Source organism: Lepisma saccharinum, chromosome 5 (assembly GCF_977018435.1).
Source record: "Lepisma saccharinum chromosome 5, izLepSacc3.1, whole genome shotgun sequence".
Lineage (NCBI taxonomy): Eukaryota > Metazoa > Arthropoda > Insecta > Zygentoma > Lepismatidae > Lepisma > Lepisma saccharinum.
The window spans coordinates 8,830,163-8,891,110 of record NC_139233.1 but is presented as its reverse complement, the minus strand read 5'-3'; the positions used below and the strand labels follow the sequence as shown (position 1 = coordinate 8,891,110).

The 60,948-nt window shown below is 39.6% G+C and overlaps 3 protein-coding genes across 3 annotated transcripts in view; 1 reads left to right on the top strand and 2 right to left on the bottom strand.

Moving 5' to 3' along the window:
* Positions 1 to 732: 732 nt before the first annotated feature.
* LOC145988188 (23 kDa integral membrane protein-like) lies at positions 733 to 13,882 on the top strand. Its single transcript, XM_083123021.1, has 5 exons — positions 733 to 845; positions 1,991 to 2,176; positions 4,731 to 4,901; positions 12,285 to 12,581; positions 13,497 to 13,882. Exons 1-5 carry the CDS (start codon positions 789 to 791, stop codon positions 13,635 to 13,637), a joined length of 852 nt encoding a protein of 283 aa, XP_082979147.1. The 5' UTR covers positions 733 to 788; the 3' UTR covers positions 13,638 to 13,882.
* A 2,003-nt stretch (positions 13,883 to 15,885) lies between these two features.
* LOC145988187 (uncharacterized) lies at positions 15,886 to 44,012 on the bottom strand. The gene is made up of 9 exons (XM_083123019.1): positions 43,910 to 44,012; positions 41,349 to 41,381; positions 33,049 to 33,088; positions 30,016 to 30,148; positions 27,442 to 27,626; positions 26,207 to 26,455; positions 24,539 to 24,757; positions 19,376 to 19,535; positions 15,886 to 16,078 (listed from the first exon to the last, which is right to left on the bottom strand). The coding sequence occupies exons 1-9, from the start codon at positions 43,943 to 43,945 to the stop codon at positions 15,910 to 15,912; spliced, it is 1,224 nt and encodes a 407-aa protein (XP_082979145.1). The 5' UTR covers positions 43,946 to 44,012; the 3' UTR covers positions 15,886 to 15,909.
* A 4,470-nt stretch (positions 44,013 to 48,482) lies between these two features.
* LOC145988186 (uncharacterized) overlaps positions 48,483 to 60,948 on the bottom strand; it is a 13,078-nt gene continuing 612 nt past the window's right edge. Inside the window, exons 2-9 of the mRNA XM_083123018.1 lie at positions 60,059 to 60,091; positions 59,243 to 59,282; positions 58,037 to 58,202; positions 56,918 to 57,063; positions 54,403 to 54,672; positions 53,351 to 53,566; positions 51,235 to 51,439; positions 48,483 to 48,711 (exon numbers count right to left, since the gene is read on the bottom strand). Coding sequence (XP_082979144.1) covers positions 48,576 to 48,711; positions 51,235 to 51,439; positions 53,351 to 53,566; positions 54,403 to 54,672; positions 56,918 to 57,063; positions 58,037 to 58,202; positions 59,243 to 59,282; positions 60,059 to 60,091 — 1,212 coding nt within the window. The 3' untranslated portion in view covers positions 48,483 to 48,575. The remainder of the gene's footprint in view (positions 48,712 to 51,234; positions 51,440 to 53,350; positions 53,567 to 54,402; positions 54,673 to 56,917; positions 57,064 to 58,036; positions 58,203 to 59,242; positions 59,283 to 60,058; positions 60,092 to 60,948) is intronic.

Here is a 60,948-nt window from a genome sequence, read left to right as displayed (position 1 = left end):
TGTTTATTAAAGGAAGAAAGGCGAATCCAGTTTGTATCTAAATAATAGACTCGAGTCTGAACTTGTATACAACGCCAAAGTATTTTCAATTCAATTTGAATTTTATGATTTCTAAAGTAGTAGTACTGGTAGTTGTAACTAATAATAATTACTATTATTATCATAACAATAGCAATGATAATAAACGTTTCTATGACTCTCCCCCCCCCCCCCGTCAGAAAGATTAATTCCTTTTCTTTTCCACAAAGTGGTTCTCAATAATTGAAACAGAAGTACGAATAGTACAAGCAGAGATCAACCTCTCTGGTCCAGGATAAGTTACAATTCCATTCCCTTAAAGCACTAAGAATATAGGGAAAGAGAATGAAAATTTGAGATGGACAAATTGCCTACTGATTGTACAGTGGGATCCATGAGTATTACCGTGCAAATTGTCCATCACCGTGTTCATGCACTTTATTTGATCAAATAAGAGCTTCAAGAATTAAAAGAAGACTCAAAACAAGCTGTTGACAACTTCTCCACCAACATACATAAAAATCCATCGCTTAAAAACACATAGGATTGTAAGAGAAAAATTAATGAAAATAGTGATGGACAATTTGCACGGTAATACTCATGGATCCCACTGTACATACTGTTATATTTGTCCCTTTCATTCGAACCATTCCGTCCAGATGGCACTGCTGTATCTTTACACACTAAAGCACAGAAGTAGCCACATCTGTACGTTATTGATCTGTGTCTGTGATTTCTTTAATGCTCTTCTCTCATATAGATTATAAAAAATGGGAAAAAAACCATTAGACACAATATCTTTTCAAGCATGCAACGCAATGTTGATGGTAAGTTAATAAAACTAATCTCGAAAATAGTGCTAGTATGTAAGTAAAATTGAAACCCCAAGCATGCTGCGTAACTTTCATCTCTTAAAAAGTTACGTACCCTTCATTACAAACTTGTCAATGTTATTTATTTTGTGTTCATTCAAAATCAGATAATATCAGTTCATTTCGTATATGTTGCGTATACTTTATTAGCTGCACAACTTTGTACATAAAGAAAAAGTGATGCTTCAGTATCAAGTTAACTAATTCAATTTTCCATAAGCCTTACATTTGATACGCTATAAATATAATATACTATAAGCATAAAGTATTACGTTACTCTATGCTATAAGTCTGAAAAAATTAGAAATCTTGCAAAAGTGAACGAATTTACCTTTTCTAAAAAAAAGTCATGAAATTGTCAGGGAAACTTACTGTCTTTGGAAAAATCAACACTTTTGTAAAAGTAAGTTTTTGAACACAGAGAAAGGAAGAAACAAAAAAAAATTGTTGTGGACAAACTATAATTACTTCAATTGGATACACCTTAGAGAGACGAAATGTGATGAAGATGAGAGAAAAACATTGCAGAAATGCTGCGATTTTGCTGAAAAATTAATAAAAAATGCTCGAGATGGGATAAAAATGAGTGCAATATTCAATTTCATCATATCATCACTCATCCTCATCTTCGCGATTAGCTATAAGTGGAAGAAAAGCGAAGTAAAATAAACCAAATCAATCAATATAAGACAGTTGATTCCAAGGTCACTAAAATTATATCTCGCAACAAATAATAAATAAATTTATATGTTGATTCACCATTTGAACATTGTCCAAATACTTTTTGTTCTCGAGTATACACGGGACAAGACATAGAATTCACACAAAAAATGCGTTGTAGAAGTTGTAGTTGTAATTGATGACGCATTTTCTTTATGTGATTGAGGTTCTCTTAACCCAATGCTGTAGTGGTAAAATCGTCTTGTAATCAAAGGGTCCCGGTTTCAATACCCGATCAAGGCACAGACTGGTTCAGGTCCCACTTTGGACTGTAGGTCCAGGGCCCTATTAGCCTATCTGTACATAAAGTGGACTTGAAACAAGAGCCAAATAAACTGAAACTTGTGAATAGCCTATGTAACATGCGTATTTATTTTCAGATTGCTGGCGTAGGTTATCTTGCCATCGGTGCATATACTATTGGTGTATATGGAATGAACCTGCTGAACGTGTCTTTCGACACCAATCCATACATAGTATTCATGGTGTTTGGGATTATTCTAATGTTTAACTCAGTGCTCGCATTCCTTGCAGTGTTCAAGCTGAATCATATTCTTTTACAGGTCGTAAGTAAATACTAATGAATAGATTGTTCAAGTGTTACACTGATAATTAAAGGCATAGTAGAATTTTGTGTATTTATTTACAGGGTGTGCGGGCTAGAGATATTAAAAATAACTACTTATAATGCGAAAACTACTCCTTATATTGTCTCGTAGTGAAGCTCAGTCGATAGACCATCGATCCCAGATTTCATCAGGATGGTGCCTCACCAGACTTTCATAGAGATGTTACCGCTTTTCTGAATGAAACTTTTCCTGAACGTTGGATCGGAAGAGTTGGCCCAACTTCCTGGCCACCGATATCCCCAGATTTGACACCATTATACTTTCTTATGTGTGCTTCATTAAAGATGTGCACAAGAGGAAAGTTCGCGATTTGAGTGATTTGAGACATCGTATCGTTGTGCCAATAACGCCTCAAATGCTGGTCAACATTTAGCACGATCTTGAGTGTCGTTTGGATATCTGTCGAGCTTCAAATGGTGTCCACATTGAGATGTACCAGCGTACATAAATACTTTCTGCGTTACTTCGTTTGTACAAAACCGGAACAAGAAAGTTAATAACTTTACAGATGATAAAATAAATGTTTGTATTTTTGTATACCTCTAGCCCGAACATCCTGTATTGTGTAAATTAGTCATTCTTATGAAAATATTAGATTATTAGATTGCAATAATCGAATACGGCGTTGAAATTAATACAGTGTGATACACACACATGCACACACTATGGTCGATTGAATATCTGTAGAGCAGTGGCGGCGATTAGGAGGGCGAGGGGGCAGTTGCCCCTATACTTTTTGTCCCCGCACTATGGATCTTAATGCTGAGCCTCGTCTATCAAGATGAAGTAAAATGTTCTTGCAGCCCCAGTTTTGGCACCCAATCGCCGCTACTGCTGTCGAGTGTACTAAAATATGCTCTGGACTCTCTATATCATCCGCATTTGTAAACTCGTAACTTCACCTTTCAGTTTTATTTGAAGTATAGAAAAATTACCTATTGAATGCTGTTAACTGAGTTCCACAATAACTGTCTATAGCTTACAGTATCCATTTTCTCATTTTAAATGTCGAAAAAAATATATTGGAAATTCTGCAAATATTTGAAATTTCAAAATCGATACGGCATTTGGAATCAATTAACTATATTTTACTCAAGAGTGTGTCATATATTTTGCGGGTCACGCTCAAATCACACATTTCTGTGCTTCAGCTTCATCAAAGTCAGTTGCCATTGACCAACACACTTTTCTGAAAGCCTTCTTTCGGTAGTGATCCTCAGGTGTTAATGCTCGAAGCAGCATAGGCAATATGGCTTCATTCTTAGTCGCTTTGGTTTGTTGTCCCCTTTGATTTTGTAGGACTCTTTTGGAAAGCCCATCTAACGTGGTCCACTTGTGCTTCTGGTTTTTCCAGAAACTGTGCATATCACAGGCGAATGGAATTTGTCGTTGAGCAACTGCAACTGACTGTGCTCAAGCACAAAAAAAGAAACGTCTTATCAGAGGCGTGTTCTTGCAAAACCTGCCTCCTAGCGGTCAAATGCGTAACTACAGGACACTAGCCTTAGCAACGTGAGAGATATACCGGGTGATCCGTTTGGGATGTCATAAAAGTAAAGTGTTATATACCAGAAACCATTCAAATTTATTGCCTGTTAATGGTACATACATGTGTAGGAGAGTCACAGTTTTTGTATCCCAGCACATTAGCATTCAACAGGTCCGCCATTGCGGACACGGCACAGTTTATACCGCGCAGACATGTTGCGCCACGTGGCGTGCAGCATTTCTGGAGTGATCTGTTGAAAGCTGCTCTAATCTGCAATCGCAGGTCGGCTTCAGTCTGTGGTTTCTGTGCATACACCAATGACTTGACGTACCCCACACAAAAAATCTGGAGGCGTTAAGTCCGGGCTATTCGCAGGCCATGGAATGGGTCCACCACGGCCACACCAGCGATCGTTGAATATCCCATTAAGATGATCTCGCACTATGAGAGCCCAATGTGGCGGACCACCGTCCTGTTCAAAGATAATGGTGTCCAGTATCCCAATTTTGCATACAATAGGACGCACTGAGCACGCTGTTGTGGTGTGACCACCATCTTGTCTCTCATGCACGCACGGTAGCGCCGCCACGCGGTTGAAGTCTGCAAACCTCCGCTCACTCGAAACTTACGACCTTACTGCTTAGAGTATGGCAAACTGTTCAGAGATATACACAAAGGTTAATGTAAATAACACTTTACTTTTATGACATCCCAAATGGATCACCCGGTATTGCTAACAGCTCCAAATCTAACAAGCCTAACCTATCCACGTAGGCATGTAATAAGCATGTAAATAGGTTAGGCAGGTTAAATTTGTCATGTCCCTAGCCGCTCGTCAAGGGGACATGTAATTCGGACCTTTTAGACGGCACACGAAAGCAACGGGAGAGAATGGGACGGAGTGCTTGCCAATTCGGACACAGCTATAGCCTTGTCTTCGTCTCGGAACCATCCCAACTTCCGGTTCCGTTCGGTTTCAACTTGGTGATTGAACTCTTGCAGGTGATTGGCTTGCTCGTCCTGTTGCTGGTTCTTCAAATAGCAGTTGCCGGAGCGGCTGTGTTCTACTATGTGAACATGGACACGCGGGTGGATCAGATCGCTTCAAAGATGAAGAACGAACTGGACAAGGACCCGGATGCCATAGTAGCCATCGACAAGATCCAAAAAGAGGTACGCAACTTCATAAGTCATAGTCCAAACCAGGGGTAGTTACGGATATTGTTGCAGTGTTGCACAACGACCGGATATTTTACCATGAAATGTCATGCTTTTTGTTAGTATTTTGTTCATTGCTTTCCTATTAAATATATTGAACGTAACAAATAATTTTACCCTTGATTGCTTCAAGAAAGCTAATTCCATTATGATCTGTTGAAAAGAAGGAAGCAACCTGCGAGATTTCACAGTATATGAGTAGATGTGCAGGTCGACGTTGCAGTGCCGAAGCAACACCCTGATCTCTACAGCGAGGAGAATTAGAGCGAGGTTCAACGGCTTTGTTCCTATGCTCGTGCCTAAGCCGACTCCTCGTTGCAGAGACTCTGCAACTACCAAGGTCACCCACCAGGTGCAGGCAGGATAGACGACTTCCCGACGGACCGGCAGGAAACGCTGGGATGTTAATTCTTTTTTACGCCGTTAGAGAGCAGCAGCGTGCGAACAGTAGGCAAGGTCTTACTGTCCCGTGTCGTACAGCAACAGACAAAATGTCCACGTAAGGCAAAGAAAAATATTTTCTTTTGGGGAAAATTTTAACCTAATTTACTAACCTAATCACCAATCCAAATTCAGTTTAAAATATAACTTATCGTATACAAGTGGAGTCCTAGTTATCTTCCATGATGTGGCGGATCCTGCGAAAGGGCTGGTACCGGTGAAGAAATTACAACCAATTCTTTCCGATATCGATACATCGACATCGGCTCAGCCCGAATATAAATACATATAAAATTATGAATATGTTTAGTTACATTATAAATATATAAAAACTGAAATTATATATAAATAAATTCTATATATATATTCGCCGCAACCACCAACATTCCGAACCACGAGCCGCCACTGGTCCAAAGGCGGATAGTGATTTAAGCTAATCGCGGAAGTGAGAATTCGTCACTGTGATTCACAAATCACCACTCTGAATCAATCTAACTTAAGTGTTATGCATTTTCTGTCAGATAAGGAATTTAATATATCAACTTATTATACTGTATGATTGATAGTTCGTATCTTATATAAAGTAGTTTAATTTTTGAGTTATGGTACTAGATACTGGTCCTGTCCTGTCCTGTTTATTTTAAAAAGCATTCCAAGATACCATACCTAGTTGGGCTACTTTTGATGAAACTGTATATGCATTGGATGATTCCAAAAAAGTCAAATGTAAGACTGCTTTAATTAATCTTCGTGGTCTAGTGTCACGAGCCGGCAATAAATGCTAAATCAGCAAACGCCAGCCAAGTCTCCGGCGACGAGAGGTCGCCGGGGGAGTCAGAAGTTAGTGGCCGAGAGAGTCGGAAGCGAGTAGTCTAAAGCCCGCATCACACGGAACTGGATTCCAGTAGGTATGCCCTAGTTGGCGCTGGACTGGCTTCCAATTTGTTAGTTTTCGCCTCACTACTTATCAGCGTACTTGTCGATATACTTTTGTTCCCATACGAGGGAAGTTGTAATGGCGGCCGCGTGAGAAGTAAACAATGTATCACTTCACATGTTTAAAAGCCGACAACTATTCAACTGAGAGGAATAACGTTTAGTATAAAACTTTATTAGGTACCAAAGAATGACGCTGCTTAAATACATACTTTTAAATACATACGTTTACTGTACACATATGGAAGAATATTTTAGTTGTTTCAAATGTAAACACCGTGCACTCAGCATAGATGGTGTAACTCAACGCGCCTTTCATGCTGTATACGTTATACATTGCTGGAGTGACACTCGGAAACCACAGACAAAAACGCTCCTCTGCACACTCACAGATTATCTTCAGATGGCGAAACTTTGCTCTGATTGGCTGTTCCACAGAATCCGGTCGAGGAAAGCAAGTAGCAATTAGAACATGTCCTATTCCTCCAAACCAGTCAAGCAGTCAGCCAGGCGGCCGTGATTGCTACCTAGAAAGTTAGTTCAGCGCCAACTAGGACATTCCTACTAGAAATCCAGTTCCGTGTGATAGGTGCTTAAGTGGTGCGACTCGTGGAGTGTGTCCTTGCAAAGGTTGGGCAGTGCACAAAGTACACACCGTCAACGGACCCAGCCGACGCGCCGACGCGACCCAGCCGACGGACCAGATCAGGTACAGTGATGACACTAAAGCTCTTTTCAGTTGTTACGGCGTGCGCTCTAGAAGCTGGCAGGGGAAGTGGAGAGCGGGGGAACGACCTATCCAGCGCTACGAGACAGGCCGGTTAGAGAGAGAGACTGCAGCGTTGCCAGAGTAGCGGGAAAAGGGAGTTGAAATCGAAAGAACCCTGAAATACAGACGTCCCATTGTTCGCGTATGGCCTGAGAATGCATATTATCCCCATCTTGTGGTCAGTAGAATACCCATAAGTGTATGATATCAAGTGGATACGTTGTAGGAATTCTTTCGAACTGTACCGAATGGTATGGTATGTCCATTACAATCACTGCGTCTTTGATGTTCTTTTCGTCAAGCGTATCTAAAAACTGCAAAACTAATTAAAACTAATTTACATTCCTGTAGAAAACCAGTGTGACTGGAACCTACGCGACAAACAATAATGCGCCCACCTTTACCCACGGGCACTTTTAACCCCCATGTACCCTCTTTATTTTGCCAATTTTTCGTTGGACCGTAATTCTGATGTATGTACGTTTCATCTAAATGAAATACCTATATAGGGCAAAGGTTCCTTATTTTTTTTAGAAGATCCATTTTTCGCAAAAACGTTACTCTGGCTATAACAATATCGGCTCTCTCCATCAGAAATCGCCTACCGTCATTGCTCTTTTTGTACTTGAACCACATAGCCTATACTTCAGTATCCTCCACAACGACGAAACTCCCCACTGAAAGCTTATTTGTGTATGCAAATCGACGAAAACTTGTTCAGTGTTGGATATTCACCCTTTACATAATACCCGAGGATAATTCTTCTTATTATATCTTTATCGCAACCGTCGATTTCCTTTGTGATACTGTTCCTTTTGATTCGTTTGCGCGGTGATTCAAATGACGTGGAACCCGACGCCTCACGACTGTCTTTACCTTCCCTAACAATACGCTGTACAGTTCGCGTACTCACTCCACAAGTTTCCAACACTCTCTGTTGCACTTTGTGCACACTTACTAAGGGACCACTGTTTTCTGCTTCCTTTTGAAAATATCCAAGAACCCTACTAATTATTTTCCTGCCTTGGCTACAAACTACCTCTTTCCTGTTCGCCATCGTACGATACTTACTGCGTTAATAAGCACAAAGCTCCCTATGGAACAACGAGACTACAAATAAACGTCACATCACATGCCACGTACACCTTTATCGAAGAAACAATGCAGTTAGGCAAAACACGACGCGACAACAATTACTCCCACGTATGTTATTCCTACATTCCGCTCATAACAAAGAGGAATCAACACTGGGGCAAAACACCATCAGCAACGCGGTAAATTGGCAACACAGCAACGTGCAGATCGAAGTTAGCGCTGCAGCTTCCTGCCGCAACTGCGTAACTCTCGGCTCCACCGCTAGGTGGTCTGTTCTCTGGTTGGTCAGCGGCATGTTCCCCGCTCCCCACTTCCCCTGCCAGCTTCTAGAGCGCACGACGTAAGAACTGAAAAGAGCTATAGTCATTTAAGTATCAGTGTTTAGTTGTTCAAACCCGGCTCAGGCGTGTTCAACACCTTACCTGTTCGGCCTGTGCAAAAAAAAAAAAAATAGGTGAAGGACAAAGGAGCATTAATTATTCCCCCTTCTCACGTTTAAACCCCTCTCGTAACCAAGTAGTGCGTAACATGGAGATGCGGGGCAGCCATTTAAATTGACCTGGTCATTGGAAGGGCATTTTGTAAAATGGGCCAAAGTTAAGATTATCTGAATGGAATCTACACCAGCTTTTGGCACATTTCATCCCCCCCCCCCCACTGAAGCTTTATAGAAACATTATACCGACAAAGGCTATGACCCAAAAAAGATATAGAAAAATTAGCAACAGACATGGGACCTGTGTTGCTACAGGCAACGTCTATGTAACTGTTTGCAAGAGATATCTTCGCATCTCTATAATTCCTCAATATGACAATAATTGTCAACATATAGCTATTTCACTGATTACTGTGATCATATTTTCTCCATGAAAAATGTTGTGAACAGGGCAAAATCATATTTATGCATTATGCTTTTCGTTGTTAGAGTAATCTTAAACCAATATAAGTAATATATTCAGCCTGTTTACATGGAAAGAACTTACAGAACCAATCAATGCCGGAAGTATCCGATAAAAAAGTTGGTTGTATCACACACACAAACAAGGGTGGCAAAAAATATGAAAACTGTAAATGTACAAAAGTACAAAATACCTGCCGCGGTTAGTTTGAAGAAATTTTCTTCTGGGCAGGGAAGGAGCAAATACTTTACCCAGTATGTGTTTCATGTAAAAGCACTATACTTGCATACAAACAACCACTTCCATCAATTCTTACATGTGCAATATCCACACAAGGATTTTAATTTTCTACCTCAAATGGAACTTATATTAATTCAGTAAAAGTTTTAGAAAGATACTCTTCTTATTGTCTTTAGATTTCATACCCAGGGACCTGTTTTTCACACATCAAGCATCAATGTATTTCAACTGCTTAAAATAAGAATTAAGCAGTTTCAAAAGCATTTTTAAAAGGTATTTAAAATGTTGCAAATTCATCACAAAATAAATTTAATAACATCATCTTTTGACAGAAGCGATTCAAATATGACTCATGCAATCATATATCTTACAACTGGTTTGCTTATCTGTTTCTCGCTATCACATGTTTTGCATTCAAAATTAATAGTCTTCAGTTTTTTTCTGACAAAGTTTAAAATACAGTTTATATGCCTGAGTATTTACTTTTTCAACATTTGAATAGTTTACACGTTGTCTTGTAACCCACTCAATCACATACAGTCATTCTCTACACACAGTACAATCAACATTACACTATGTCATATGTTGAAAATTTTAATCTCCTTTTATTCTAATAATATATTCATAAAATCACAAAAATACAAATTTAACCTATAAATATACAAAATCAACTACTCAAGCACTACTACTCTCTTACACAATGTACCAAATTGTACAATTTATTCTATTTTTTGCATTAAAAATTAAAAAATATATATTGAGCAGACTATCAACTACGGTGCATCCTAAATGTTGAGATTATGCTACTTTGTATTAATCACATAAAATATAAGCGTTATTATGAGCATTGTTTGAGATACCTTAGCAAGCCAAATATCATCTTTGGCAATTGATATATGGATCATACAGTGAAACCTAGATTTTACGTTTTTCAGGGGACCAAGTTGAAAAACTTACAATGCATAAAAATCTCAACTTGGAGAAAATTTAGTCAGATTGTGCTATGTTGGGACCATAAAATTAAATCTGTGTTGTGGGACAATGTAGCATCTGGTAACTTAAAATCAGGGTCACACTGTACATAATAGGGGTAAGCCGATACCGATACCATCCGATACTTCTCTGGCATTTTAGTATTTCACGGGTTCCTCAAAAATGCCATGCGGTACTCTTGCGGGGTCTTATCATTCTGAAAATTATGCAATATTCGAAGTTTCTTCTTATTTCGCATCAGTTTTGTGTGAAAGAAAACTTAAATGTTGTTATAACATGTAATTTAATATGCTGATGTAATTCTTGAATGTTTTCAAAGCAAAACGTAACACTAGACTTAGGTGGGAAGGCCATGTGGCACGAATTGGAGAGGGAGGAAGAACTTACAGGATTCGTGTTGGAAAATCTGATGGTAACAGACCTGTAGGAAGGCGAAAACGAAGATGGAGAGATAACGTTGAAATGGTCCTAAAGGAAATCGATAAGGATGGAAAAGATAAGGATTGATCTTGCCCATGATAGGAACAGATGGAAGACTTATGTTGCTGCAGCCATATACCTTCGGGTTTGAGGAGGCTAGAGAGTTAGTTAGTTGGAGACTAATTTAGATGTAAATATGATTTCTTCCAGCAGACTTAAAAGTGCTCATAATTTATTCGTTTCCATTGTATGAGCAATTTATTATCCAGACACAATTGGAATATGGCATATTGCTGGTATGGAAATATGAAATAATTTCTACCCAACAATGCCATAGTTTATAGTAACAGTAGAGTAGGTGTATTGTTGCATTAATTCTGTGCAGATAAGCATGCCCGTGACAAAATTGTATTTCGTAGGGCTCATCCCTTATCAGTAGCCCCGCTGCAGCAACTTAACAATTATAAAAAGCGACAGGTATAAAAACCTAGGGAACACATTTGTAGGATTTTGGGGGGTACCACCGAGCCCCCTTTGGCTACGTGCCTGCCGATGAGTCATTGTCAGACAAAAGATACATTCTGGCGTCCCGTTTTATGTTTTAAAAAATCGGGTCGGAGACAAAAAAAAATTGACTTACCCGGCTAATACAAAACGTTTGCTCAATTTACAGTATTATGTTTTTGTAAATTGAACCAGTTTCCAAATTCAAATACTTAAGAGTAATATTAACAAATGAAAATTATATTAAAGAGGAAATAAAAAGTAGGCTTAATTCAGGAAATGCATGTTACTTCTCTCTTCATAAATTCTTGTCTTCTCGTTTAATATCTAAGAAACTAAAAGTTAAAATATACAAAACAGTAATTTTGCCTGTAGTATTATATGGGTGTGAAACTTCGTCCCTTACATTGAAAGAGGAACATAAATTGAGAGTATTTGAAAATAAGATCCTTATGAAAATATTTGGACCTAAAAGGGATGAGGAGTCAGGTGAGTGGAGAAGGTTACATAATTTAGAACTACATAATTTGTATTCATGTCCAGATATTATTAGAATGATTAAATCAAGAAGACTTAGGTGGGCAGGCCATGTGGCACGAATGGGAGAGGAAAGAGGTGTTTACAGGATTCTTGTTGGGAAACCTGATGGTAAGAGACCTGTAGGAAGGCCAAGACGAAGATGGAGGGACAACGTTGAGATGGACCTAAGGGAAATCGGTAGGGATGGAAAAGAGTATATACTTGTAGATCTTGCTCAAGATAGGGACAGATGGAAGGCCTGTGTTGTTGCAGCCATGAACCTTCGGGTTTAAGAAGGCTAGAGAGAGAGAGAGAGAGAGAGAGAGAGAGAGAAGTAAATTGTCATCGCTTTAAAATTTAACTAGTAGCACCACCCCCTCCCACCTAAAATTACCCTAGGATGCAATTTATCGCGCATTTGAAAATCTAGCTCCTTAAAGGTCAATTTTAGCTCCATTTAAGGTGCAACTTAGGTCTCCTTATGCTGATCGGGTTTGGCAACACTGATTTCTCTATTCCCAGCACAAATGTTGCGGCGCCTACGGTCCAAGCGACTACAAGCTGCTCTGGGGCTCTTTCAGCGTGGACACGCCGATTGATTGGTTCTACAACCTGTTCCCCTTCCTCCCCGGGAGGGAAATCATGGACCAGGTGCTGGACATCATCAGGTCGACGTTCGGAGGGGTCGTCCCCAAGTCCTGCAAGAACGGAGAGAATGGGCCGACGTACCAGAAAGGCTGCTCGAAGGTCACGAAGCAGCTGATCGAGAGGTCACTGTACTTGATCATGCCCGTCTCGCTTCTCAACGTCATAACTTTGGTAAGTATGCATTCTGCTAGTCACGTGATCTGGTAACACTATTCTACAGGGTCTCTCAATGATAATGCCCTGATTTCAAAGTATTCAAATTCGTACAGGTCTTCTGAACTGGGAGTCGGATGTAACATTGGAGATTTTTAAACTAAAATCAGGGTTTTGTTTTGGGGTCATCCTGTATTTTAAGGGTGCAGTTTTTTCCCTTTCTGTTGTTATTTTTTTACGTGATTCCGTGCTAAACATTGAACTGTGCTTTTCTGTATGAATCAAATTGCATGAAATTAACACAGACACGGTGTTTGTAGTGCAAAAGAACATAACAAGGGGAAATTTTCAGAGCTTCCTGTTTTAACATTTTCATTCAACATTGCTTTGTTCTACTTTGCCAGTTTCTGCCAGTTTCGGTCAATTGCGAATATGAGAAAGAGTGGTGATATGATGAAATTAATAAATGGACACTCACAAAGAATTGGAGTGGTTTGGTTTATTTTCGCTTTTCTTCCACTTTTGGCTAATCACAAAGATGAGGATGAGTGATGATATGATGGAATTGATGCAGGTACACTCAAAAAGAACACCGGTGTGCAGTCCTGGATTCAAACCCAAGACCCTAGCGTCGTAACGCTCTCTCATTTCCACTCCGAACCTGGAGTCTGTGGAGCAAAACCGCGCGTAACGGTAGAGAAGGGGAGAAAGCGAGTGGGCGGAGCAAAGCAGTGCGCGCTGCTGTAAACGGCTGGTAGCTGCACCCGCGTTTTCCCCTCACTTCCCCTCTCACGCGCTCATCGGTCGACCTCTCTCGAGTTACCAGTTGCGCAGAGGACTTGCTTTCGTTCGCTTGCTCCAGAGATCACTGGAACAAAGCTTAGGACTCTTAGCGGATACTTATTGATATCGTATTTCTGTCTTCCTGCCCAGGGACTACAAATTGTGATGGGGTTTAAAATTCTGAAGTTGGCTGAGGAAGCTTTATGGGCCGAAGACATTGAGAACAAAATGGCGTTGAAGAAGAGAGCACCCAAGACAGAAGAGGAGGAGGAGGAGGTGGAGGAAGGCTAATGATTTATTGTTTTCTTATAGACTATAAGAAGGAAAGTAAGCACAAAGAACTTTGCCGCCAAAATTCTCAATGGGAACGAATTGATGAAATTGTTGGTGTATTTTTGTGATCTTAATGGGTGTGTTATTGGGAACACATGTGGGAAAATGTATGAGAACTGTTAATTCAAAAAAACCATAAATATATAATGAGTTCCCTTCTGTACGAATAAATTGAATGGGTATAATAAAATCGTAAATTGAAAACAGCAGTCATTTATATTGTTATTGTTTGCATGGGAAGTAAATAACTTTAGCCCAAGGACGACCCCAAAAGACTTATCATTGTTATTATTGAGACCCTTGGTTCGGACACCCCCAAAATATATTTCTAGATACGTGCCTGCTTTAGACCTATATTAAGGCCGAATCACACGCAACTGCATTTCCAGTTAGTTGGCGCTGAACTGGCTGCCTGGCTGACTGCTTGACTGGTTTGGAGGAATAGGACATGTTCTAATTGCTACTGGCTTTCCTCGACTGGATTCTGTGAAACGGCCAATCAGAGCAAAGTTTGGCCATATGAAGATAATCTGTGAGTTTGCAATGGGGAGTTTTTTGTCTGTGGTATCAGAGTGTTGGCTGTTTTTGTTAGTTTCTCAATAAAAATAATTACGTAAGGAGATGACGTGCAGCGCATTCGTGTTCAGTTCATTAATATTTAGGTATTTATGCAAAGCGATGAGATAAATATGATTAGTCGAAAATGAAAATCCTTATAATTACAAGTGTATTAAATTAAATGTTTGATTTTTTAAAAAAAATTGTGAATGAATCCTACGAATCTCATGTATGAATATGCATACCCGAGTTCATTAAAAAGCTTGTTCGGTTTGCATTGATATAATAATTATTATATATTTTTTTGGATCCAATCTCTAGTCCATACTTTTCTTTCTTATTTTTTAATAAAAGCACAAAGCAGTAATTCTCCTAAAAACATTCTTCAAACTGCTCGTCCATTTTACAGGTTGTCTGCTCTGCGCAATGTCTTATGGTAACAAGTATCGTGTGAAGCGAAAACTAGGAAATGGGTAGCCAGTCCAGTGCCAACTAGGATATTCCTTCTGGAAACCAAGTTCCGTGTGATACAAGCTTTATTTTTATTAATTTTAGAAAACAAGGGATCCTTGGACATCTTTAACTTACCGCGGGCATTCGTTAAGGTTTTGCTTCCTTGGTGATGACGACATTTCATTACAATGTCATCGTACACCACTAGATCACTTGAATTTGAGTGTTAAGGTCAAAGTAACTACACAGAGAAAGTACAATTCTTTCCTTTAATTGTGCCATGTACTTCATGTAAGAATCGGGGCGTGGCATCAATCAATGCGAATTTAGAACAACTACTGCTATTATTTTAAAATATTATCGTTGTTATTATTATTCACTTTCCCCACTTTGCTTTTTGAACTTTTGTGTACATCAATTCCCCATTGTAGCAGGGCAAATTCACTGATTTCCATTATTTACATGATATTTTTTCATATATTTAAATAATTCTGTCACTGATCACTATACTTATAGATTATCACACAAAACTTATTGTCTATCTTAATATCCAATCTATGAGATGGATAAATGTAACAGAAAAAAATAGAATAAAGCCCTTCTGGCTAGCGAAGAAATTAAGGTGATATTTGTTTGGCTGGAGTTGATTGTTTGATTTAGTTTATTTCCATTAATAACCAAATAGATTGCAATTTCCACATACACTGTACATAATGTTTTACTGAACGTTTTCTTTTTTGATTGTCAATTGTTCATAGGCATTCACGTTCATAAATTGACATTGGAAATACATAAGTTACCACTCAACATTACAACGTTTGTGTTCGTCACATAATATCCAGTGGGATCCGCTCGGCAAATTGTCCATGACTATTTTCATTAATTTTTTTCTTACATCCTATATGTTTCTAAGCGATGGATTTTTGTGTATACTGGTGCAGAAGTTGCCAACAGCATGTTTTGAGTTTTCTTATAATTCTTGAAGCTCCTATTGGGTCAAATAAAATGCACGAACATGGTGATGGACAATTTGCACGGTAATACTCACGGATCACACTGTACAACTAGGTTTATTTTAAAATGTCAACCGAATTTCTTAAAAATTAGTCTCTTCCCCAATACCACTCTGTTCGTGAAGGTATGGATCTGTCCAAAACAAGCTTAAATAAAATGTTTTATTTCTTAACTACTCTTTATTTACGAAAAATGTTTTCTTTTTTTACACTGTCTGGAGAGCGCATTTCAAAATGCAAGCAGCAGTAGGGAATGTCCTGCCTGAGACTCCCCTATCCAGAAAAACATACCAAGGCTGTGTGAGGTCTTCCACGCAGGCCGATTGTGGAACCCTGGATATGTTGGAAGGACTTCCATAGTAGACTCCTCTTGAACTGCAAAAAAAAGGTATCAAATATCTGTAATATGAGTCGGTTCATATGTTCATTATTCTTGCGTTTCCACTTCTGAGCCAGACCAATGTAAAAAACAAATAAGAAACAAAATTGCGTCCTTGGTAATAGTAAAGGGGTATTTATATTTACATATGACCGTTTTATCGCACATTTGTCTAATCGCGGCGATGAGTGATGATTGGCTATAGATGAAAGAGCCCTCGCAGATATTAGCCATGCCAGGACACGAAACTGAAGTAGTCGAATTGTTATTAATTCCTTTGACTCGTAGAAAAACATTGATTCATTTACTGAGGAGAAAACGTTGTATATTATTGCTACACTTCGCAATATATTCAATTCACTAATATGCAATTTTGCCAAACATTAATCTATCTGGACTTCTGCCTTGATTTTAATATTTAGAAAGATAATGGCAAGATATTAACTATCCCACCAGTAGAGACGATTGGTTTCCAAATCTACGGGGGAGGGGTAAGTCAGTTTACTTTTCTTAGTAGACAAAGCTTAGCATTAAGAGGCAAAGTGGCCAAAAAGTGGGGGGGAGGCAACCTAATCGCCGCAACTATATTGCACCAAGCTAAAATTATAATTTCATTTTGAGGGAATAAATCAGCTGACAAAAGAAAGAAAAAGATGTTTACCACACTTCATTCAGCTTGACTTTACAACATAAAAACATGTGACCTTGAACAATCCAATACCAGGCCACTTTCTTATCACGATGCCTGCTGCTGTATCTACCGTAGTGTTGCAAACTGCACGGTTAAATATCTACGTACAGGGATTTTTTTGTACCGTATAATGCCAATACCAGCGTTGAGGCATTTTTTAAAATTAAAAGCTTTGAAGCACAATAGACGAATAGAACTATGATTTTGACAGAAGAATAACATACTATCCATAGACAGGGTGTCTACCAGTGAGGTATGTCAAGAAATCAACAGGTAGGTCAAAAAAGTCAAGAAATTATGCTTGTTGTCAAGAATTGAAGCATTCCACCGAATAACGCTGTATGACACTTTTGGGAATGTGCTGATTTACCAGTGAAATCATGCTGCGACCCTGCTTCTACAGGCTACAAGCTGGCCAGTCATAAGGTCGGATGTTGCCCGAAGATTGCTACTGTGTTTGCATAAGGTTTTATGTTATTTCGACTGTAGTCTAGTAACATATAACAGGTTTTATCCGTTGTTCTCGCATTCACTGAAATGTGCCGTACAGCGTTATTCGGTGCAATGCTTGAATTTTTTATATTTTTTTACAGTATAGTGAACTTATATTGTTATACGAGGTGTGGCTAGAAAAAAACCGGATTGATGTTGCTGTCGACAAATGGCAAGCGCGTCAAGGTCAAGCGGTGCATGAGTGTATAACGTGATATCCTGCCTATGGACTGTGTGATTGCCCAGGGTGCGCAGCGCTCAGTTCCGCTGTAGCTTGTGGACGAAGTGAACCGTACGTCTGTGCTTCGTCGGAAAAATGTTAATTGTGAAAGTGAAACAGCGTATCAATGTGAAGTTTCTTATGAAACTCGTAAAATCCGCCAGAGAAACTTATGGTTTGTTGAAGGAAGTTTACGGCGATGAATGTTTATCACGCTCTCAATTGTTTTAGTGGTTTCAAAGGTTTAAAGAGGGACGAGAAGTGATCGTGCACGACTCGCATCCTGGACGGCCTTGCACGTCAAAAAACAAAATCAAACATTGCAAATGTCGGGGAATTGATTCGAAAAGATCGTCGCATGAAGCTATTGCTGCATTCACAGAAATTGACAAAGTGTTCGTCAGATTTTACACGAAAGTTTCAACATGAAAAAAGTGTGTTCGAAATTGATGCCACGAAACCTGACTGACAGTGGAACAAAAGGACACTCAAGTGAATATTTTTGGTGACATTTTAACAAACATTGAAACAGACCCTACATTCTTAGAGAGAGAGTGATATCCTGTAACGAATCTTGGTTTTTCACCTACGATCCTCAATACAAACCTCAATCAATGCATTGGAAGAGTCCGAGTTCGCCACAACAAAAGAAAGTAAATCAAAATTCAAAGCCATGATGATTGTTTTTTCGACATCCGTGTGATTTTGTACGTTAATTGGATACCCAAAGGTCAAATTGACAACCAACATTATTACATTACTGTGCTTCCAACCCTTTGTGACGACGACGACCTGATTTGTGGAAAATCAAGTCATGGATTCTTCATCAGGACAATGCACCTGCCCACACGACATTGTCAGTCAATGCTTTTTTTTATGCCAAGCAAGGGTTCCCACTGTTAGAACATCCACCCTATTCCCCGGATCTCGCTCCGTGCGACTTTTTTTATTCCCAAAACTCAAATCAGCACTGAAAGGAACCAGATTTACGACCGTAGAATCTATGAAAACAAAAGCGACGGAGGTCATGAACATGGTTTCAGAAAATGATTTCCAGCACTGCTTCCAGCAATGGAAGATTCGTATGGAGAGGTGTATCGATAGTGCAGGCGAGTACTTTGAAGGAGATAATGTTCGTATTGTAGAAAAAAAAACATTAAAGGATTTTGTAGCAACAGACCGGTTTTTTCTAGCCACACCTCGTATACTTTGTTTCTTAAGAATCATATTCTTGTGTCAGTGAAGTTTTGTTAAAATATTAAATAAAGTAATGTGGCCATTCCCCATCCAGGATGAAGTCTGAAGCATTAATTTTTACATGCATTAATAATTAAAGCAAGTCTAAATCTCTTGTCAAAGTACAGATTCAGTTTTCATCTTAACCGACCTTGTGATGGGTTTTCTTTTTGTTGAATAAAAAAATATATTTTCTAAATTTTGTAACTATTGATTGATTGACTGATTTGGTGTTTAAGTCCACTTTATGCACAGTAAGGCTAATCGGGACTGGACCTACAGTTTAAAGTTGGATCCGAACCACTATGTGCGTCCACCGGGAATCGAACCCGGGACCCCTTGATTACAAGGCCACGACGATCGGGCGATTAAGTAAATGTTACGTAAAGGTTAAGAAAAAGTAATGAAAAAGTCAAGAATTTTGGATTTGTTTTTTTGGTAGATACCCTGATAAAGATTATCGATCGGAAAATAACTTTTGCAAACATTGAAAGGAAAGGACTAATCTGTTTGCAAAGAAAGACCACCTTTCGCCTTCAAATAACCACTAATGTTAAGGGAAGAGAGGCCTTTAGGATTTTTGACTTAATTTTTCTGGGGCTGCCACCCCAAGGATAAAACCCACCGCACGCCACTGCTAAATTGTATACTTACTATTCAGATCGGTGCTCTCCAATTATGAGGTTCTTCTGCCAGTCGTCGCATACGTGGTTCTTCCACTTCCAATGGGTAGCTTCACACACATACGCCACTGTGAGGTTGGCTTGGATTGACCTTCCCCAATACCAGTAGGCCACATCGTGGAGCCATCCCGCTGTCAAAATAATAACATAAAGAGGTATTTAATATCTAAAGTTACTGTAATCGTTCACATCAAGATAATCACACGTAATTTATTCACTATATGTCGCAGCGTTTAGTAATATCGCCAGAATGTTTTGTTAAGGGAGGTCATGCAGTTGATAAACATGAATACTGGAAATAATTATTATAAAATAAATGAAAACACACAAATGTTATTCCAAATTTATTGTTATTATATCTATGGAGAGTCTTTTCTACTATATCTAGCATTATATATACGAGGGCAAATCAGTAAGTCTGTTCGAAGATTTTTTTGCAGAGGATTGGATAATCACACCAAGGTGAACTTTTGGGTACTGAAAATGTCATCCGACCCGAGGTCACAATGAGTGATTTTGTAATGTTCCTTTGTCTCTGCCACAGATGGCAGCAGTGTCGAGGAGCATCGTTCCGTGGTGCGGTTCTTCTGGGCTGAAGGCAAGGCACCGACGGAGATTCACGCGAGGATGAAGCTGGTGTATGGGGACGACGTCCTGCGTCGTAAGCCATTGGGATTTGGTGTCAGCGGTTCAGTGTCACGGACGAGGAATGGTCAGGACGACCTGTGAACTTGTCAAAAAAATCGCTCGGTACGGCTGGGAAATCATGGAACATCCGCCATACAGTCCAGATCTGGCGCCCTCTGATTATCACCTCTTTGGCCCTATGAAGAAGGCATTGTCTGGCCAGCACTTCTCGTCTGATCGTGGAGTGCAACGTGTGCGGCAGTGGTTGCAGCAACAGCCGACGACGTTCTATGCCACTGGCATATCCTTATTGGTGTCACGGTGGGAAAAATGCATTGCCGTCGATGGTGGATATGTAGAAAAATAAGTAACGAACTGCTACTCCTGCACACCTATTGTCGTCTTGTTTGATAAATAAATTGCTGTGAAAAAAAATCGTTGAACCGACTTATTGATTTGCCCTCATATATATATAAATATATACCATAAATACTGTCACAAAGTTTTAAGTAAATTGACACAAAATGCTGAGAGATATTTTAATATCCTAATAACATTACTGAAATGGATGCATGACAAATCAAAATCACAAATCAATATTCATAAAGGCCGCCCTTAGTCAAGACCATCTTAGAGACTCAGGCCACAGCGCTCAGTCCTGACGTCATCATCTGGAGGCGATCATCTTAACGCTGTACAAGGAAGACAATATTTTATCGTAAAGAATTTAAGTTCGTTTGTTTCTTTTAGGAAGGACTGGAAGCTCAGAGGAAGTTTGTTTTTAACATTTACTCTCAGAAAATATAGTTAGAAGAGATAGAAGAAAATATTGAATATTTACACCATTTTTTGTTCAAGAAGCCACTATGGCCACCACAAAAAAATCCCTAATATCACACAAATTCATGTTGAAAATCTTTACAAACTTCCTGGTGGAAATTTTTAAAAAAAAACTGCGTGTATTTGTGAAATATTATCCGTAATATTTTTAAGTTTTACATAAAACTCGTTACAGTTTTTGTAAAAAAAAGTAAGAACAAATAGAATAAGTTTAACCCCGCATGTTACGTTCAGAGGAAATTCGTCAAGTTGCTAACCAATTAATAAACTCACAGAAGCATCGCTAGCACTTTCATTATTATTATTTCATTGTCTTTCTGTTCATGAAAAGACGACGACAGATAGCACTTTGTAGTACCAACACTCAATTATTTTTTCAACAATTAAATAAGGCAAACAGCAAAAAAGTTTAGTGTGTAGAGAGTTAAAAATGCCAGGAATTGGCAGTAAAAAGAACATAGGCGAGTATGACATTCATTTTCACCAGCATAGAATTAAACTGGGAAAGCTCTTACAATTTATTAACAATACACATCTACAGTATTTAGTTACTTATCCTGTCCTCAAGCAGACATGTAATACTTTTGTTGAAAGGAAAAAATATTCTCTCCTGGAGGTCACCTGACATCAGAGCCGACCTCGGTGGCTGAGAGGTTAGCATAGCGCGCTACAACGCCAGAGGATCCGGGGTTCGAATCCGACCGGGGCACGGATGTTCTTTGTGAGTGCTACATCAATTTTATCATATCGTCATTCGTCCTCATCGTCGCCATTAACCAAAAATTGTAGAAAAGCGACGCTAAATAACAAAAATCAAACATGACATCAGCAAGTCTGAATACTAGTAGCTGTACATTTTTTTTTAATTTTGAACCAATACTTTTTACAAAACGGTTTAAGGATTCAGGTTACGATTGGTACAGAGAAAAAATATTTGCTTAGACTAACGAAAAAGGTTAGGTTGAGAGTTTGGCGATTTATTTGTTTCAATAACTAAACATCAGTAAAAATGTCTAAATCAATTTGTTTAGGAATACCAAGAAAAACTGTCACATAAAAGTTGGTACAGTCAAAATAATTTATACACATGTAAGTAAAGAATTTGATTAAATATACTAAAGAAAAACCAATTTAAACTTAATGACTATGTTCGCTTATTCACATAGCTCGGTAAAAAGTATGCTTTTTGTGTGAAAACGTTTATTTGATACACAAACAATATATTCTTGTATAATTATACAAGGAAACATTCCATCAAAGTGCTTGTTGTTACACAATGTACTTTGTATCTCAATGCACAACCTAAATTCCAACTTGCCTTCCATTATCTCCGATTAACCTAAAGAAGCACTAAAGTGAGCTAAAAATAAGAATATAAATGTTCATATTTTTCAATCTTGCTCACTTCTATAGTTTTCTTTCCTTAAGCATGCTTTGAAACTGAACATTTGTATAAATTATATAGACGTTTCCATGAAGAACATGTTGTCGAAGCAGTAGACTGCTTTGGCAGATATGACAATATTTTATAACGTTGAACAATTCATTTTGCAACGATAAACAACTATGTAACGTTAACTAAATATGGTAATTCAAGTTAAATTATTTGACATTTCTAAAGAAATAAACTTGGTTACATTTACCAATTCGATACTGGTGATTAAAAATGATTTTCAAGAAACAAGTAAAACTTGACCAAATCTAAAAGTATGTTAAATGCCTATTTCGTGCACATTAAATATTTACATTATGAACTAAACTATTTCTCTCGTTTATTTATAAGTATAAAGTCGGTGTTACTTACCCTGGAGTTGATCGTAGAGACACAATTACGTGGAATTGCCCTAATCCATCTATCTTTTTCAGTAACGTCTTGAGGAAATCTAAATACGTACATTAGTCTTACCGATCTCATCATAATTTCCTCTACAATTCGGAACACAACACTTATAGACCATATTCCTTTAACGCTCCCAATTCACTTATACTTCGTTGCAGTTCTTAAAATTGCATTGCAATTCCACATTCGCTAAAAAAGATCCAACATTACTCCTACCAAATAAATCAAACATGGCGGCTGTCTTGCCTACAGATGATGACGTCGCTCACGTGACTAGAAAAAGCCATTCGGCTTTCTCCAGTTTGAGAAGGTGATGCCTTAGTACGCACACATTCCGTAAGTCTTTGTGGCCACGCATCAATTGAATTACGCAACACATCGACTGGAAAATGAGAACTGCTTTCAGAAGAGGCCGACCGCTTTAGACTTTCAATATTGGGGTGTCTCTTCTTCCAAGCCATCTCCTGAAGCTTGGACCACAATTTGTAGTCCAAAGGGTATAGGTCCGGACTTGCAGGAGGCCAATCTGAAGTGGAAATGAAGTCTGGAACATTTGCTATGAGGGCACGCTCCATTTTTGTGAAAAAGGGGTAAAAACATCAGCCAAAGTGTGCCAGCAGACAGTGCTTGAGAGACTAGTCAAGAATGTCAACAACACTCTCTTGCATGGGCAGAACTGGAGCTTCCAGCAGGATTCAGCCCCAGCATATAAGGCCCGAACAACACAGCAGTGGCTGGAGGCAAATGTACCAGACTTAATTTCCACTTCGAATTGGCCTTCTGCAAGTCCGGACCTATACCATTTGGACTACAAATTGTGGTCTATGCTTCAGGAAATGGCTTGCAAGAAGAGACATCCCAATATTGAAAGTTTAAAGCGGTCTCTTCTGAAGGCAGTTGCTCATTTTCCAGTCGATGTGTTGCGTAATTCAATTGATGCGTGGCCACAAAGACTTACGGAATGTGTGCGTGCTAAGCGTGGCTATTTTGAATAATGATTTGTGATTTTGATTTCTCATGCATCCATTTCAGTAATGTTATTAGGATATTAAAATATCTCTCAGCATTTTGTGTCAATTTACTTAAAACTTTGTGACAGTATTTATGATAAGACTAGGTGTATGTCCTGTTATATTTCGATTCTTATACAGTCTTTTTATCTATTCATGTAGTAATAACAATACAATGTTAATCCATTTACTATCAATAGACCTACAAATTATATTAACGTATTAATGTGAACATTTATGTTATTATTATCATTGTTTTTTTGTTATTATTTCTGGGACGCTTGGTTTGAATCCCCCTCTCAAAATATATTTCTATACGTAAAAAAAAAATAAAAAAAATAACCTTATTCTGACATCGGTAAAAAGTTTCAGATTCTTCGATGGTTAGAATCAGAAGATCAGTGGCGTGTCTAAGTTTTTCGAAAGGGGTGGTATGTGAACTTTTTCTTTACTAGTTAGTTATCATTTTGCCATCTTTTCCTATAGTCTGTCCCAACTATCTCTGGAGAAAAGCCTAGGTGGGGAGCAGTACATACTGCTGCGAAGGCTGGTAACTTCAGTCGCTTTCCCCCTCCACGCAATCCCATTCCCTCTCACGTGTTCATTGGTGGAGCCGTCTCGCGACACTACTTGTGCAGAGACTTCTTTTCGTTAGCCTACTCCAGAGATACCTGTGACATAGTATACCTATGACGTTACTTTTTTTTTAGGAATACTGGTTTTATGATCCCCACCAACCCTCCCTTCGAAACGCCACTGCAAAAGATCATGATCTTCGCCCGCCTGTTGAAATGTAAATAGCTGTAGAAATACTTACGTTTCATCGTCTGGTAGAAATCCAAGGCGGACATCACGTTATAAGGGTCTTTCTCCACGATGAAGTCGAAATCAGCGATGACGTGAGGAACCCCTATCCCGTAAGGATTCCCTCGTTGGACGGGGTCCGAGTGGATGGCATCCATCGATATGGCTTCCGACGATTCGAGAGCCAAGTCATTGTACGAGGATTTGTAGATCTCTCCGGTCGGGTCCAGAGCTGAAAAAACACATTTGAATTTAGCCACCAGGTGGGACTACGGTCTAGTAGTTTGTCGTTTTGAGCATTGCGGTGCTCTTTTAAAAGCATCGACAACTGCTATTGTTCAGAAGTTCACAACGTTTACCCGCATTTTAAATTTTATTAATTCTGTTCGAGAGCGTAAAATAATCAAATACTTGAATTATGAATGATCGTATATCTCGATTATGAATAAAGTATTAGCCCCTACTAGAATTGTTAATAATCAACTACATAGATTCTGAATAATGAAGCATTTTAACTCTGATTTTTTATTCTGAACTATCAAATATTCTAACTCTGAATAATCAAATACTTGAACCCTGAATAATGAAATACCCGAACTCTGAATAATCAATACTTCAACTCTGAATAATCAATACTTCAACTCTGAATAATCAAATACTTGAACACTGAATAATCAAATACTTGAACTCTGAATAATCAAATACTTCATCTCTGAATAATCAAATATTTGAAATCTGAATAATCAAATATCTCGAATCTGAATAATTAAATACTTGGATTCTGAATAATCAAATACTTGAACTCTGAGTAATCAAATATCTGGATTCTGAATAATCAAATACTTGGACTCTGAATAAGCAAATACTTTAACTCTGAATAAGCAAATACTTGAACTCTGAATAATCTAATACTTGAACTCTGAATAATCAAATACTTGAACTCTGAATAATCAAATACTTCATCTCTGAATAATCAAATATTTGAAATCTGAATAATCAAATATCTCGAATCTGAATAATTAAATACTTGGATTCTGAATAATCAAATACTTGAACTCTGAGTAATCAAATATCTGGATTCTGAATAATCAAATACTTGGACTCTGAATAAGCAAATACTTTAACTCTGAATAAGCAAATACTTTAACTCTGAATAATCAAATACTTGAACTCTGAATAATCTAATACTTGAACTCTGAATAATCAAATACTTGAACTCTGAATAATCAAATACTTGAACTCTGAATAATCAAATACTTCATCTCTGAATAATCAAATATTTGAAATCTGAATAATCAAATACTTCATCTCTGAATAATCAAATATTTGAAATCTGAATAATCAAATATCTCGAATCTGAATAATTAAATACTTGGACTCTGAATAACCAAGTACCTACAGTCTGTCCCGGGAATATACGAAGCGAGCGAACGAAACCTGGTCTCTGCGCAACTAGTGATTCGAGAAGGCTCGACCAATGAACTCGTGAGAGGGGGAGCGAGTGCAGCTACCAGCAGCGTACCGCTTCACTCCACCAACTCGCTTCCTCCTCCTGCCCTTCCGTTATGCGCGCCCTTGCTACAAATATTCCCGAGACAAGAGTATAGATTCTGAACAAGCAAATTCCTGGATTCCTCTCTCACACTTCCAGTATAGAATAACCGTAAAGTCGCCAACTTACCTGAAATTCGTTCAACGCAACCGGATTTCATGGCCGATGAAGCGACGCCAGCGATGTGGGCTCCCGTGCCGTGGCCAATGATGTGGATCTTTGAAGGAGTGAGCACGGTGTGTCTGACCAGGGCGTCCAAGCAGTTGGCCGTGTAGTTCCCTACCATAACGGCGAAGAGGGGTGGTATCGAGATCCCAACAAGTTCGGCAAAATTGTACCAATCCACGACAATCAAGTCGTACCCTCCCTCGACATATTCTGAAACAGAGTGTGTAATTTTTAAAGAACGGTCAGCTGGAAAGTATAACCTGGTATGGTCCCAGTCCTCATTGGAACGCCTCTTCAAAGATAGTTCCGAAAGATCAGTTTTCCCCTTGACAACCGTAAGTCAAGTCCACGTGGAACCCAGTAAATCCTTCCCTCAAACCTTTCCCACCGATAGCGTCCGTTTTAGGAATTGACGGTACTTGTCAAGTCCACGTGGAGTAAATAAGATGTTGCTAACTCAGTTCCTTTAGAAATTTCAGAACGTGAGGTTGCGGTTGCGTTATCGAACTGGCGTTCGAATGAGGACTCGAACCATAGCAATGACGTGTTATCAATGTTGCCGTGTTCACCACCGATAAACCAAAGTTTTAAACCAGAATTTCAGTAAACCATAACTTAAACATGATAAAACCATGTCCAATTTTCGGTGAAAATGGAAATTTTATGAAAAATATCGAAATTGACGAAAAATTTCAAGTTTTCATACTTCTCTTTTTGTTTTGCTTGCATGCCTGAAATGGTGTTTTGTTTCTATTATATCTAATTAATCTAATAGGAATATTTCTATATTTAAGCAAACCAGGCACACCTTCCGGTATAATGAATATATAGGTGGGTTTCATGAGACGTTAGAATGCGCGTACAGATGTGATGTACTTTATTGGCAGACCTTGTATGTGATAATCACTCTCAAACATTGAATTCTGCTTGTAACTAGTTTCGCACCTTGACGCAGATGGCAGCAGCGAAAATATACTCCTCGATATATATGAAAGAAAGTTGCATCTCTTCGTCTTTCAGCGTCTTTGATGTGTACACACATAATGTATACTTATAATCTATTCTTACTTCTCTGAACGGATATCTCTTCGAAAAAAATATGCAAATCACAGAAAAATGAGTTTACATTTTAACCAATTTACGCACCAACAGATGGACAGAACTGTTTGAGATTTTAAAATGAAATACATACTTACTCCTTCTCATATATTCGAAACCGTCAATCATAATATCTCTTGTTGGTAACTCGTATTCCGGAATGAAAATCTTCACTTTGGCGTCTGGTCTGTTGAAAAGATTAGTGAATTCAGCACGACCGCAATCAGGAGAGTGGAACTCCTTGCCAATACAATATTTATCTTTTTCCGCTTCCGTTTGAATGCTAAAACGAAAATGAAAGTAAAGTTCAGTTTCGCAGAAGTAATAAATATCCTTTACAGAATTAAACAATACATTGCAATGAATTATATGTCCCCCCCTCCCCCCATTATGGTGCAATCTGAACATAGACAGAGTTAATTTTGAGACGCTTTAGCACGTATGGTCACTTTGCACTCTTGTCTCCTTATCTAATATGAACATAGAGATCCATATTGTATGAAATTGATTTCAAGTTGCAGAACATGAATATACGTACAGGGTGTCTGAAAAGTCTTTCAACCTAGACTTAGAACGTATGTAACTTTTGTACAAAAAAGCGATAGACATGAAGTTTTCGCTGCGTATTAACTTTGTCAATGTGGTATTTCGTAAACTATAAACAAGAAAATGATTCTCTACATGAACGTTCAGCATGGAGAAAAATTTACTAAGGTGTAGAAAAGTTTTTGTATGAAGAAAACGCAAACATGGATAAAAGGCAGCTGTGAAATCTGTGTGGGTATTTATCGAATTGATAAAAGAACAATAAATGTTTACGTATTTTATGCATTACAGACGATTTATAGGGTCTTTTATGACATATTCTTAAAACGTGTTTTTTTTTCGAAATAACGAGAGTACTGGCAACATTGGTCGTGTCAGAGGGCAGTACCAAGTGTACACGACATCTGAATGCAATCAATGTCCAGATGAATGAGAAATTTGTGGTACAAGAGTTAGGTAAGTTAATCTGTATGTACGATAAATTTCAACTCTAGATTTGCTTGATTAAGTCCACTTTATGCACAGAAAGGCTAATCGGGACTGGACCTACAGTTTGAAGTTGGATCTGAACCACTATGCCATGTGTCTATACCGGGCATCGAACAAACCGACGACGTTACCACTACGCCATCGGGGAGGCCCTCCCATACTGAACGTTCACGTATAATAATTTTCTTGTTTAATGTTTAACATATTGAATCCCATACTTGTGCTATGCACGAGCATCTTGAATATGGCAAGTGTCCCATGCACGTGCTTAGTACGGGCAATATCACTTGCAGAATGTTCCTGGGAGTTCTTTTGGTATGCCTCTGCATTGTGCTGTACCCTGGTGGTGAAATTTTGAAACGTCTTCTCATTGAATGGAAAGCACATTCATTTCATTGATTGCAGTACTAGGTCTATATTTTTAGTGCTTTATTATCACTCACACACACACATACGTACACTTGACCATGGGTGCCCATATGGGGGCAGGGGGTGCTCGAGCTCCCCTTCCTGGCTAATGCAATTTAGTATGGTAACATTACTTTTTATGTTGATGATAGGGTCCATTTCAGTCTACTCTACATGTGGAATCTTGAAGAGCCCGCTGAGAATCTTGAAGAGCCCCGCTTGAGAAAACTCCTATGGGCGCTCATACACTTGACCAATGTATTTACTTGAAATATCGAAAGAAATGGAACACTTATTTATTTACTTGTAATGAGTTATTTACTTGCACACCGCCTGTGTTTCATACTAAGGGTAGATATGTTTAGTATTACAAGTACGGATTTTTTCATTATATGAAAAACAAGGACTATGTTGAACATCTCTAGCACACGCAAGAATGCACAGATTCTAATTGTTTCTTTTTTATCGTGTAGGCAAAAAAATTGTCTTTATTTTGAATTGATGTATAACACATGTATAGTAAGACCAAAAAAAATGATTCAGATTGTTGAAAATCACATAAAATGCCCGGGTTTCTGAGTTATTGAGGTTTGAGATTCATTAAAAAAAACGTCCAGGTTCATGTCTCTGTCGCTTTCTGTACAAAAGTTACATACATTCGAAGTCTCGGTTAGGTGACTTTACGAACACCCTGTATAATGAAGGCATTTCGGGGTGTGGAAGTAGAGCCCCACACATAAACCAACTCGACTATTTATGGTGGTGATGTGATTAGCACCACGCTGCGGACATCTTTATTCTCCTAGTACCTATTTAATTGAAACCCATAGCCGCTCCATGCTGGAACAATGTGAAAACTTCCCACCTGAAATCACTCACTCCGATATCGAATCCGGGTCTCCCGCATGGCATTCAGACACTCTATCCACTTCATCACTGCGGTTTCTATGATGCAAAGTAAACTGAAACTGCGCAGAAAGAGGGAAATGACTGGAAAAATTCCTGGTCAAGGTCACCTGATTCGAACCCGGGTCTTCCACTTGATGGCCAAGTCCTCTACCAACTGAGCTACCTCGGCTCAATTCAAAATTGAGCATATCTATTTTTTAAAGAAAAATCCTGATTCTTTATCCACCCTAATCTCAATTGTAGAAACTTATATTATATATTTTACCGAAGGTAAAATGTAATCATTGCATCCAATCTACTATGTACAAACCAAAACTTACCGTTTGGAATAAACCCGTATGCTCATGTATTTATCAGGGTCCTTCCCGTACACGTAGTTATCTATCTTGTCGTGCATGTAATCGCGCATCTGGTTCCTCTTCATTCTGGGAGAGCGTCGATGTTCTGCTCTGCCTGAAGAGAGACAAGAATATCGGTTATGAAAAGCAATGACTTAACAGAGATTTTTCTTTATGTGAGCCAGACCAACGCCTTCTCATATACAAGGCCTTCGGAGAGAACATTTACAAGCGCCGTCATCATTGGTAGGTCAATGATCGCAACTCGATTTCAGCATTATATTCACAAATACAATTTTTTCCCCTCAGACACACTGGAAATATTACATTTTAACCAGAAGGGTACAAACTTTTATTACATGCAGGGCCTGGCCTAGCTCGCATTTAAGGGTGTTCCAGCCCTTGGTCTGTAACTGCAAAATACTAGGAGAGACGAATGGATACGCAAAATTAAAATGAAAAATGAAACTAACTATGTAGCGATATAACCAGGTGGGCCTCTCCGATCAAGTAGCGGCCGGCCTCCGTGGCGTAGTGGTTAGCACATCGCGCTACGACGCCAGGAATCCCGGTTTCGAATCTCAGCCTGGGCAGGAATGTTTGTGAGTGTCTCTTCATCAATTTCATCATATAATCACTCATTCATATTTTCGCGATTAGCCAAAAGTGGCAGAAGAGGCGAAGTAAAATGAACAAAAATGAATCAACCGATCGCTTAGTGGCAACGTTGACGCCTTGTAATCAAGAAGTCCTGAATTCGACGGAGGCACATAGCGGTTCGGATCCGACTTTAAACTGTAGGTCCATTCCCGATTAGTCTAACAGTGCACAAAGAGGAATTAAAACAGCCTTTTGACAAGACATGGCCCAACATTTATAACTAGAATCAAAAGTTATAGATTTGTACATGTCTCTAAGGACGTACGTTTCTCTCTTAATTCCGATATTTTGCAAATGCGTGTGGCACTCACTGCTTACTCTAAGTTCTTCATTATTAATAAAAGAACACAATTCTAGTGTTAACTAAATTCACAGAATGTAATAAGTGGAATTTGTATTTCAATTTTTATTATTTATCGCCGCCTTTCTGCCACATGATTAATCGCGACGATGAGGATGAGGAACGATTCGATCAAATTGAAAGGACGCTCACAAATAACAACAACGTCCAGACTGGGACTCGAACCCGGGAACTTCAGTGTCGATTGATTGATTCATTTGGTGTTTTAAGTCCACTGTAAGCACAGGAAGGCTAATCGGGACTGGACCTACAGTTTAAAGTGGGATCCGAACCACTATGTGCCTCTACCGGGTATCGAACCCGGGACCCCTTGATTACAAGGCGACGATGTTACCACTACGCCATCGGGAAGACCACTTTGGTGTCGAGATCGAAAGTCGACAGAGCCATACTACCGAGGCGGCAGCTTGTAATGAAAAGGTACCTGGGCAACGGTGTGGGATCAAAGCAGCTGAGCCGGCCCCCGTGGCGGAGTGGTTAGCACATCACGCTATCACACCAGGGGTTCCGGGTTCGAATCCCGGCCTGGACATGGATGTTTGTGAATGTCCATTCATCAATTTCATCATATCATCACTCACCCCATCTTTGCAAATTAGCCAAAAAAAAGTGGCACAAAAAGCGAAGTAAAATATAGCAAATAAATCAATCAAAGCAGCTGAAGCGTGGTGCTCATCATATCACCTCTACAACTGGCAGACTTTGTTACAGCGTGAGGCCCTACCTCCACGTCTCCCATATGCTTCTCGGCACGTTGCAACGCGCACTTTATCGGAATAATGTAAGCGAGTAAGCGACTCCCGTCGTCGCATTGTAATCAAGGGGTCCCGGGCATATAGTGGTTCGGATTCCACTTTAAACTGTGGGCCTAGTCCTAGTGGACTTATAACCGAACACAACTAACACATAAGTAAGCGATAAACATTGTAAATCTAAATATTTACGCAGTATGACTGTATATTTGAAATATAATAGAACAAAATATTGGCAAACCCACATTTATTTGCTTAATTTGGCAGTCAGTACAAAACGCTTGAAAGCGCTAGCCACAGACTACTGTCATATTTGAGTGGTTAGCGTAACGCGGTACTAAACCTTGGTGTTGTATCGTCCTATCATGCATATTGCACTGTTATATTCATTCACGAAATCTCCGGTTGTTAAGGTAACCTTTTGTGAAGAATTTCAAATGTCAACCTTTCTTCCACGTAATACACCTTGGACTGAATTGCTGCAGGGCAACGAGGCAGAGGCGCCTGAACTCACAGTACATGTGTTGTGTCTTGTCCATGTATTTGTGATTGTCCTTTCACCAGTTTAATCTTATCATTTTCATCCTTGTCGTCGCGATTAGTCAAATTCTCAGATAATCCATAATCAATTCTCCATTCATCCTCATCGTCGCCGATAACATAGAGAGGTCAAAAAACCGAAGAAAAACTACCAACAAAACATATACAGGCTGAGTGATTTGCAATATTGTCAACACAAATTAATATATTAAATGGATGTATGTGTGTATGTATGTTTGTTCCGGCATAACTCTCGAACACCTGGAGCAATTTCAACCAAACTTGTTACACATATGACTTGCAATCTTCCAAGAAATACTGTGGGGGTATGACACCCTGGCACCCCTAGGGGTGAAAAATAAAAAAACGACCGATATTAGTGTGGAATCTACAGTTGTCGGGGTCGCTAAGATGAATAGTGACACTCCCAATGCCGTTCAACTCCAAGTTCATTTTACACTATAGTTAGAATTCATTACATTCCTGCCTAATAGAAGATTGGGATAAATAAATATCTGGCAATAAAAATGGAGCACAAAATCAGCCATTTCTGTATTTCGTTAGTATAACCTTTTTCTAGGATCCTTGGCCAATTTGTAATAAGATTCAACAGATAGCTAGATATAATGTCTAAGAAATCTCACAGTTTAAATCTCTGAATTTAATATCCATGAATATTATCTTAATTGTCCATATACTTACAGACTTCAAGACAATCTCCTTTCTTCGGCGAGGGAGGTTCCTAAAATTTAAGAAAAAAGAAACCATTAGTGTTATATTATCAAACAGTGGATATTAAATTTATTCCATATGTACAGATAGACTTATTATCCGAAAAACTTTACACGGAGTACAAAGTACACGAAATGCATTTTATGTATTTTCCAGGGTCTTGCTTCAAAGTTGAAACAGCCAACCTCCGCCGCGGAGTCAAAGACAGGGGTACCTGGTTAGAATCCCGGTTTTGGCATAGTTGTTTGTGAGCGTTCCTTCATCAATTTTATCATATCTTTACTCATCCTCATCGTCGCGATTAGCAAAAGCTGGACGCGATCAAAAATCCAAAATACAATACTTATCGAAATATCAACACTACTGTCCGCCGCCTATAGTGTGTATGGTGGGAGGGGGTGCATCAGTATGAAGCGACGTTGCCAGTTTTCTTTGCCACAACATGGAGTGTGTAGCCAACATTTCACGAGCAATTGAAAAGTATCTCCGTTGATTGAGTTCGTGTTTTAAGTCCACTTTGTGCACAGTAAGGCTAATCGGGACTGGACCTACAGTTTAAAGTGGGATACGAACCACTATGTGCCTCCACCGGGTATCGAACCCGGGACCCCTTGATTACAAGGCGACGACGCTACCACTGCGACAACCGATAGCTCGTGATCCACGGTTTGGCGATCCCGGTTTTAGAGGTTCACCTTTATTGGTTTACGAGGTGTCGCGCAGGTCAATTTTTATTGGTTGTTACCTCTCGCTATAGTACTTATTGCAAACACAGGGAAAGTTAGAAAGTGCGGTACTAGAATGGACAGAAACATTAAAGGAAAAAGGAATGATGGTTAATGTAAGTAAGAGTATAGTAATGAAGATGAGCAGAACAGAAGATGAAGTAGGAAACATAAGCATAAACTGTAATGGAAATCAGCTCGAGCAGGTCCCAAGTTATGAATACCTTGGAACAACACTTCATCAAAATGAAAAGATAGAGCCAGAAGTCTCAAATCGCGTCCGAGAAGGAAATAATGCATATTACCAATGGGCCTGGTCAAAGCAAACTATTGTAGGTGGCAGCACCTCTGTTGTGTCCACAATCGGCAATTGTTCTCCCATATAAATACATGGGGAATTTGATGCAGAACGTGTTGCTATTACATTAAATTGCAAGTTTAATTTCATCTTAACCTCAGAACATGTCGAAACATGATACTTTAATAATAAGTGCTGTGTCATTTATTGTCAAGAACAGTTGTTACAATAAATCTTTTTTCTTGTTTCATGTCTCGCAACCTCTAGGGCTATCTTATTTACAGCTATTATAATTTTAAAATTTGTTACCAAGAAAAAGAAGGACGAAAATACGAGGGGAGAATATCTACTTAATACAATGAAAACATACGTTAATATTAAATTATCGGATAGGGCATAATATCAGTCATAGTGTATAATAATATATATATCATGCATTTACGCACTTAATACATTTTTTTCTTATAATTTTGGGTGTTTCTTCGATTCCTACCCGCCATTGAATTACACATGCTCGCAACCAGAGAAAACCAAAGCGTAGTGTAAAAATCTAATTTTTTGTATTATCGACCAATGGCAGCTAGAGACGACCCAAATGACGTCAAGTTTAGTGTTCTTTGTGCATAAACGTACTATATTTAGCTCGTTTTCGCAAACATTCCGTTGCGTTTTAATATATTAATTCTTAGGTTCAGGAGAATGTAATGTTCGGAAACTTATGACTGGCTACATTATCTTAAAGATTTGCTAAACCCATTTCTATTATCGATTTACACGAGAAATTCTTACCTTCATTGAAAATAACGTCTGAATAGCCATCCCATCGAGCTCCAATGTAAAGCTTAGGGTAACCAAATGGCGAACGAAATTATTTAGGGACACAACGGGGGTGGCGCCGCCACCGGAAAAGTTTGGCAGTGAACAGGAAGGAAAGAAGGAGAGATGGAAAATGGATAGAAGGAAAGAGAGAAAGATGAAAAAGAGAGAGAGAGAGAGGGAGAGAGACGAGAGAGAGAGAGAGAGAGAGAGAGAAAGAAAATAATATATTTTTCTCTCTCTCTCTCTCTTTCTATCTTTTTCTCTCTCTCTTTCGCTGTCTTCGAATTGTGAGAGAGAGAGAGAGAGAGAGAGAGAGAGAGGAAGAGAGAGAGAGAGAGAGAAGGAAAGAAAGAAATAGCTTTTCCATTGTTTCTCTTTTCTTTTTCTTTCCTTTACCCCCTTTTCACTTCCTTTTCTTTTCTTGTCCCTTTCTTCTCTTTTCTATCCCTTTTTCTTGCTCTCCTTCTTTTTCTTTCCTTCTCTTTTTCCTTCTTTCTCCCTTTCCTTTGTTCTTGGAGGAGAAAACAAGAAGAGATAGAGAGAGTGAAGAGCTGGAGCAAACATCAATTGAAAATTATCTCATGAAAAGACAGATGAAATGGTTTGGACACGTAACCAAAGAGGAAAGGAGACCCAAGCAGTTCTGGAAGGCAAGACCAGAAGGAAGAAGGCCGAGGGGCAGACCAAGGAAGACATATGAGGATAAGGTGGAAGAATTAGAAAGGCAAAGATGGAAGACACTCCAAGAAATAAAGAAGATTGCCAAGAAGCGAGAGGAATGGAAACAGAGGGTTGAGGCATTAGAAAGGCAAAGATGGAAGACACTCGAAGAAATAAAGAAGATTGCCAAGAAGCGAGAGGAATGGAAACAGAGGGTTGAGGCATTAGAAAGGCAAAGATGGAAGACACTCCAAGAAATAAAGAAGATTGCCAAGAAGCGAGAGGAATGGAAACAGAGGGTTGAGGCATTAGAAAGGCAAAAATGGAAGACACTCTAAGAAATAAAGAAGATTGCCAAGAAGCGAGAGGAATGGAAACAGAGGGTTGAGGCATTAGAAAGGCAAAGATGGAAGACACTCCAAGAAATAAAGAAGATTGCCAAGAAGCGAGAGGAATGGAAACAGAGGGTTGAGGCATTAGAAAGGCAAAGATGGAAGACACTCCAAGAAATAATAAAGATTGCCAAGAAGCGAGAGGAATGGAAACAGAGGGTTGAGGCATTAGAAAGGCAAAGATGGAAGACACTCTAAGAAATAAAGAAGATTGCCAAGAAGCGAGAGGAATGGAAACAGAGGGTTGAGGCATTAGAAAGGCAAAGATTGAAGACACTCCAAGAAATAAAGAAGATTGCCAAGAAGCGAAAGGAATGGAAACAGAGGGTTGAGGCATTAGAAAGGCAAAGATGGAAGACACTCCAAGAAATAAAGAAGATTGCCAAGAAGCGAGAGGAATGGAAACAGAGGGTTGAGGCATTAGAAAGGCAAAGATGGAAGACACTCCAAGAAATAATAAAGATTGCCAAGAAGCGAGAGGAATGGAAACAGAGGGTTGAGGCATTAGAAAGGCAAAGATGGAAGACACTCCAAGAAATAAAGAAGATTGCCAAGAAGCGAGAGGAATGGAAACAGAGGGTTGAGGCATCCACGACGCTGCAATGGCATAAGGGGTAGAGAAAGAAGAAGAACAAGTTATCTCCTTCGGGCAGACTGAAGGACGGACTGATTTGTTAGATCTATTAATTCACCAGATTTCATCTATGCATCCTTTGCAGTTTCTGGTTGACGTGGATAGACGACCGTTCCATAAGGGTACTTAGCGATTGCGATTAGTAACCTAAACGGTACCTTAATACGTTTAGGGCACTATGAAACGACGTCGACTGTACAAGCTAATGCCTCCCCGATGGCCTAGTGGTAACGTCGTCGCTTAAATCAAGGGATCCCGGGTTCTATACCCGGTGGAGGCACATAATGGTTCGGACTACTGGCGTACGCAGGGGTGAGCTAACCGGGCTACAGCCTTGCTTACCCGAGGGGGCTGTCGGGCCCACCACCTAAATTGTTTTCGATTTTTCAACGGTGAAAGTTTTTATAAAAAATTAAAAATAAATTGCATTGTTCCCTAAAGTGTTCCCAATATTTCTGTAATACTTTTGTTCATAAAAACATAGATCTTAATGGAAATATGAGGAAAAATGCACATGGTGGGCTGATCAGGTGTTATGTCACTCATACCAGTGACAGTGTACAATTGGTTGACAATTATCTTTTTTTTGTAATTATTGTAATTAATAAAGAAATGCTCCTCCAGAAACAAAGAAGCACTATTGATAAATTATTATGCATTTTATGAGTTTTCGTCAATGGTAAAAAATGTGTGCGACACTCATGCAATAATTGGCTATTATTTTTTATTAATGATTGTAATTTTTGTAATTATTATAATTAATAAATAACTGCACATATGTAATGACCAAATGAGGCAGTGATTCAATGACAAAATTGTTTCTTGAATTTCAGCGATAAAAAAGTGTGGGCCTGTAAGTCGCCCCCCCCCTTCCCCTTTCAGGTAAGTAAGCTTCTCGTACAGAAGGGGAAGCTAGGGTTTAGTAATTTTAAAATGAGGTTAGAAATGCTTATTACGAAATATGTTATACTGCCCCCCCCCCCCTTACCAGAATTTAGTTATGAAATATCCAGATTTGCAATTACAGCCCCGCCCACCCGAAAAAATCCTGCGTACGCCAGTGGTTCGGACCCTATTTTAAACTGTAGGTCCGGGGTGTAAGGTTTGAGTTGGTGTTTTAAAACCACTTTATGCACAGTAAGCATAATCGCGACTGGATCTACAGTTTAAAGTGGGATCCGAACCACTTGTGCCTCCACCGGGTATCGAACCCGGGACCCCTTAATTACAAGGCAATGAGGCTACCACTGCTCCATATGAGAGGCCCTCGGGGGTGTAAGGGGTGATTCTTCCACCTACTCCACCCAATTGTCTATCTCACTTCCACGTAGTACACCCAATTGTCAAAATCACTTCCATCTAGTACACCCAATTGTCAAACTCACTTCCACGTAGTACACCCAATTGTCTACCTCACTTCCACGTAGTACACCCAATTGTCAAACTCACTTCTACGTAGTACACCCAATTGTCAACCTCACTTCCACGTAGTACACCCAATTGTCAACCTCACCTCCACGTAGTACACCAAATTGTCAACCTCACTTCCACGTAGTACACCCAATTGTCAACCTCACCTCCACGTAGTACACCCAATTGTCAACCTCACTACCACGTAGTACACCCAATTGTCAACCTCACCTCCACGTAGTACACCCAATTGTCAACCTCACTTCCACGTAGTACACCCAATTGTCTACCTCACTTTCACGTAGTACACCCAATTGTCTACATCAGTTCCACGTAGTACACCCAATTGTCTACCTCACTTCCACGTAGTACACCCAATTGTCAACCTCACTTCTACGTAGTACACCCAATTGTCAACCTCACTTCCACGTAGTACACCCAATTGTCAACCTCACTTCCACGTAGTACACCCAATTGTCAACCTCACTTCCACGTAGTACACAACATTGTCAACCTCACCTCCCCGTAGTACACCCAATTGTCTACATTACATCCACGTAGTACACCCAATTGTCAACCTCACTTCCACGTAGTACACCCAATTGTCAACCTCACCTCCACGTAGTACACCCAATTGTCAACCTCACCTCCACGTAGTACACCCAATTGTCAACCTCACTTCCACGTAGTACACCCAATTGTCTACCTCACATCCACGTAGTACACCCCATTGTCAACCTCACCTCCACGTAGTACACCCCATTGTCAACCTCACCTCCACGTAGTACACCCAATTGTCAACCTCACTTCCACGTAGTACACCCAATTGTCAACCTCACTTCCACGTAGTACACCCAATCGTCAACCTCACTTCCACGTAGTACACCCAATTGTCTACCTCACTTCCCCGTAGTACACCTGATTGTCTACCTCACATCCACGTAGTGAACCCGATTGTCAACCTCGCCTCCACGTAGTACACCCAATTGTCAACCTCACCTCCACGTAGTACACCAAATTGTCAACCTCAATTCCACATAGTACACCCAATTGTCTACCTCACATCCACGTAGTACACCCAATTGTCTACCTCACATCCACGTAGTACACCCAATTGTCTACCTCACCTCCACGTAGTACACCCAATTGTCAACCTCACCTCCACGTAGTACACCAAATTGTCAACCTCACTACCACGTAGTACACCCAATTGTCAACCTCACCTCCACGTAGTACACCCAATTGTCAACCTCACCTCCACGTAGTACACCCAATTGTCAACCTCACTTCCACGTAGTACACCCAATTGTCAACCTCACTTCCACGTAGTACACCCTGGACTGCATTTTGCAGACGAACGAGGCTCTGGCGACTGGCACTATGGCCAGTGTAATTTTGTGTGCTGTCATGTTTTTGTCCTTGTGTATGCTGAGTGCCTCTTTACAGCCTCAGCTTTTAACGAAAGTCAGAATATTTTAAGATTTTAGTAACACGACATTGCAATTGAAGGATAAGGGGAAAGAAGAAGGAATGTCCATTTTTGCGCTTTCTCGGGTGCTGTGCTAGTTCTGTTGGTGATTCTGGGTACTACGTATTTGACGGAGTATTTCATACGTGCCGAGATGTCGAATAGTCCATGCAAAAAGGGGCAAAGGGATTGGTGAACTGGGATAGAACAAGGAATGTCACAACATTAAAACGCCCATCATATCACCCCCTTCCCATCCTTTTGACGCCCAAGACCTTTTTCACAAGTAAGGATCTGGGTACCGAGCCAATTTTGAGCAAAATGCAGAGTTTCAATTAAATGAGTGTAGATCGGAAGCTAATTGCCCTAGAGAGATGAGTGATATACCGTTGTACGCGGAATGAACCAGAGATTCAGACTATATGAATTTTTTGCAAATTTGGCGTATATGTGGCGGGGGGAGGGGGGTAACTCTCAAAATTCCAAAATTTCGGAAAAAAAAAATTGGTTCCCCCACCCTCCTCCCAAAAAAAAGTACATGACAGTGTCGACATGCACATGGAAATGATCGCTGACATGTAAGGAACAGAAAAATATTTGCATTATTATCATATGACCAATGTAACTTGAGTTGTACCCCCAAAAGGAATGGTCGGCACGCCACTGATTCAAGCTTCAAAATGCAGCGGTACCTTGAAATGACTATAGCTCAGAAACTAAATGCCCTAGAGATATGAAAGATATACCGTTGTACGAAGAATGAATCACAGATTTAGACGATATATAATTTATGCACATTCGGCGTATATATGGAGGGGGAAAGGGGGGAAATCCCCTGAAAATACTTTTTTTTAAATAAATGGGGTTTCGCCCCCCGCACCCCGAAAAAAAGGATATGAAAAGTTCAAAATGCACATAGAAATTATCGCTGGCATGTAAGAAACATAAAAATATTTGCATCATTGTCGTATGACCAATGTAACTTGAGTTGTACCCCCAAAAGGAATGGTCGGGACGCCACTGATTCAAGCTTCAAAATGCAGCCTTTCCCCCTCCATTTTCATGAAGACAAAAAAAATGCAAAAAACCATTTCTGTTAAATACATGTGTTAGGAACAATATAAAAAAATAAAATCGAAATTCTAGCCAAAAATAGAAAAGTTATAACGTAAAAACTACGACCTTGACACAGCGTCTCGATCGAGACGCTTGGTACCCCGAGGGTTACTTTTGGGTATCTCGTTCGAGACGCTTGGGCACCAAAAGGTTAAAATTCTGAAGTTGAATTCAAGATGGCGGACATCAAGATGGCCGCCGACCGCGCGGGTGGCGTCAATGTGGTTCCCCCTTGGCCTGATAACGATTAGTCATCACCATTTCCATGTTGCTCTCTGCAGTGGCCCTGTACCGGGGGTGTTAAGTGACTTTCTGAGCCACCCTGTATATATATAAAAATTGATTTATATGTGTGTGTATGTTTGTTCCGGCATAACTCTCGAAAGCCTGGAGCGATTTCAACCAAACTTGGTACACGTATCACTTGCAATCTCGAAAGAAATACTGTGGGGGTAAGACACCCCTGACACCCCTAGGGGTGGAGTTGGGAAGGGTGTGACATGTAAAACGACCGATATTAGTATGGAATACATCGTTTTCGGAGTCGCTAAGATGAATAGTGACACTCTCAATCCCTTTCAACTCCAAGTTCATTTTACACTATAGTTAGAATTCATTATATTCCTGTCTAATAGAAGATTGGGATAAATAAATTCCCGGGCAACTAGTAGATAATAGAGGTAGAGAAATGAACCTGCGAAAGTAAAGTAAAGTAAAGTAATTACAGAAAAGTAAGATGTTTACTTACCCTCGCCGGAAGAGAGAAGGTGTTGCTGCCAATCTGTAAGAAAGCAAATGCGAAAATAAGTAAGTTGCTTAAATTTGGCCACGAAAATTACAATAATAAGCAGTTAAAAAGAATTTCATTAAATCACAGTCCACTAATGCCACTAAATTATTAAATTTTAAATAACCAATCACACTTTATAGTCATAATTCAGAATTAAATTTTGAAATTTCATTTACTGTTCTTATTTCTATAGCATTTCCTTAAAAGCTTGCAACCAAGTCTAATTTTTTCCTGAATTTAGTTTTACAACTGGTAAACACGTGTTAATTTCCATATTGTTCAGTTTAAATGTTAATCAAAGCTTCCATTATCTGCCTGTGTAGCTTTGCATAATAACTTTACATGTGCCATAGAAATGAATGTGCATGATACGAAACACTCAAACTTTCAGAATTTAATAAAACTTGCAGGATCTATTGTATTGGTAACAGTCTGCCTGGTTCTGTCTCTTTTTTCATCTTATCTCATCCACTTTCTTCGATCTTTCCTCTTTCTGCAACTCTTTCTCCTCTCTCCGTCATTGCTTCCCTCTTTCTCTTTAACCTTTGTATCTCTTCCTCACTATCATCTTTCCTCCCTCTTTCTTTCTTTCATCTCTTTCTCTATCAATTCCACCCTCTCTCTTCTCTCTATATGTGCACTATCTCTCACACTCCATCTCTTTTCTACTCTCCCTTACTCCTTCCTTTCTTCTCCTCCCTATTTCTCTGCAATGCTCTCTCTCTCTCTCTCGCTCTCTCTCTCTTTCTCTCTCTCTCACTATCTCTCACTATATCTCTCTGCCTCTCTCTCTGCCTCTCTCTCTCTCTCTTTTACTCTCTCTCTCTGCCTCTCTCACTCTCTCTCTCTCTCTCTGCCTTTCTTTCTATCTATCTCACTCTCTCACTATCTCTCTCTGCCTCTCTCTCTCACTCACTCTCTCTTTTACTCTCTCACTGCCTCTCTCACTCTCTCTCTGCCTCTATCACTCTCTCTCTCTCACTCTCTCTCTCTGCCTTTCTCTATCTATCTCACTCTCTCACTCTCTCTATCTCACTCTCTCTCTCTATCTATCTCACTCTCTCCCTCTCTCTATCTATCTCACTCTCTCCCTCTCTCTATCTATCTCACTTTCTCACTCTCTCTCTCTCTGCCTTTCTCTATCTATCTCATTCTCTCTCTCTCTATCTATCTCACTCTCTCTCACTCTCTCTCTCTGCCTCTCTCTATCTATCTCACTCTCTCACTCTCTTACTCTATCTCTCTCTCTCTGCCTCTCACTCTCTCTCACTCTCTTACTCTCTATCTCTCTGCCTCTCTCTCTCACTCACTCTCTCTTTTACTCTCTCTCTCCCTAATTCACTCTCTCTCTCTCTGCCTCTATCACTCTCTCTCTCTGCCTCTCTCTCTCTATCTATCTCACTCTCTCTCTCTGCCTCTCTCTATATATCTCACTCTCTCACTCTCTCTCTCTACCTATCTCACTCTCTCACTCTCTCTCTCTCTTCCTCTATCTCTCTCTGCCTCTCTCACTCTCTCTCTCTGCCTCTATCACTATCTCTCTCTGCCTCTATCACCCTCTCTCTCTCTCTATCTATCTCACTCTCTCACTCTCTTTGCCTCTCTCTCTCACTCTATCTCTCTCTCTGCCTCTCACTCTCTCACTCTCTGCCTCTCTCTCTCTATCTATCTCACTCTCTCACTCTCTCTCTCTGCCTCTCTCTATATATCTCACTCTCTCTCTCTACCTATCTCACTCTCTCACTCTCTCTCTGTCTGCCTCTCACTCTCTCTCTGCCTCTCACTATCTCTTTCTGCCTCTCTCTCTGTCTGCCTCTCTCTCTCACTCACTCCCTCTTTTACTTTCTCTCTGCCTCTCACTCTCTCTCTGCCTCTATCACCCTCTCTCTCTTACTCTCTCTTTGTCTGCCTTTCTCTATCTATCTCACTCTCTCACTCTCTCTCTCTCTCTCTGCCTCTCTCTCTCTATCTATCTCACTCTCTCTCTGCCTCTCTGTCTCACTCACTCTCTCTCTCTCACTCACTCACTCACTCTCTCTCTGCCTCTCTCTCTCTCTCTCTCTCTCTCTCTCTCTCACTCTCTCTGCCTCTACGTCGTTGCCTTGAAACCAAACGGTCTCGGGTTCGATACCCGGTTGAGGCACACGGTGGTTCCGATCCCACTTTAAAACTGTAGGTCCAGTCCCAATTAACCTATGTGTGCCAAAGAGTGGACTTAAAGAACAAAACACTGTCTCTGTCTGTCTCGGTTTATGTTGATTTGATTGATTTGGCTTATTCTTCTTCGCCTTTCTGCCACTTTTGGCTAATTGCGACGATAGGGATGAGTGATGAAGTAGAGAAATTAATGAATGGACACTCATGCCCAAACAGGAATTCGAACCCGGAACTCTTGGCGTCGTAGCGCTCTGTGCTAACCACTGCGCCAATGAAGTCTGCACTGTGTGTATGTTTGTCCCCTCACAATGGTACCAATTCATGAACTCTAAATCCCCAGCAGACAAGTGCCGAATACTAACCAGCATCAAAACAAGGAACGTCCTTAGCATCGTCATCCTACCTCCTGCGAACACGTTCGTACAGCTAGCCACCACACGAACAAGTGAAGCACGCAACAACCGCCTCGCTACTTATAACTACTCCCATATCCGGTGCGCTATTGGCGTGGAATGTGACAACATCCTTTGGCTTGACAATCGCGCATGGATTCTCGCTCACCAGTTGTAACCGACACGCAGGGCAAGTAATAAGTAACAATGGAACAATAGCGACTTCTTTATCGCTAAATGATGACGAACGAGGGAATGCTGACAATTTAGCAGAAGTGAAATGCTGCTAAAATGTTTAGCCACGATTGATTTCATTCTACATTTTGCCACACCTACTGACCTACATTTATCTTGCTACAGGATGTCTCTAAAGTCTAGCATCCTAAGGATGCTACAGTGTTTGTGGATTGATTAATTGATTGATTGATTTGCTTTATTTTACTTCGCCATTTGTGCCAATTTTGGCTAATTTGCGAAGATGGGGATGAGTGATGATATGATGAAATTGATGAAAGGGACACTCTCGAACATCCATGCCCAGGCTGGGATTCGAACCCGGGACCCCTGGCGTCGTAGCGAGATGTGCTAACCACTCCGCCACGGCAACTGGAAACTGTCCGTTTGTATATAAGTTTCCTAGCAAGGCTACTAGTTGCCATTACCTTGCTTGTAAAAGTAACGTGCTACCGTTAGAAAATAAGAATATTTAACTGTTTACACAAGTACTACGGTTCTATGGCGTAGTGCTAACGTAGACGCCTTGTAATCAATAATCTGTGCATAAGGTGAACATCAAAAACTAAAAGATAAAATTGTCAGGGTGTAAAGAAAACGTGGGACATTAATATATTATATAATGACGAAAATTTGATCATGAGGAGTTTCTCTGCTATTCTACCTAGGTAATTTGAGCACGTGGTGGAATATTGTAAATAGCTTTTCAAAGTCGGTAGTATTACTTACTCTTTAAAAATTATATATGAGACCTCTTTCACCTCTCTATCTTGGGTCGTTCCCAAGATATAAACGTTTAAAATATCTTGTTTGGAAAAACGGGCAATTTTTTATAATTACTATAAATCGCGAGAATTAGCACACACTTACCAAAAATCGGTGAAATCCCTGACGTCATGGGATAGCACCTGTTTGATTGTAATCACCCTCCACAACGTAAATATCAATTTTAAGAGTAACAAATAACTCATAATGTAATTGAAAATGTTGGTGTAAATCGAAATGTATGTCCATTGGCGAGAATCTGGGGGGGGGGGCGCAATAAGGCAAAATGCTTACTAAGGCCTGCGACAGGTTAAGTTTGAAGCAGGTTTTATGTATTAATCCGCGCGACAACAGGGCTCAGCATATCCTGTGCCAGTCTTGCCTCAACCGCCGAGCTGTTCACGTCATAGACAGTGAGCAAATCGGCAATATTTCAGCGGAACTACATTCTGCATGCATGTTTGGGTCTATATATGCTACAAGTTGCTGCAAAGTTAACCTGTCGCGGGGCTTACTTTCTTTATTTCTTCTATTTCAATCCCCTTTTTCTGCATTTTGATTTATTTACTTCTGTTTCTTTCTAGATTTTCGTTTTCCTCTCTCAGTCTTAGAAACTCTTTTTTTATATTTAATCTCGCTTCCTGGTCATTTACTCTTCGTTGCTTTTTCTGTTGTTTTCTGTCATTAATTCTATCTATATTTCGCTTAGTTTCTAATTTCCCTTTTGCTTTCTCTCTCTCTCTCTCTCTCTCTCTCTCTCTCTCTCTCTCTCTCTCTCTCCCTTAGTTCTCTCTTTCTCTTTATCCCTTAGTTCTCTCTTTCTCTTTATCCCTTACACTTGTTTTCCTTTCTCTCCCTGTTTCGCTTCTATTTTCTTTCTCCCATTCTCTCTCTTTCACTCCCTTTTGTTTCATCATTTCCTTCCCTCTCTTTATTTTCTTGGTTGATTGGTTTGTCTTGTTTTTCTTTGCTTACCTGCCACTTTTTGGCTAATCGCCAAGATGAGAATGATAAGACGAGATTGGTGACAAAAGAATCAAAAACGCACAAGAACAGCAAACAAGCTCCACAGAAGATTGTACTGGATGCGAGTCTAGACGCTAGGATCCCGTTAGTCTGGAAATGCAGTCCAGAGTGTTGTTAAACGTCCACGAACCCATAAGTTCTAATGGATTCCGCTGCAGGACCGAAACTTTTTTTTTTCTCGCACAATTTAAATTCGGTCCAAGTTGAGTATCGTTTCTTTGGAAAAAAGGTTCCTGACCGTTTTTAAATTGATCCGGGAAAGAGGTTCCTGGACAGAATTGAAATACCTTACAGATAAAAAGGTTCTTTACGGTCCAAAACCCATTTACGCTTGCAAAGTTTCTCTCCTGGACCGGAATTACATTTATTTAAAATTCCTGGACCATTAACAACCCTGCATGCAAAGGAGGTTGACATTTGCGTGTTTTCAGAAAGAATCTAAAGAGTAATAGTTCGAGAGAAATTGCTTGTTTACCTGTCCATATGTGAGGAGATGGTTTAACGGATCCAAACTCTTCCCGTTAGTTTAGTAAAGATTTTGCACTAATTGTGTAATCAAAATTAGTCAAGGGAGGTTTCTAGATTTATGTTAATATCAAGTAGTAAACGTTTAACTGCAAAATACATATTTATGCTAAAAATAATATTGTTAAGCATAACCCTAGGTGCGGTGGCTCAGTCGGTAACGTGTCTGACTACCATGCTAAAGGTCCCGGGTTCGATCCCCGGCCGGTTCAAATCCGGGAAATTTTCTAACGTTGGAAGCGGCCCCGGCGCCCACCCAACGTCGAATGACATGGGTACCTGGGGGAAACCCTGGGGGGGTAAAGGCGGTCAGGGGCGTGATGCTGATCACATCACCCCACTCACGACCGGATCAAGAATGTGTGAGGCGTTGCCCCCACACCCCCTATACGCCTTCATGTCGTGATGCTATGCACAGGGGAGCTCTTTACCTTTACCTTTTTATAACCCTAGCTTACCCGTGCAGTATACTTATCTGGGGGGGGGCGGCTTCACAGGCCCACACTTTTTTTATCACTAAAATTCAAGAAACCATTTTGTAATTGAATCATTGCTTGCTTTGTTGATTATATGTGTGCACTTATTTATTAATTATAATAATTACAGAAATTATCATATTTAATAAGAAATAATAACCCATTATTGCATGAGTGTCACACACATATTTTACCATTCACTAAGACTCACAAAAACTAGTAATTTTTCATTAATGCTTGTTTGTTTACAGAGGTGTAGTTGCTCATTAATTAAAGAACTCGGGTGTAAAACATGGTAAGTGGCGTTTTGGTCATTTTTGAGCACAAAGTAAAATGTGTCATGCAATTTGCATTGGATTCAGTGAAGCCTTCTGAAATCGGTAAACAAAACACGAAAACAATTTATCTACAGAATAGCTTCTAATAATCTTTTTTCCTTAATCAACTCAGAAATGACCAAAATGACACTTACCATGTTTTACACCCGAGTCCTTCAATTATAATAATTACTAAAATTAGTATCATTACCCACCAATTGTGCACTCCTACTGGCATGAACGTCCCGAATAACATGCACTCGAATGGCGCCTGATAGGCCCACCTAGTGTATTTTGCATCCAATTTACATTACATTTGTGTATTTATGAACAAGAGTAGTACATAAATATTGGGAACAGCCTAGGTAACAATGTAATTTATTTCCAATTTTATATAAAAAATTTTAGTTTAGAAAATATAGGTGGTGGGCCTGACAGCCATCCTCATGTAAACTAGGGTTTGCAATTAACGTACATTAAGTTCGATACCCGGTAGAGGCACATAGTCGTTCGGATCCCACTTTAAACTGTAGATCCAGTCCCGATTAGCCTTACTGTGCATAAAGTGGACTTAAAACGTCAAATCAATCAATCAATCAATTAACGTACATAAAGCCAACATTTACATCCAAATTGTTCATAGAAAATTGTATTATTTATAATTTAAATATGATTGTTAATAACGATAAATATACAGGGTGGCTCAATAAGTCACTTAACACCCCCAGTACAACGCCACTGCGGCATGGAACGTGAAAATGGCGATGACCAATCGTTATCAGGCCAAGGGGGAACCACATTGACGTCACCAGCATGGTCGGCAGCCATCTTGATGTCCGCCATCTTGAATTCAACTTCAGAAATTTAAATGGGAAGGGGGTCGTGCGACATATCAAAATGGGCTAGAATAGCCACAGTCTCCCATAAACAATTATACGTGCTTTTAAGCATTTGACTCCAACGCCCTCTGGTGCAGAGATTCTTGGAGTGTTTTGTTTGAATTCTTGAAGCTCTCATTGGCCAAGACAAAGAGAAAAAGTATGGTGATGGACAATTTGCTTCGTAAAACTTATGCATCCCACTGTACCTTCAATCTCTCACATATTCAGTTGGTTCTCTTTAGAATATACATTTCATGCTTTCCAAAGTAATTAAATAAATACAATTAGTGAACAATTTAATATCTTTATTTAAACCAATTTGTTTTTACAATTTAATGGATTCTGTGTTGACACAAAGACCCACAAACATAATTTAATCTCGATTTTTCTGATCTTATTTAGAATTTGCGCTTCAGGGTTTTGATTCCAAGCACTGGAAAAATTTATCAAAAGCGTAAAAGAATTTTTGGGTTTTGATCAGCCTGCTGCAAGATGGTTTGGGCAGAAGATCATAAACTTTGAGATCCACGTAGAAATCGCCGGTGAAACTGAAATTTTAGAATAGACACACCTTCAAATACATCTTGGAATTTCTTAACACTACAAGCATTTAAATATTATCAGTATTTAAGAGATGAGCACAGTATATCAAAATAGGAGACACAAAATTACAAAATTGATTATATAATAGATCATACAATCTTATATAGGTCCCGGTTGGATACCAGGTGGAGGCACAATGCACAGTGGTTCGTATCTCACTTTAAAACTGTAGGTCCAGTCCCAGTTAGCCGTTCTGTACATCATCATCAAAAGTTCATATTGTAGCTTTCCGTAAGTTCAGCTATAAATCCTATGACCTTTTCGAGATATTAGAATTGAGATATTCCTCGTAATCCACTAAGTAATTTGATAAGATATATTATTCAAAAAAGTATTCATCTAATTGGAGAAAAGATAACTTTCTGTATAAAATTGTTAATTTCCAATTTTCATCGTTCTTCTGAGGTAGCCATATTTAACTGTGTTAGCCATTGAGAACAATTCTGTTCATAGTAACTTGTTTATAATAATTAATGGAGGTAGGCTAATTGAAAAGATCAGATGGATAGATGAAGGAACAATTACAAACGTATAGATGCGACACAACACGAACCTCACACGGGATTATACTGAACATTGAGTCCAGATGGCAGTGCCTCGCTAGGCTGCAAAATGAAGTCCAGGATGTGCTACGTGAAAGGTAGGTTGACTATTGGTGCCTCGAATACTGCAATGATGATACAGTCATGGTTACTTCGATCCCATTGAGTCACAGAGATTGTTACAACCCAGAACTGTCCGCGACTGTACAGGGTGTACCAAAAGTCCCATTACCCCCTCTTTGAATTGTAAACAAACCTGCAAAATGTTATTTCAACAGCATGCGTATGATGAGAGGATGGTATACCATTAAATCAGACCAATGGCCACCAATAACTCTGTGTGCACACCGCCATTTTCATGCCACAGTATTTTTCGCCTCCAGGTGCGATGTGAAATCCTCCGTAACATGGCTGGCGTGAAGGAAGCAAACGCACTGCGAACAGCTTCTTGAAGTTCCTCAGTTGTCTGATAACGATTATGGGCGACTTTCTGTTGATGTGTCCCCATAGCGCATTATCGCAAGATGTCAGATTTGGACTTCGGTGTGGCCATTTTGAAGGTGCTGGTAAATTTGGCGATCCTCGTCCAATCCGTTTGTCTCTAAACACATCATTGAGGAATTCTCTTAAAATGGCCACCCCGAAATCCAGATCTGACATCTTACGTTACCGAGGATTTCACATCGCACCTGGAGGCGTATAATACTGTGCCATGAAAATGGCGGTGTGCACACAGATCCTCTGGTGTAAATGGTGGTCATTGGTCTGATTTAATGGTGTACCATCCTCTCAACATACGCATGCTGTTAAAATAACATTTTGCAGGTTTGTCTAGAATTCAAAGAGGGGGGTAATGGGACTTTTGGTACACCCTGTACAATATAGTAAGAAATCTTCGCATTATAACCGCATAGCCAGTGGCACGTCAAGGATTTTCAAAACTGGGAAGATTACGTTTACTGTTTTTAGGAGTCTGTCATTATTTTGGATAATCGCGAATATGAGGATGAAAGGTGATAAGATTAAGTACATGAAGGGACAATCACAACACATATGCACAGCACACGACTTCGTGTATTCATTTCCTATTCGTTGAAGGGGGCTGCAAAAACGATAAAATGTTTCATATTTACACAATTAACCTTCGTTTTAAAATTTGTTCTAATCGAAGGTCATTTTAAGTAGTCTTCCATTTACCACATTTGTTTTTCCCATGGCCGTTTACTGCTTTCATTAAAAAGTTAGATTTATTCAAAATTTCTGGAGGGGCTGTAGTCCCACCAGCTCCCTCCAACGTACGGCAGTGCTCGAAGGTGATACGTATCACTGCAATTTTGAAATTTTTATGAAATTTCTATTTTTCTTTATGACTGAAAGTTTTACCTCAATTTCGCTTCATTAAGAGAAATATCCCTTCATATGGAGACACTGGCTCGAAACCATGGACCGCTCGCACCAAAGGTGGGAGCGTTAGTGATTCCACTAAGCAAGGACCTACACCTATCACATTAGCCATCAGAAGGTTACATAATTTAGAACTGCACAATTTGTATTCCTATCCATGTAATATGAGAATAAATAAATCAAGTAGGCAGGTCATGTGGCACGAATTGGAGAGGAAAGAAGATTTTGCAGGATTCTTGTTGGGAAACCTGATGGTAAGAGACTTGTAGGAGAGCCAAGACGAAGATGAAGCGATAACGTTGAGATGGACCTAAAGGAAATTGATAAAGATTGGATTGTTCTTGCCCAGGATAGGAACAGATGGAAGGCTTGTGTAGCTGCAGCCTTAAACCTTCGGGTTTAAGAAGACTAGACAGTTAGTAAATTGAGAGATGATAAAATTGATGAAGGGACACTCACAAAGAACACGCATGCACAGGCCGGGATTCGAACCCAGGGGCCTTAGTAAGGCTTTGCACTTACCTGCCATTGACATTCGGCCCCATATAGAGATCGCTCACGTTGTACTTGGTTGTGAGGCTCTGGCACTTGGCGGTGAAGTTGGTGAAATCCCAGTCAGCGAAGCGCGGTGGGTCACAGGTGAGTGCCACGAATGATTTTCGCTCTTTCGGTAGGTTTGCTAAGGAATGCACGAAGTACATCAACGAGGCATCGCGGAGACATTGAGCTGAAAAGAAAAATGAATAACTGTTTTAGTTGCGTACTCTGGCATGTAAAATGCGATTAGTAAGGCCGCCCGAAAGACTTTTTTCTCAAGGGAGGAGCCGTACTTAAAGTGGGGGATGCTTTGCCCCATTTAAGAAAATTTTCATAAAGCATCCCCCACTAGAATAATTTGTGTAGACATCCCTTCACCCCCCCCCCCCCACCTTTCCCAAGCTGGGCGAAGCATCCCCCAGCTAGGAATTTCCACTTCGATCACTAGAGGACACTAAGATAACATATCTTGCCCTTCAGTCATAAAAAACTCACATTTTACCTTTCACAATTCTCATTGTTTTACAAATTATAAAATTTAAATACCGTGGCTTTGTCAAGTTAAGACTTGAGTTCACTATTTAAATAGAAAACATTACAAGCTAATCTCAACGGTTCAGAACCAGTGTTGAACATGGAAGAAATAAGAATTAAACATTGCAAACTATTCTAAATTGTTCAGCACCAGTCTTCAAAAAAAAGAAATAAGAATAAAACCAGTCTTGAACAGAGAAGAAATAAGAATAAAGCATTGCAAACTCTTCTAAACTGTTCATCACCAGTCTTCAACAAGAAGAAATAAGAATAAAACCAGTCTTGAACAGAGAAGAAATAAGAATAAAGCATTGCAAACTCTTCTAAACTGTTCAGCACCAGTCTTCAAAAAAAAAGAAATAAGAATAAAACCAGTCTTGAACAGAGAAGAAATAAAAATAAAACATTGCAAACTATTCTAAACTGTTCAGCACCAGTCTTCAACAAGTAGAAATAAGAATAAAACCAGTCTTGAACAGAGAATAAATAAGAATAAAACATTGCAAACTATTTTAAACTGTTCAGTACCAGTCTTTCACAAGAAGAAATAAGAATAAAACCAGTCTTGAACAGAGAAGAAATAAGAATAAAGCATTGCAAACGCTTCTAAACTGTTCAGCACCAGTCTTCAACAAGTAGAAATAAGAAAGAAAAAAAAACAGTATTGAACAGAGAAGAAATAAGAATAAAGCATTGCAAACTATTCTAAACTGTTCAGCACCAGTCTTCAACAAGAAGAAATAAGAATAAAACCAGTCTTGAACAGAGAAGAAATAAGAATATGGCATTGCAAACTATTCTAAACTGTTCAGCACCAGTCTTCAACAAGAAGAAATGAGAATAAAACCAGTCTTGAACAGAGAAGAAATAAGAATAAAGCATTGCAAACTATTCTAAACTGTTCAGCTCCAGTCTTCAACAAGAAGAAATAAGAATAAAACCAGTATTGAACAGAGAAGAAATAAGAATATGCATTGCAAACTATTCTAAACTGTTCAGCACCAGTCTTCAACAAGAAGAAATAAGAATAAAACCAGTATTGAACAGAGAAGAAATAAGAATAAATCATTGCAAACTATTCTAAACTGTTCAGCACCAGTCTTCAACAAGAAGAAATGAGAATCAAACCAGTCTTGAACAGAGAAGAAATAAGAATATATCATTGCAAACTATTCTAAACTGTTCAGCACCAGTCTTCAACAAGAAGAAATAAGAATCAAACAAGTATTGCAAACTATTCTAAACTGTTCAGCACCAGTCTTCAACAAGAAGAAATAAGAATCAAACCAGTCTTGAACAGAGAAGAAATAAGAATATATCATTGCAAACTATTCTAAACTGTTCAGCACCAGTCTTCAACAAGAAGAAATAAGAATAAAACCAGTATTGAACAGAGAAGGAATAAGAATAAAACATTACAAGCTAGTCTCAATGCTTCAGCACCAGTCTTGAACAAAGAAGAAATAAGAATAAATCATTGTTCGTCCCAACAGTTCACTTAGAGTTTTCAACAACAAAGAAATAGAAATGTAACATTGAAAGACAGACTTGACAAGTAAAGAGTTACTTTTTTTCTTCTGGCCCTTTGTGCAAATAACATGTTGTTTGCGGTACAAAGGGTAGAAGTCAACATCCCCCATGGAATGGGAGGATCCTGAGGCGAAATACTTCTGGTCGGGAATGACGACGTCTGTGTGTATGACGTCGATGAATGACGCTGCAGACGAATCAAGCTTCACCCTACTCAATGCGAAACTAGGCATAGCACCATCTGGATCGAGACCTGCAAATATAATTGTATGTTACACATTATTACGAACCAATTAAGATCAACATTCAAGACATGCAATAGTTTATCATGCGGAGGATGATCAGAAAGTAATGTTCACAGGTATATTTATCACATCCTGCATGCTGTATTGTCTTGTTACATGAAGTTCGAAGCTCTACCGCTAGATGTCGACAGTATACAGCTCTGTATTAGGTATTTACATGTTATAATCGACACGCAATTGGAGCAGAGACGGGTAAACAGAATGGATTTCAAATTACGCCCTCTTCTGCCAAACGTTACAACTGTTGTTTTGTTCCCATGCTTGTCCACACCTGAAAGTTTCGTAGGAATTGTCAACGGGAGGTCCAATAGTTAGTTATATTTGTTAGTATAGTATATCTGAAGTCAAAATAATTGCTTACAATTGTTGTTATAACACCCTCCCCCCCCCCCTTGGAAATGTTTGGTGGTTTATTTTTAAGATATTTTTTTGTTGGTAAGGCAAAACCCCTGTCCCCGAAAAATGACGCACTGTACTCCTGTCCGTAGAGACGTCAGCGTTACATTACCACTATGCTATCGAGAAGGCCCGGATACCTTGTAACACCCTGTACAACTACACTTGTCTCGGGAATCTAGCATTCTTAAACCCGAAGGTTTTTCGCTGCAGTAACATAAGCCTTCCTTGTGTCCCTATCCTGGGCAAGATCAATCAAATCTTTTCAATCTTTACCGATTTCCTTTAGGTCCATCTCAACGTAGTCCTCTCTTACTTCTTGTTCTTTGTGTTTATTTATCTTTTCCTATTTCCTATTACTTTTATTCCTTGCATATATACCACCTACCTGTGATGTGGGGGAGGCAACCTGACGTCATGTAGTATCCGGCCGACCCTGCCATGTGAGCACCCAGCCCATGTCCGATGACGTGGATCTTGTTTGGACTGATGTGGAAGCCCTTTTTGTCGTCCGGGTCCGTCAGTTTGTCCAGCAGTTTGCCCGTGTTTCTCCCGACGATCTCCACGAAGAGATCCCGCATGATAACCTTCGCTCTGTCCCTCAGGCGGTACCAGTGGACGAAAATGAAGTTCTTCTTGCTTCCTCCCGTCACGGTATCTGAAAAAAATAATTAGCAATCTTAATTAAGTTTTATTCTAATCCGAAGCAACAGCGTTATGATTGATGATTGAAATTAAAACTGTAGGTGCGTCAGCACTTAGGCTATTTGCAGTCCAGTGACGTTCCTGGCCCAGAGAGAAATTTCTCTGTCGTATGCCAAAATTTCCCTTTTCGACTCTAAAATTCCCTTTCACAAATGAAAACACTGCGTTTTCGATCTAGGAAGGGGGGGGGGGGGTACGAACACTTATTTGGCTTCATCTTTCTGTCTATCAAGGCATTCATAATAATTTTTCGGCAGTTGCCCCCCCCCCCTTAAAACATTCTGGGCAGGCCCGCATGCAGGATTTTTTGAGGTAGGGGCGGGGGAGGGGATAGATCCGAATGTGTGGAACAATGATCAGAAATGCTGCGAGTATGATTTAAATAGGTTATTTTGAGTTGCTTCTCCGCCAAGTTGTGTTGGGGTAGTAGATGTGACCACTAATGCTATGGTAATATTACAGGTAACGTACAACGTACAATCACAGATAAACGTTTTATAAGTACATATGGAACGCAGGCAGCAAACCTTCTGCGCTATAAACTACTGTCTGCAAGAAGTTCTAGTATCGACCGCTGAGAGGCGCTCAGGCTGGACATTCAGCACAGGTCAACGAATCAATCACCCTCCTCACACCAGGGAGTAAGGAATAGCCACAACGGAAAATAGCTTTCTTCTCGAAGATCCTCGGAAACTGTTGTAAATAGTTTGGTCCCGATGTGAAAGTAAAAAGTGGAAGTGGCGCCTCTCAGCGGTCAATACTAGAACTTCTTGCAGGCAGTAATTTAAAGCGCAGAAGGTTTGCTGCCTGAGTTCCATATCTGCTTATAATACGCTTATCTGTGGTACAATTGTAGAGTTGCAAACATGGTCCAAAGTAACGAAAACAAATACAACTCAACGATACACCTCCCTTCATCCCAGCAATCAGCCACGCAGTCGCTTACAGACGAAGATGTCCCACGGTGTACAGCTTAGTGCTTACTGTTTACAGTCAATTCTCCGACATATTCAAATAGTTCTGTGTTCCGCAAATTAACAATGTTTTCAAATTTCCTTTAATTTTCTTATACCGGTACTATTGAACAGTCATGATAATTCTATGTTTAGAAAATAATATATTTACAAATTACATGTTACGTATTGTATTATTGTAATAAAGAACATGTCTAAATGTGAGTTAACAGAAAAGAAAGACATTTTTGCATCACGAATGCAGTTCGGAATGAACTGTCCAGACAAAATCAGCAAATCGGGACGTCTGGTAGCCTTGCATCAATGGTTGTAAAACTAAACTACCCAACATTGCAGCTGCAGACTTCTGGAGTCTACACAACAAACACATTTATGCAAAGGCAAAATTCCAATTTTTACAAATTTGAAAAATCATCGGTATTATTTTCGTAGCTTTTTATAGGTTCACATTCAAATATTTCATACTTCGAAGGAGGGGCCATGGCCCCCATGGCCCCTCCCCTGGGTACAGGCCTGACTTCTGGGTGCGCCTACGTTAATGAGATTGTGTCAAGCATTGAGCCATTGAGGAGTGGGGAAAAAAAGAGTAACCAATCACGAAATGCGTAATATGCTTTAGCTGAAAATAGTTTCCCGCTTCGCTAACAGATGGCACCAGTTCAAATATGACACGCTTAGTTGCATAGCTTAAACGATAATTGAATGCTCATTTACCTTTATTTGTATCTGAGGCTACCCACCTCTTCTTAGTTCAGTTCAAACTTTCACCACCACGTGGAAATATGGCGCTGAAATCGCTGTCATACGTTTACAAAGGATCTATCACGTTTACAGGGGACATATTGAACCCTGCTGTACTGACATAAACTAAAAATGAAGTTTTGCATGTCCTTGTCATTTCAGTGGCACAGTTCCACACGGTGGTAAAAATTTGAACTTTTTTTAGCAGCATTCCCTTCCACATGGCCTGCAAAGCATCTATGCAAAGTTTCATAGCAATCCGTTGCTTCGAACGGGCTCCAGAGGGCTCTGAGTAGAGGATATTTAATTTTAAACGCCACATTTCCATCTGGTTGTGAAAATTTGAACTATTTTTTTCATCGGCATATCGTAATATGATGCTTTGAGCGGACTGCAGATGGTTCTGAGAAGGGAATTATAATTATGACCACCTGATAGCATGAATGTGACTACACGAACAATTATAATAAACAAAATACTTGCATTGTATGAAATGATCCCAGTAGTCAAATAGGTAATTGCTTGGGAAGTGGTAATCGTGAATGAATATATAGAATCCATCCTCTCCTAATCCTTTCAGATCTGCCTTTTCTTCCAAATCAATTTCTATTCCTTCCCTGCAGGTGGCCCTAGACAAATAAGAGGAAATAAGAGTACATATAGCCTACAGGGTGAAAGAAAAGAACTCGTAACAAATATTAATTGCTAATTATACAGAAACTGGAAGAAATGTTCCCAAAAGATGTATTTTCAAATGGTGATATTCATTTGAGTAGCCCATATGATATGCATATATGCATGTACATATACAGGGTGTCTCAAAAGTAATAGCGCAAACTGACACAGGTGAAAGTACACGATAATAGAAGCCAAAAAGTCTCAGTAAACATGGGTCTGCAAACGGGCCGTTTTCAAGATAATCGCGAATGTGTGGTTACAAGCCGCCACTGACTTCATTGTTTGTAAACGTCGTCCTAGTTGGTAAAATGCTTTCGAACACCCCCGGTTCATTTCGGTATTGGTCACAAGCATGTACAATTATCTGCACTGATTGTATCAATCCTGTTTGATTACAACGCCACCTGTCGGAAATGTTGTTTTGCAAACAAAGAGCAAACGTCGCACCGCGCAAGGAGTAAAGCACTCGGTGTTTACAAAATGCAATCAGTGACGGCTTCTAACCACACATTCGCACACATTATTAGCATTATACCAACTAGGACGACGTTTACAAACAATGAAGTCAGTGGCGGATTGTAACCACACACTCGCGATTATCTCGAAAACGGCTCGTTTACAGACCCATGTTTACTGAGACTTTTTTGCTTCTATTATCGTGTACTTTCACCTGTGTCAGTTTGCCATATTACTTATGAGACACCCTGTATATTATACATGGCGTCCGGCGAAAAGTAGACAAAATAGAGAATAACAATGAGAGAACCGCTAGCTCAGTCTTCTCAGATCCAAGATTTATTTTGTCACGCTTTCAAGGTCACCGGCGCAGACGCTGCACGCATGCGCAGAAACGTCTGTTGCCTTCGTCGAGGTGTGGACGCCATTTTGATTAGCATGATGTATTATGAATGAAAAGCTACTTACTCGCGTCCTTCGTATTTGTACAAGATGAAGCTCACAGATCCCAACAGTTTTTCAGTGAGCGTGTACATCATGGCGTCCATCTTAAAGTCATCGGTGTGGGTGGGCGGCTTTGGAACTACCTGCCTCTCTACTCTAGGTCTCCTCATAAAGACCTCCTGTACTTCACCTGAAATTTAGAACGAACTGTGAAAATACCAATGTTGGAGCCAATTATATATACGAGGGTCATTCGGAAAGTAAAGAACGTTTTGGTATGCAAAGGTATTTATTGGTAATATTGCAGAAACAGAACATACGTGTTTTGCCACATGACATTCAAGCACTTGCCATACCTCGACACCAGTTTAACTGTCTCCTCCTCGTACCAAGTTGCCGCCTGGCGATTCAACCAGTCCATGACAACATCGTGTAGTTCCTCATCATCTCCAAGGCGTTTACCTGCAAGTTGATCCTTCATCTTCGGTACAAAAGAGGTAAAAGTCCGAGTCTGTAACATAGGTAAATGGCCACCACCGTCGCCAGAACTAACACCCCTTGATTTTTACTTTTGCTTCACCCTGTACATGTGTGTGTGTGTGTGTGTTTATTTTGTTATTTAGCGTCTGCAACAACGTTTCAGCTAGCCTCTAAGAATTAAGTACTTGGGGGAAAGAGGGGGGGATCAAATATGTCCGGAGAGTGATGTTGATCACATGTTTCTTGCAGGAAGGTCAAGTATTTTCATGTTTTTTTTTTCATAAATCAAAAGATGGTATGTAACTTTGGCACAAAATTCCACGTGTAAGTATTTGTCATTCCCTAAGAGTAACAATATCACTTGTACAGAAATTCTTTACAACTCTAAAATGTTTAGATTTTGTCAACAACGTTTTGTGCATATACACAATTCTTCATTCCCAGTGCTTCCCCCTGGGAGGGATCCCGGGTTCGATACCCGGTGGAGGCACATTATAGTGGATCGGATTCCACTCTAAAAAATTGTACTGCCAGTTCCAATTAGCCTATCTGTGCATAAAGTGGACTTAAAAAAAGACAAACTCTTCATTCCCAGTTAATCAAAAAATGCGAGTCAGATTTACCTTAAGAAAGAAAATTCAAAGTGAACGCATTGTTATATACGTATTATCACGTATGTTCTTTATAAAAATTTAAATTGTGAACTAATTTTGTAATTAACTATTCACTAATTAAATATTCAATACTTACACATGTTCTTGCATAAGTCATCCACGTGGTCCACGGGCATCTGAAAGGAAATAATTTTCTGTCAGTTTTTTCAATAATATACTAACATGTTGATGTTCACTTGTTTATATTCAATTGACGAATGGAAACGCTTTGTAAATCAAGCTATTATTATTATTGATATTTACTCCTTTCGTTCCAAAATGTTGTTAGAAGTGGTTTCAACACGTCACTGAACACTGGCGTGCCTAGGAATTTCGAAAGGGGGGTTATGTCTTTTTCTTCTTCTTTTTTTAAGTCTGCCATGCATCTAGTCAATATATTTCAGCACTTAAAGTTATTTCTCTTAGAGATCCTGAACCAAAAGAAGGGTTATAACACTCACTAACCTCCCTTTGGCACGCCACTGTCCCAGAATCAGGTGGGAGTGCATAACTGCTTTCTATGGGGGTGGCATACACAATAAGATATTTCGTATATTTAGAACTAAATATCTGAAAGAGAGGTTACAGGCCCGTCATAAGATAAACAATTGTTGTTATTTTCTCTTTAGAGAAATATTTTGAATGATTTCCTACAAATATGTACGCATTAGTCAATGAAAACTAGATAAATGGCACAAATACCGAATTGTATGTACAGATATGTAGCTACTCTTACCCAAAAATATGTAACATACCCCAAAATATGTTGCATTTGTCATATTTGCTTCGCTACATGGAAACGAAAAATATATAATTTCACAAAAATTCCTAGCGCTAGGTACAACAGTCAAAACTTACACGATGGACTAATGAATTACACCTTACTAATACTATACAATGTAAAAATAATTACCTTGGCCGGTAGACCGTAAGCAGCTCCCAGCACCTGGTGGAAGAAAAAATAAATTTATGTAATACATATATAAACACTGCATACAAACTTTTCTCCCTTAAGGAACGCGAATTTTAGTGAAAGTAGAAATTAGGCAATGTTGCTTTTAAACCTATTGTACAGTGCGTTCGTTTTGGATCTGGGGGCCGAGATAGCACGTGAACAACTTTCAACAACTCTTATAACACAGGTGAGTACTCGTTATGCAACATAAATATAATTGTCTACATGCTAAAGATATGTGCGTAAATAAGCGAGACGTTACGGGACGAAAATGCCGGCATCTGCGCCATGTCACACGCTATCTCGGCCCAGAGCCAAAACGAACGCACTGTATTAGTGCCATAAGAAACAACGAGGTCGGTGACTAGTGTTGCCCACGGGACGAGACGGGACAGGTTTTTAAAAATTCGAAACGAGACGAGATTGACCATGTGTCATGAAACAAACGAATATTTTCGAGACGAGACAGCATTTTCACGAGACGAGACAGGCCAAAGTCTCGTCTCGTGGGCAACACTATCGGTGACAAGAAAACGCGGAAGAACTAGGATCTAGAATAGCAGTACCGATGGCTAGAAACTGCAAAGGATACGCGATGTGAGCCAATAGTAACCAACAACAAACCTCAAGTACTTTCGGCTTAGATTGAAAGGAGAGATATAATATTTTATAAATATATTCCCTCGCTTAAAGAAACAAAATGTTTCATCATTATACACTGAAAGAATAATCACAACTTAATTACTGACAGTGTTTTCAGAATATTTCAATAACTTAGCATACTTCTTTTGACATGACACTTTACAGTGTCCTATATTTTGTACACTATCCGTTGTTACATCATTATT

Bases quoted from the DNA above. Each gene is read 5' to 3' on its own strand.
- LOC145988187 (XM_083123019.1), bottom strand. From the start codon at position 43,945: ATGACGATGCTAAGGACGTTCCTTGTTTTGATGCTG. The intron at 27,627-30,015 runs GTAAGTTTTGGT...TTTTCGTTTTAG, and splicing joins ATACGGGTTTATTCCAAACG to CATTCAAACGGAAGCGGAAA. The intron at 19,536-24,538 runs GTAAGTATTTCT...TTATTTTGACAG, and splicing joins TTTCTACCAGACGATGAAAC to CGGGATGGCTCCACGATGTG.
- LOC145988188 (XM_083123021.1), top strand. From the start codon at position 789: ATGGGAAAAAAACCATTAGACACAATATCTTTTCAAGCATGCAACGCA. The intron at 2,177-4,730 runs GTAAGTAAATAC...GAACTCTTGCAG, and splicing joins ATCATATTCTTTTACAGGTC to GTGATTGGCTTGCTCGTCCT. The intron at 12,582-13,496 runs GTAAGTATGCAT...CTTCCTGCCCAG, and splicing joins TTCTCAACGTCATAACTTTG to GGACTACAAATTGTGATGGG.